This window comes from Protopterus annectens, chromosome 2.part2 (genome assembly GCF_019279795.1).
Source record: "Protopterus annectens isolate FY-2018-M chromosome 2.part2, PAN1.0, whole genome shotgun sequence".
NCBI classification, from domain to species: Eukaryota; Metazoa; Chordata; order Ceratodontiformes; family Protopteridae; genus Protopterus; species Protopterus annectens.
In genome coordinates, this window is record NC_056730.1 from 1,085,635,554 (window position 1) to 1,085,707,642 (window position 72,089).

Below are 72,089 nucleotides of genomic sequence, written 5' to 3' on the forward strand. Positions count from 1 at the left end.
TCCCCCACAAATATCAACTTACCCTCTGTCCACAGGTACAACTTCCTAATACTCCTACTCAAAAATGTACATCAGTAACCTACACAAAATACAAAACCCCACAACATTCCAGTGCAAAAAAAGTACCAAAACTACTTCACCATAACCTCAAAAACTCTACCAACTACCCCAATAAACTAATAGACAGTGGAGATATACATCCCAACTCTGGTCCAACACTAGCCCACCCCAAACAAACCCAACACCCAGACTCCTTGCATAAAAACTCCCCTCCTCAGCAATCCTCAGATATACAACAAAAAACAGTTTGTTCTTGTAGCCTACAAATATACAATCTCAATGTCTGCAGCTTCTGCAATAAGATATCTTACCTCTACATATTTTGATAAATCCATATTTAATGACAGACTTAAACAATGTGATTGGGAACACATCAAATATCTGCCTCTAGAGGAAGCTGTCTGTCACTTCAGTAACTGCTTCTTAACCAGACTAAACCAACAATCCCCACTGAGACATAAAAGAGGGAAAAATAAATTCTGCTCCATGGCTAACCCTTCAAACTAATCAACTCATGAGAGACACAGTAACTGGAAACAATGGCACAAAGCTAGGACCCAATCCTACCTAGATACATATTGGTGCTTTTGAAAACCACACAAAGGTGCAAGTTTGTTACAGTGAAAAGAACTTCTCTACAAACCAGACCACACATACAAAAATCCCCAAAAGATTTTGACAAAATTTAAACAACTTCCTAAAACCAGACAGAAAACCCACCCCAAATCCTTTCCCATCTGAAACTGACAGGGCTTTTGCAGACAGATTCAATAAACACTTCATATCCAGTACTATACTTAACTCATGCCACCTAAACTCCTCAACCATAGCTCCATGGCCCTACTCAATCTAACAACCACCCAGACAAATACAATAAAAAATATATTAAAAAACTGAAACCCACAGCACTAGATTCTGACAACTTGTCATCTGAACTCCTTAGCAGAGCTGATGACACCATTTGCTACCCTGCATTTATCTTAATTAATAAATTAATTGCAGAAAACTACATCCCAACCTCTGGAAAGTTTTCTTCATAATTCCATTACACAAAGATGACACATCTGACGAACTATCAAACTATTGCTCTAAAGCAATATTTCCTCACCTCTCTAAAGTACTTGAAAACTGCATACATCAGCAACTCCTAGCCTTTCTCCTTGATAAATCATTACTTTCTCCTATCCAACATGACTTTCAACCTCACCACAGCACTGAAACTGCCCTACTATGTTTCCTAGAGATGCCATTAATCAAAGTAAAAACTCAAGTGTTTCTGTCTCCCCATTTCCTGGACTTATCAAAAGCCTTCAACTCAGTCTCACATTAACTACTCTGAGTCCTCCAAAGACTAAATCTTTTAGGCATCACAACTCTCACAACTCCCTCAACTCTCTGGTTCATCAGCTACCTAATCAATCGCATTTAGTCTGTAAAATGGAATGACTCCTACTCCTCCTTCCTTCCAATCATTACAGAAGTCTCTAAAGGCTCCATACTTGAGCCAAACAATATCTTCATTAATGACATGCACAAGGAGGGGCGGCCATGGTGCTGCATGGGGTTAGCATTGCTGCCTCACAGCAAGAGGTTCTCCGGTTTGATCCTCGGCTGGAGTGCCTTCTGTGCAGAGTCTGCATGAGTGTATGCATGTGTGTGCCTTCTGTGGAAGGTTGGGCACCAGGTTGGCAACTCGACACCGTAAAACTCCACTGCCAATTGTGAGTGGACATGTGATCCACTGGGGTGACCCCTAACCAGGAAAAAGCCAAAAGAAGAAGAATGACATGCACAAGGAATGAAAACACACAACCATAATACAATATGCTGATAACCCAACTTTAGTTTGCTCAGCCCCAAATCTTCCTACCTTAGATATCATCACACAGAAAGCTTTTAAGTCTATAGAAAATTGACTACACAAATCTCAATTGCTCTTATGAAGCAGTATGTCCAGTGCAAAATAAGCAATTTATTAAAAGGACAGCAACATTTTTTTTTCTGGCATTTTAATAAATTGCTTATTTTGCACTGTACATACTGCTTCACAAGTGCTTTTGTATTTTACTAGTTTCCCTATTGGGGTTGCACTTGTTTCTTGTTTTTGTGTCAATTGCTCTTAAACAACAAAACCAAACTAATCTTATTCCTTCTCAAAAGCAAAAACCAAAACAGCACTGACCTTAATTTTATTTCCTCAAATAACACAAAAATTGAAAATGTCACCAACAGAAAATTACTAGGATTTATCATTGATAATAAATTAAAATTTGATCTCTACATTGCCATTGCATTTGAAAAGAAATACTGCAAACTAGGCTGATTTACTGAATAAAGCACCTGCTAAGTGATCATAGTAAAAAAAAAAAAAAGATAGCTGGCACCTCCCTTCCCCTTCCTGCCCTCCTATATGCATCAACAATATTCACATATTTCAACTCTTCCACCAAACACAAACCAGAAAGCACCTCCAACAAAATTAGGAAAATTGCCTGCAGCCTCCTAAACTGCTCTCACCTCTGCATGGAGATCAATACCTTCAATTGGTTTGAACTTCCTCTCCCAGCTACTTACAGCACACAAAATACTTCACCATCCACTTAAAATACCCTTGCTGTCAAAGGTCATCCAACGGCATGCACCAAATAGAACCCTAAGAGACACAGAATGTAAACTAACTGTTGCTAATAAATCAAATAACTATTGCAGTAACTCACTATTCGTTGTTGCTATCTTTAAAACATGCAACAAACTTTAAAACCACATCAGACTTTTAAATAACCTGCAACAATTCAAATCTACCCTAAAATATCACCGAGCAACTGTACCAAACCTGCAGTTTGAAGTATGCTATACTAACTCTGTCTGCTATGGAAACTGCACAAGTGTATTGATAGAGTATTTTTCATTTGACTCAAAATTGGTTCATAGGTTCTTAGGTTGGTACTAGGCTGTCGGCCCTAGGGCCTATACAATCTTAGCCATAACAATTCCCTGGCTATTTCTTCCCACAATATTTACTTCCCTGGACACCTTTCTAGCAGGGTGACTGATGTGATCCCCGGGGTAAATTTCCTATCTCCCATTCAGTTGTCAAGGTTCCTTTTGATGAAGGCCAAGGAGGCACTCTGCTTGACATGTATGGGCAGTCTATTCCAGAGTATGGGGAGTCTCTGGGTCCGGAATCTATCCCTTCAGCATGTTTTGTTCATTGTGATGACAAGGTTTAGGTACCTAGAGCATATGGCTCTGGTGGATTGGGATTTCTTTAAGTGTAGCATGTCCAACAGCTCTGGATTTGACATGGCCTTGTATGTTAAGCAGAGACTGCCTCTGAACAGACGATATGCGACAGAGTATAGCTGGAGTTTTTTTAGTTGGTCAGCATAAGGCATCTGCTTTAGGCCTGTGATTCTTTTAGTGAGGTGATTCTGCGGCCTTTCCAGTTGTTGCAGATGTCTTGTGAGGGACATACCAAATGGGACACTATACTCTATGATGGGTCTAATGAGGGATGAGTACGGTAGGACAATGACCTCCTTTTTTCTGAAAGAAAAGCCCTTAGTGATGAGGTGTGCCACATAGAAGGATTTCCTGACTATTGTGGTGATGTGGTTATTGAAGGTGAGACCACTGTCCACCTGTGTTCCTAAGTCTCTTATCACACTTTCTGTGTTTAGTGTACTGCCACCTATGTGGTAATTCATGGGTACATGGTTTTTCCCAAAGGGGATAACTATGCACTTCTTGGCATTGAGCTTGAGCCCATGGCCCAGGCACCAATCATCTGTTTCTTTAAGGCCCTTTTGTAGAATATCCACATCATTTGGGGATTCAGTAATGTGTCCCAGTTTGCAGTCATCTGCGAACTTTGTTAGCCAGAGTCCGTCAGTGCTGGCCTGTACTTCAGAGAAGTAGATGCCAAACAAGAGCGGTCCCAGGACTGAACCCTGAGGTACTCCACTTGTCACTTGTCTGGAGGATGATTTATAGTCAGCTACTTTTACAGTGTGGGTTCTGTCAGTAAGCCAGTTGGCAATCCACCAAGTGATGTAGGGATTTATGCCCAGCTTAGTAAGTTTATCTATGATTCCAGAGTGGGGGGTGGTGTCAAAGGCCTTGGTGAGGTCCAAATAGGCTCTGGAGACTGATTTAAAGAAGTCAGTCAGGTTCAGAAGGCATGATCGGCCCTTCATAAACCCAAACTGGGTGGGGTCCAGTGCTTGAAGGTTGCCAATGTCTTTGTTTATAAGTTCCATGATAATACGTTCAGTGGCCTTGCAGATCAGGCTCATCAGACTGATGGGATGGTAGTTCCCAGGATCCAAGGTGGATCTCCCCTTGTGGAGTGGGATAACTGTAGCTGTTCGCCACTCATTGGGCACGAAATAGCTTGAAAACATATATTTCCTTAATCTGATATGCTTTGTAAATAATGTTTGTTGACCATTTGCTTTGAAATACTTCTGAAATAATGTTTGCCTGTTTTTCTTTTGAATTGTTAAAAATGAATTTCTATCTTTGTTCTGGAGCTTTTCTCCCCGTATCTCCATTGAAAATAGGCATTTCAGTTCCCAGATGGACTTTTTAGTAAACAAAAGTAAATTAATAAATAAATAAATGAATGAATGAATGAATAAATGTTTTCTTTCTTCACCAGAGCACTGTCACTTACATAGTTATATCTGGAATAAGTTAGTATTTCTTTTAGAAGCTAAGGCTAAAGGGCTGGTGAGTCATGTGATTACCAAGTGATCCCTAGTCTTCATCAAGGCTTGTTTGTGTAAGCAGTTCAGTGTGATGCACTTCTCATTGGATTGCCCTAACAATGTATATATTTATGAATAATATACTTATCTCTATCTATCAATCTATCTGTCTTTCTATCTGTCTATCTGTCTGTCTGTCTATATATCTAGTTATCTATCTATGACATGGAGTCAGTTTTGATCTTGTTTTGTAGCCAGAAACTACCTTTTTGTACCCATCTTGGTACCTGCTTTGCATTTTCTCATCTCCCTGAGTTTCTGCAGTGACCTGCTTTCTCCTATTGCTTCTGCTGCATCAGAACTGCAAGTAATAGCAGACCAGTAGTTAGTTTGAGCACTTCTGCAACAAAACTCTCTATTTTTTTTTTGAAGAAGTGATATATTTTCAAATATTAAAGTCTTGAATCTTAATCAGCATTTATTTATTTTTTTTGATTAATTGAATATGTTCATTGAAATTTCTGTATGAAGAAATAAGCAAATATATACAATGCTCATGTAACGTAATTAAGCATACATTCCATTTATGAATTGTACAAATACTTGCTCCATAGAAAGGGACTAAAGTAGATTACCCAATATGTTTTTAGTTTGTTTTCTTGTCCAACTGAACTATCAGCATATTTCCCTCACTGTTTTTTTTTTCTGCTTGAGATGGTTACAACTACAGCTGACAGCATCTCAGAAACTACTGGAGAACCTATTTGAAAACTGAAAATTGTAGATTCACCATTTGGAGCTGAATCTCACTGTGAGTCAGCTTACAGAAAAATGTGCAAAACTACAATGTTGGAGGTAAGGAAGCCATAAAGGTGTTTAACACTTTCAGAGAGGAGAAGAAAGGTGATCTTTGTTTCAGAACGTAAATTCAAGCACAATCCAAGCTATGGAGAAATCTGTCTTATGGGAGGCAGTTAGATATCTCCAAATGAAGGGGTTCAGGAGTCAGTGGGTACTTATGTTACTGATGTTCAACAGGAATAGCAGGACTGAATTTGGTAACCTGGCTGATTCATTGATCAGAGTTGGAACTGTGTGTGGAATCAGAAATGAACATCTAAGAGACAGATTACTAAGGGAAGCAAATCTGGCACCAGAAAAAGCTACTGATTTACTAAGAGTGAGTGGAATTTAAAATGTTCAGCTATAAAACACAACTGAAGAGCTGAAATTGTGCAAAATAAGGGCTGCAAGTGAGAAAGGGAATAAAACAAAGTCTAAATACTTTTAAAACACTACAAATACAAATAATGCAAGAGAAGCAACATGATTCTCCAAAGCATCCAAGACTGCATTTGGTAATAAACAACAGGCAACCCTGGGGAGTATATCCATTTGGCACACCTCCACAAAACTATTAGAAAAAGTTTGTTATCATATAAGCTGTTATTAAGTTATCATACTCATTACTGCTCATCGGACAGCCTACATAAGAACATCAAACATATATTTTTTTGTTTTTGTTTTTTAAGGTAGTGAAAAAATATGAGTTGTTTTTCCCAACAAAATCCCTACAAGCTGTACTAAGCCAACCAAATATTCAGGTCGGAGATGATTGTGTAACACTTGGAATGTGAAATCAGTTCTTGCGGTATGGAGAGTACAGAAAAAGGAACAATAACAGGCAAGTGATCATGGGACCATAAGATGCCTAGCCATGTACTTCTTTAAGCAGACAGACTTAAAATTTCTTGCCACCCTTTTCAAGCACTTAATAATGCTCACCTCCCAAATCTAGCAGGGTTGTAGTGATAACCCTGGTTCAAATTTGTGACTACCCATTCAATCATAAAGATAAACCTTAAAAGTAGCCAAATAAATATTTTAAATAAATCCAGACCACGCCAGAAGTTGAAAATGTTCAAACACAGGTGCCCAGTAGGAAGGTTTTGTGAGGAAATAGGAGGTCAGATAGGACTGGGGCTTTCATGGCTTGAAAAGAGAGAGTGACATGGGTCATCTCTCAGCAACCTGAAGACTACTGAGTATAAGGAGAATTGTGCCAATCTCTCTGGGTCATCAAAGGATTTATGACCTTTAATTTTCTTTGCTAGAAATCTTTGCAACCTTTCCAGTTGAGCAATATGCTTGGATTTGTGCATACCAAAGGGACATTGTAAACAATGTTACTTTTAAAAAGGGAAGAATATAGGGGTAGAATGATTTCTTTGGCTCTTTGGATCTTGAAGATATTCTCATGGAAATTAACTGGGACAGATAGAAGGATTTCCTGACTCTGGTGGTAACATGATGATCGAATGAGAGAGAAAGCTGTCCACATAAGTACCCATGTCTGTTATAACTGTATCTGTCTGAAGAAAAATATCATTTATAACATATGAGGTAGGAGCAACTGTTCTGCCAAACACAAGTGTGCTGCACATTTTTTTTCATTTAGTTTGAGACGTGTTTTAACACACCATATATTTGCATATTACAACATTTGCTGGAGCTGTTTTGTATCAGTAAATGAGCGGATAATAGTGTCCAGTCTGTGGTCATCAGCAAACGTGATCCTCTACACTTCTGGGATATTGGCTTGGATATCTGCAAAATAAATGCCAAATAGGAGAGGGCCCAGAATTGATCTCTGTGGCACCCCATTAGCTACAACTTTACATTCAGTTATGGAATGAGCAACTTTCCCAACTATGCATCTGTTGGACTGCCAACTTGTAATCCAGTGAACAATGTATAGGTTTACATTAAGCTTGTTTAATTTTTCAAGAATACCGGCATGGGGGAGAGTGCCAAAACCTTGGCCAGGTTGAGAACAGCAGTGTTCACAGAATGACCACTGCCACAGCTGCTGTAACCCTTTCAGAGAAGCTTACTAGGGTCAGGAAACAGGACCTGCCCTTCAAAAGACAAAATGAATTGGTATGTTGAGAAATTCAGTTGTCTTTTACTGCATAAATGAGTTCTGCTATGTTCCATGGCTTTGGTGAGGCTGAGTCTATAATTATAGTTTATTAATACAGGAGTTCCACCAGAGAGGTTTATTACAGAATTTACTGTTATATTTAGGGTAGATGAGTACTGATGTTTCTATGCAATTTTTCAGGGCTGATAAAAGTCAGAGTTGAATGTGGCAGCCCTCTCAGTTGGGTCCATTTGCAAGGTATTGCTGGGAATTTTGCATAGGACTTCTACAAGCTGAAGTAAGTTTGCCTTAGAGAAATCCCTAAAAATGGTCTCATTTGGTGGTAGGGTGTTTGCATTAGGCCTGACAGAGAAGATGACTGATTTGTGGTTAGATTTATCCAGGGTTGAGGAGATGCATGGTGGGTTGCAGACAGATGATAGGTTGGTAAGGACCAAGTCAAAGATATTACAGCATCTAGTGGGTAGTTTTACATTCTGCTCCAGTACATTGGCATTAATGAAGTCTAGGAGCTAATAATAGTAGTAATTCCTTTAAGAGGTGTTATTGTGCCAGTCAGTGGCAATCAATGCTTGGGTAATTGAACTTCCCAAGTAAGAAGGTATTTACTTTATCTAATATCTCAGTGGTGTTGAGGTTATTTCTATGATCTTTGGCTGGCAATGATGGGGTCTGTAGCTAACAATCAATTAATAGTTGGATTTACTAAGTGAGATTCAGATCTTCAGGAGCCCCAAGTGAAGACTGTGGCTAATCTGATGTGAAGTATTGGTGTTTCTAAAAATATAAATATTCCCATGCAGTTATCCAAGGGCCTAAAGGCATGATTGTTACTAAACCCTGGTACAGAGGGAATGTTTTCATTGCACTGAAACCCTGTCTCAGTAACTACCCAGATATTAATGTGCAAGGGGGTCTCCTGTTCTGACATTTTTTTATCTAGACTCCTAGCATTGGATGGTGCCACCTTGTTGTTGTCCAAATTTGAGTTTGAGTTTTTTTAAGTAAGATTGTCCAGTAAGGTTAATCTGTCTTAAAACAGGCAATATAGGGGCAACAAAGGCTCTATCCAGTATATGGACACCCTGGTATAAGTCATCCCTGGTGAAACAAGAAAACTTATCTATCATATCATTTAAGGCTGACAAATACTGGATCCCTTTAGAATGACACCAACTACTTAGCCAAATGTCAAAGACAGTTATCTTGTCTTTGTACCTAGGCATTTTTCTTGCTTAAGGCAAGCTATTACTCAGGACAAATGTTCTTCCTGCATCTAACACGTGCATAATAATTTTCATGTCTGTCTGCAGTGTTCCTCTGGATGGACTTAATTACAACTTCAGAATATTAAGGAGGTGAATTAGTGAATGAATGCAGTACAGAAGTAGCTCAGAGTTAGAATATTCATGCATTTACAGAAAACGGACACAGAAGTGTTTCAGATGATTGAGAAGTACTGAAGCTAATGTAGCACAGGAACAGTCAGCTGTTAAATCTCATGCAAAATTTAATTTAATTTGCAGAGAAGCATACTTTTACTCACAAAGAAGCTAAAGTATAAAACAGACATAATCAAAGGGTCTGTCATCAGTGCTTCATTGCAAGTTCAGAAACATAAGTCACGGAGTATAGAATATGTATCATGGAACACAGATGAGGTTTTGAAGGCATATACTAATCTGTTTAAAGGCTTGGATTGTCTGGGTGGTGAATAGCACACAAAGATTTCTCCTGAGGCTGTACCTGTGACATATGGGGAATGTCAAAATTGCTGGGTGTATGGTAAACTACTAAGTCATGTTATTGGATGGCAGTAAAGAATTAAAGTGTTCTTGTTATTCATCAACCTATCCAATCATCAAGACTATCCTTTTAGCAGGAATTTGATTGACACACAATGGTAACTTATTCCATAGTAGGGCTGCAAACTTTTCATGTTAAATATTCTGGACATGTACGTGAAAACAAAATGCGTGTAATTTTGGTATCTCACCCTGCACAGCCATTCCAGTGTCCCATTACTGGATTGTTTCTCCATTTCTCCCCAGTTGCCGTAAACACTGTTCTACACTCTCAGTGTACTGTTTTCTGCTTTACTTCTATAGTGATTACAGACATATGGATTTGATTTAAAGATTTTATTTCAAATTTTATATCATAAACTATGATAGATATTTGCTAAATAAAGCAATACAGTCTCACAATGAAAAAAGACTTAGCATTAAAACGTCTCTGCCTTTGAAACTCACATTCACTGAAACAGCATTGAAACCTAGATTCAAAGAAAATGCATTGTGGCCAGTGGTGGATTAAGTTTAACATTGGGCTGTTTTCGAACCATAGGCCCCTTGCACACATTTTTAGAACCATGAAAAAGTTCTTTGATTCACCTCCCTGATTGTATTAAATTATAATATATAATAATTAAATTATATCTTCTGTATAATACAGCCCCACTTGTTAGAGCATTTTAAATTTATAGTTTTTGTGATGCCCCTGTACTGGCCTACTAATCAAGGAGCCTCAGTCCTCACCACTGGCAACAGCTAGGGAACAAACACATTGGGATGATGACAAGTACACACACACAGTAAAGTGCAATTTCCCTTAAGAGCACAAAGAGACCACCGTCAGTCTGGGGCTGGTTTCTGTCTCTTTCCCCAGATCCGCAATAAGACTCCCCACTGGCACAGCTAATGAGTTGAGACCTTAGTCAGGGTTCCAAGCCAAGTCCTCTAACACTCTCTCTGTCCAACGAGTGCTTCGTGTCCCTGCCCAAGTAGCTCACACACACACACACACACACACACACACACACACACACACACACACACACACACGCACACACACACACACACTTGGAGATTTATTTTACACATACACATACACACACACACACACACACACACACACACACACACACACACACGCACACACACACACACGCGCATGCATACACGCATACACGCACACACACACACACACACACACACACACACACACACACACACACACACACACACACACACACACACACCCGAGGAAGGCTGGCACAGGTTTACTAGCTATGCCCCCTTCTGCCCAGACTATAAGGTAGTTATCACTGCCACCAGAACCCCTACTTATCAGCTACTATAAGGCCCTTACAAAGGGTATCCAATTCTACTGTGTAATGTTACTATTAATCCAAATGGTAGTCTGACCAAGACTTGCAAGGCTATTTAGGATTGGCCTGTACAGTGTCACCAAATACAAATACAAGTACTCTAGGAGCTTAAATATGTCTCACAAATATCAGCCACAAAGATAGGTTTAAATATTTTTAATAATAAATAATAAAAGAACAAGACAATACTCAGTCAATCAATACAGCAACTTCAGAGTTCAAAAGCACAGGAAATATTTAAAACAACATTACAGGACAGTCTCAAATAAATGCAGAATATATCTAAACTAATCTTTACTATATTTCTACCTATATCTAACAGAGATACTATGCTCTAAATCTTACTTACAGCAAGGCAAGTGTACATGAAGATGATGAGGGGATGTTCTTGCTAGGTCTAAGAGAAAATACTTCATCTTCTTTTGGCTGTTCCTGTTAGGGGTCGCCACAGTGGATCACCTGTTTCCATTTCTTCTTGTCCTCTGCATCTTGCTCTGTCACACCAACCACCTGCATGTCCTCTCTCACCACATCCATAAACCTTATCTTAGGCCTTCCTCTTTTCCTGTTACCTGGTAGCTTCAGCCTTAGCATCTTTTTCCCAATATACTCAGCATCCCTCCTCAGCACATGTCCAAACCAATGTAATCTTGCCTCTCTGGCTTTGTCTCCAAACATTCTAACCTGGGCTGACCCTCTAATATACTTATTCCTAATCCTGTCCACCCTCGTCACACCCAGTGCAAATCTTATCATCTTTAACTCTGCCACATCCAGCTCAAACTCCTGCCTTTTTGTCAATGCCACTGTCTCCAACCCATATAACATAGCTGGTCTCACTACCCTCTTGTAGACCTTTCCTTTCACTCTTACAGGTACTCGTCTGTCACAAATCATTCCTGACACTCTTCCCCACCCACTCCATCCTGCCTGTACTCTCTTCTTCACCTCTCTTCCACACTCACCGTTACTCTGAACTATTGACCCCAAGTATTTAAACTGATCCACCTTCGCCACCTCTACTCCTTGCATCCTCACCATTCTTCTATCCTCCCTCTCATTCACACACATATATTCTGTCTTAGTCCTGCTGACCTTCATTCCACTTCTCTCCAGAGCATATCTCCATCTCTCCAGGGTCTTCTCCACCTGTTCCCTACTCTCACTACAGATCATAATGTCATCTGCAAACATCATAGTCCATGGCGACTCCTGTCTGATCTCGTCTGTCAACCTGTCAATCACCATTGCAAATAAGAAAGGGCTCAGAGCTGATCCTTGATGTAACCTCACCTCCACCTTAAATGCATCCGTCACTCCCACCGCAGACCTCACCACTGTCACACTACCCTCGAACATATCCTGTGCCACTCTTACATACTTCTCTGACACTGCTGACTTCCTCATACAATACCACAACTCCTCTCTAGGCACCATGTCGTATGCTTTCTCTAAGTCTACAAAAACACAATGCAACTCCTTCTGACATTCTCTGTACTTCTCCATCAACACTCTCAGAGCAAACATCACATCTGTAGTGCTCTTTCCCAGCATGAAACCATACTGCTGTTCACTAATCATCACGTCCCTTCTTAACCTAGCTTCCACTACTCTTTCCCATAACTTCATGCTGTGACTGATCAATTTAATCCCTCTGTAGTTACTACAGCTCTGCACATCACCCTTATTCTTATAAATCGGTACCAAAACACTTTTTCTCCATTCCTCAGGCATCCTCTCACTTTCTAAGATTTCATTAAATAATCTGGTTAAAAACTCCACTGCCATTTCACCTAAACACCTCCATGCTTCCACAGGTATGTCATCTGGACCAACAGCCTTTCCAGTCTTCATCCTCTTCATAGCTGTCCTTATTTCCTCCTTGCTAATCCATTGTACTTCATGATTCACTATCCCTACATCATCCAACCTTCCCTCCCTCTCATTTTCTTCATTCATCAGCCCCTCAAAGTACTCTTTCCATCTCCTTAACACACTCTCCTTGCTTGTGAGTATGTTTCCCTCATTATCCGTTATCACCTTTACCTGCTGCACATCTTTCCTAGCTTGGTCCCTCTGTCTAGCCAATCGGTACTCCCTCCTTAGTGTCCAACCTTTCATACAACTCTTCATATGCCTTATCCATAGCCTTCGCCACCTCTCTCTTTGCCATGCACTTCATCTCCTTATACTCCTGTCGACTTTCTTCATCTCTCTGACAATCCCACTTCTTCTTTGCCAACTTCTTTGCCTGTATACTCTTCTGTACTTCCTCATTCCACCACCATGTCTCCTTGTCATCCTTCCTCTGTCTCGATGTGATACCAAGCACCTTACTAGCCATCTCCCTTACTAGCTCTTCTGTAGTTACCCAGTGCCTGTCTTAACTCATTCCTGAACTTCACCTCACAATTACCCTTTTTCAATTTCCACCATTTGATCCTTGGTGTTGCCCTCACACTCCTCCTCCTCTTCTTGATCACCAATGTCATCCTACAAACCACCATCCTATGCTGCCTAACTACACTTTCTCCGGTCACCACTTTACAGTCTCCAGTCTCTTTCAAACTGGCCCTCCTACATAAGATATAATCCACATGTGTGCATCTTCCTCCACTCTTGTATGTCACCCTATGCTCCTCCCTCTTGTTAAAATACATATTCTCCACAGCCATGTCCATCCTTTTCACAAAATCCACTACCATCTGACCTTCTGCATTCCTTTGTTTAACACCATACCTACCTATTACTTTCTCATCCCCTCTGTTCCCTTCACCAACATGCCCATTGAAATCTGCTCCAATCACCACTCTCTCACCCTTGGGTACAGTCATCACCACTTCATTCAATTCACTCCAAAATTTTTCTTTCTCTTCCATTGCACATCCAACTTGTGGAGCATATGCACTAACAACATTCATCATAGAGAAAATACAAAATGCACAATCTCTCTCTGAGAGGGTTCTTAAATCAGTATCAAATATTACTGCTGGGTTAGCTTGGATGACATAACTTTTTGTCATGTGACTTCATTTCCCAAGCTAAATCCCCCCAGTGTCCAACATTTAACTTCACTGTGTAAAAAATACATAACCTTCAGATGTCTGCAGTTGCTAGAAGACATAAAACATTAAAACACTTACAAAACAATGTAGAAGGCACCCAAAGTTCTAGACATCCTTCTCTTTGCTGCTTTGAAACTAACCTTTATAACACAATTGTAAAACAATTTAATTTCCACTTATTTTTTGACGTTTTGCAAGTTAACTCTATATGTACCAACAGGGTATGCTATGGTTACATTATTGAAGCTCAGTGCATAACATACAATTCTATATAATTCATATCAATATTCACAAATGACATAGAATTATTTACAAAATTCCAGGTAGCTGGGCTGGCAGAGTGACAGTTTTGAAAATTTTTCCAGTAAATAATGAAACAAAACATATGAACCAATAATAACAAAATGTCCAATTCAGAACATTTCAACTATAAAAGGCCACTCAAACGTCTGCCATTACAATCCACCAATATCAGTCAATGTGCACAATCTCTGAAGTAAAAGTCATCTGAATAATTCCACCTTAAAGAGATCTGTAACTAATGAAAAGGTTGCTGCCAGCAAACAACTTTATATTTCAGTGCTTCATCTACAAATTCAGAGCCTGCTATTTTCCTAGAAGAATAAATTGCCAATGTTACATAAAAAAATGGTAAGCTGGTAATATTGTAGTATGGAATGGATGGCAAACTGAAAACAAGTTCATAGATACTCAGTATCCCATCTAAAGGAGGACATACCAGGACTTCAGCACCATACCCCTTAAAATATGTTAAGAGTATCAGCCATCCTTCTACATGCTATAGGACCAGAACCCACAGCCTTCTGCATCAAGATGTAAGTATACTACCTGTTGTGCTACTAACAGTGCTTTAAAAGCTACACCACAATAGTGATACCATTTACTAAACAAAACAGTTGCACATTGTAAACAGACTTAGCATGAGCAGCAGTAAACTACTCTTCACGTGCAGCTCACAATTCCTTGAAAATGTACTTGAAACTAAATTCCTTGAAAAATGCACGTGAAACTCAATTCCTTGAAAATGCAGCTTGGTAGTTGGGGTAGAGGATTCAGGCCCTTGTTTCCTGTAGCTGAGATACAGGGTTTGAGCCTAAAGCATTTCACACACACACAAACACACACCTCAACCTCTCAGTGCAAGAAATCTAGACAAAGCCTAGAATAACTAAGGACAAATTATAAATATTGCTCTCCTGAACTTAGAAAATTGCTAGAATTAACAAGATTTGTGTTAGTATCCATTTTTCTAATGGTATGAAGTCTAAAACTCAAATGTGTGTCATTAGTTTGCAACTTAGCTTCTGGCTAAGCTTCTGGTGTCATTCAAAGGGGATCCAGTATCTGTCTGCCTGGGATGACATGATCGACAAACCACGATACTTTGCCAGAGATGGTCTGCACCTGTCACTCCTGGGATTCAGGTTACTAGCTAAAGCTCTTGCCACCCCTATAGTGCCTTTTTTAGGCAAGATTCAAATGACAAAACCATCACTGTAACAGATACATGCATGCAAAATCTGAAGGTAATGCTTCTCAATGCTAGAAGTCTAAACCTCAAAATGCACTCTCTCGAGGCACTCCTAAAAATGGAGAACATCGATATCTGTGCAGTAACTGAGACCTGGTTCAAGACTACAGAGAGCACCCCTGCAATACCAGATTACAACTCTTATCACACTTTTCGGCCACCAAACCAAGACCGAAACACTAAAGGTGGAGGAGTGACCATATTCACCAAGGATATTCACACCTCCAGGCTAGTTGCACAACACAATGCATCTGAAATTTTCCAGATGCAACTAACACTAGGTAAGAATGCAATCCAAATCAAAGCTTGCTACAGATCTCCCACCATGCCTCAAGATTCTCACTACACCTTCCTAAACATACTGGAAAATATTAAGATACAACCAAACACCCTAATACTGGGTGATTTCAACTACCCTGCCATTAAATTGGAAAACTACTCAGGTACCAACAACTTTTCCTAACGGTTCTTGGAATTTATAAATTCCAACACCCTGGATCAACTAATCCATTGTCCCACCAGGGGCTCCAATATCCTAGACCTAGTCATTACCAACATGGGAGATAGATGCTCCACACCAGTGGTCACCCCCTCATTGGTCAGGTCTGACCATAAGCAAATCACACTTGACATCCACATAGGTTCATAGGTTAGTACTAAGCTAACTGCCCTTGTGAGCCATTTTAAGCCTAGCCAATTATCCCTTGTGAGACTCAAACCCTGCACCTTTTGTTTGTAAGGCATTAGGCCACCCCTGCCCCTCAGTAAGGAAACCTCCATAGAAAACTTCTCCAAAGCCAACTTCATGCTACTTAAGTCAGAAGTGACAAACGTCATGGCACCCATGTAGACAGGAGCTGAAAGTTCAACTGCTGAATCCTACACTAAGGCACTGTATGAGCACATCCACTCGTGCATGAATCATGCCACCCCAAATAAAACCAAGATGCTGTCCTCCAAAAAAAAGAAAGCCAATCTGGTGGTTCCCTGCCATAAACAAACTATACAACAGAAGGAAGAAACTGTTGCAGAAAAGAGGAAAATCCCAGGATGCAAAAAACTCCCTTACCAGCCTCAGTAAGAAGCTGAGATCCCTCATAAAATCCTCCAAAGCTAGTTATGAAAATAAAATTGCCAAAGATTCCAAAGACAACCACATGGTATTCTATAGTTATGTCAAGAATCTAAATGGCAATGCTCAGATCTGCTCTGAGCTACAACAGAATGGCTGTCTTCCACATAAATCCACCACTACCAAAGAGCTTCCAACAACTGTTCTTTTATTATACACAAAAACACAGATTTAGCGCTTTCATCTCCAAACCTGGAGACCTCATCAGAATCAATTCCAAAAGCACATTTCCTGTTCTTATATACTCAAGACAATTGATTCACAAATTAAAAAACTGAAAAATTAACTAATCAATAAAACAATGAAACAATAAACAATGAAGCTCTTTGGTAGTGGTGGATTTATGTGGAAGACAGCCTTCATTGACCCAGGTTACTGAGCGTTTACATTTGTTGTTTGCGAGTGTATGGTTACAACAGAATGGCATTAAATATACTGATCCCAAGGATATTGCCAATATCCTGGTGGATCGATTCAGTGCCAACTTCACCCCCCTCTTATCCCCTAAAGGGCCCATCTCAATACGAAAAAACTGCCAAATTCCGGTAATCACGGCCACACAGGTAGAAACAGCACTCTCCAAAGCTAAGAATACAGCATCCATGGGACCAGATGACATCCCAGGTTGTGTACTACATGAACTACAAAATGAACTGGCACCTCACCTAAGTGTCATGTTTAATCATAGCCTCACCTTAGGCTTCGTGCCCACTGAGTTGCGCACAGCTACAGTTATCCCACTCCACAAGGGGGGGATCCACCTTGGATCCCGGAAACTACTGTCCCATCAGTCTGACAAGCCTGATGTGCAAGGGCATGGAACGCATTATCATGGAACTTATAAACAAAGACATTGGCAACCTTCAAACACTGGACCCCACCCAGTTTGGGTTTATGAAGGGGCAATCTTGTCTCCTGAACCTGACTGACTTCTTTGAATCAGTCTCCAGAGCTGTGGACGAGGGTAAGGCAGTCCACACAGCCTATCTGGACCTCGCCAAGGCCTTCAACACCATCCCCCACTCTGGAATTATAGATAAACTTACTAAGCTGGGCATAAATCCCTACATCACTCAATAGGTTGCCAACTGGCTTACTGACAGGACCCAGACTGTAAAAGTAGCCGACTCCAAATCCAGCTCCAGACAAGTGACAAGTGGAGTACCTCAGGGTTCAGTCCTGGGACCGCTCTTGTTTGGCATCTACTTCTCTGAAGTACAGGCCAACACTAAGGGACTCTGGCTAACAAAGTTCACAGATGACTGCAAACTGGGAGCCATTATTGAATCCCCAAATGATGTGGATATTCTACAAAAGGGCCTTACAGAAACAGATGCTTGTTGCCAGAGCCATGGGCTCAAGCTTAATGCCAAGAAATGTATAGTTATTCCCTTTGGGAAAAAACATGTACCCATGAATTACCACATAGGTGGCAGTACACTAAACACCGAAAGTGTGATGAGAAACTTAGGGACACAGGTGGACAGTGGTCTCACCTTCAATAACCACATCACCACAACAGTCAGGATATCGTTCTATGTGGCACACCTCATCACTAAGGGCTTTTCATCCAGAATAAAGAAGGTCATTGTTCCACTGTACTCATCCCTCATTAGACCCATTATAGAGAACAATGCCCCATTTGGTATGTACCTCACAAGACATCTGCAGCAGCTGGAAAGGCCGCAGAAATACCTTACTAAAAGAATCACAGGCCGAAAGCAGATGCCCTATGCTGACTAACTAAAAGTCTCCAGCTATACTCTTTGGCATATCGTCTACTCAGAGGTGATCTCTGCTTAACATACAAGGCCATGTCAAATCATGAGCTGATAGACATACTTCACTTAAAGAAATCCCAATCCCTCAGAGCCACACGCTCCAGGGATCTAAACCTTGTCATCACAATGAACAAAACATGCTGGAGGGATAGGTTCCTGATCCAGAGACTCCCCATACTCTGGAATAGACTGCCCATACATGTCAAACAGAATGCCTCCTTGTCCCTCTAAAGGAACCTTGATGATTGGATGGGAGATAGGAAATTCACCCCAGGGATCACGTCAGATGACAGGGGTGCAGGGAAGTAAATATTGTGGGAAGAAATATCCCGGGACTTGTTTGGCTAGGCTTGTATAGGCCCTAGGGCCAATAGCCTAGTACCGACCTATGAACCTATGAACTTCAATCCTATTTATGAGGAATAGGCAAAAATATGGGGCAGAAATCTGGTCATTCTGAAAAAAACTGGACAATTGAGGGGTATGCTACTTACCTCTTACACATACACACAGATACATGCATACACACACACCTTTCAACCTCTAAGCGCAAGAAATCTTGACAAAGGCTGTCATAATAGGGTGGAGGCCCAAACGTATTGACATTTAAATATTGCTCTTATAAACTTAGAAAGTTGCCAGAATAACAGGATTTGTGTTAGAATACATTTTCTGAAGGATATGAAGTCTGAAACTCAAATGCATGTCATTATATAGTAGCTTTAACCCTTTGATCATCCCAGTGATTTCTCAAAAAAAGACAATTTTTATGAGGACCAGTCTAAAAATATAAGATAGAAATCCTGACATTCTGTAAAAATCTGTTCAGTTGAGAGGTATGAACACACTTACACCCCCTACTGCCCTCTTAACCTCTTAGTGCAAGAAATCTGGACAAAGCCAGGAATAATGGGTGGAACAGAGGCCCAAAAATAGGGACACTTTTTTAATATTGCTCTTACAAACATAAAAGTTGATAGAACAACAAGTTTCATCTTAGTATGAATTGTCACATAGTGTCAGAAAAGCCTGTGAGAATGACAGTTCATTATTTACTGTCAGTAAAAAGGACTTTGGAGAAATAAACTGGAAAACATATCTTGCACATTCGTAAAATAAGAAACACTGGCAGCATATGTATATACATCTCATGCTACATCAGCATAAAACTGAACCTGCTGCATACAGCCTGACAAATGTGAGCATATGCATAAAGAGTCAAATGTGCACACATAAACATACACCCCCCCCCCAACCTCTCACTTGTGTGCTCCGCTGCGCAGTCCAAACATCTTCTGGAATTCAAATTCCATGCATGCAGATGATAAAGACATAAACAATCGGTCACACAGATGCAACAGGTGTTTGTAAGCTGTTTTTGTCTCCTGTGTCTGTGCGACCAGATGCAAAGGGCATTTTTAAAGAATGCGCTTTAAAAAAAGTATTTTTTTTTAATTAAAAGAAAATGTGCATCATAGTTGATTTTATTTTTTCCAGATAATACGCTGTCCTGAAAAGGCAGTCTCCTTTTTCTGAATAGCATCCCTTAATTCCAGACAGTCCAGAAGAATTCTGGATGGTTGGCAACCATAGGCTGGGCATATGCTGAGTTAGGAATCTGTCCTTCAAGTGAGTTTTGTTTATTTGTTGGTGTAAATTTAGAATTCTAGAGTAGGTGTTTGTAGAACCACTGTTGTTGCATTGAAATAAGAGGACAAATAGGATTGGGACTTTCATGGTTCAAAAAGAGTGGCACAAGTCACCTTGCAGCACCTGCAGGCAACTGGGTATATGGAGAGTTGTGCTAATGTACTGGGATAGTTGAAGGGTACAGGATAATTTTTTTTTGCTTAAAATTTATTGAGGCCTTTCCAGTTGAGTGATATGCTTTGATGATGGGTTAGATGAAGGAACAGTACAGTGGTAAGATGACTTCTTTGGATCTTAAAGATATTCCCTTGGATTTCCAAACTATGACATAAACATTAGGACTGCATGAGAGAGAGCTGTCCATGTAAGTTATCTGGTGGGAACAATTCTCTTGCTGAACACTATTCTGCTGCACTTTATTGTATTTAGTTTGAGACCATTTTCAGTACACCAGGTATGTGCATATTCCAGCCATTTTTGGAGCAGTTTATTATCACTGGATGAGTAGATAACAGAGGTCAGTTTACAGTCATCAGCACACTTGGTCAACCACACTTCAGGGTTATTGACTTAGATGTATGCAAAATAAATACCAAACAGAGAGGGCCCAGCACTGATCCTTGTGGTATGTCACTAGTTACAATTTTACTTTGAGAGAGGATCACAACAATTTTCACTACTTGGGATGTTTTGGTTAGCCAGATGTAATCCAGCAGGCAACATACGGGTTTACATTAAATTTGTCTACCTTTTCATTAATACCAGCATAAGGGATAGTGTCAAGCCTTGTAAAAAAAAAAAATATATATATATATATATATATATATATATATATATATATATATATATATATATATATATATATATATAGTGGCAATATTTTAAAATTAGTGGGGATGGGATATACGTAGTGATATGTGAAATGGGTTAATATTTCTTTAAAAGAGTGAAGACTAAAGGAATAGTGAGTCACATGATCAGTTGGTGAATGCCAGCCTTCAGTAAAGCATTTACATATGAAGCTCTGTGCTCTACACCTGTCATTTGATCCCCTTGATGATGTGTATTTTTAAAGCCATTATATGCATATGACAATCACTTCTCCAAAACACAGTTGCTTTTTAGATGATATTGACTTTAGCCACTATTAGTTTACCAGAGTGTATTTGGCAGATTCAGAGATAGCAGGTAAGGCTAATGTAAAGTGGTACCGTAATGCAAGCACCATTTTCGAATACATACAGAAAGTACAGAAGAGTACTTGTTTAGCTAAGCAAGTGCCTTGGAGCTACGATCTAAAGTCATAGGACAGGTGTCCCTGTATGTCTACCATGATGAGAATACTGATCATGTGACATATATTCAAAAGTCTGTTAACAGTTGTGTTTCTAACCCTCTGTTTTGAGAGGCCGTTCTAAGCACATTAATATTTCGGTAATGAAAAACACCCTTTGTAAGAGACGTGAGGAGTATGATGGAACTGTGATGAAGAAAATAAAAATATGTTAATGTAAGTTTAGTTAGGATGGGAAATGTCAGACTTAATTCTGTGTATGTTGAAGAGGTATGTAAAAAGTTCACTAAAGATTGATATTTCTGAAAAAAAGTAGAACTTCCTGAATTTCTTGAATCTTTTTTTTCAGATTTATAGGATGTAACTTTACCTTATGCACCCTTTATGATGAAACATTCTGTCAACCTTTACTTGTTTTACCCGTGAAATTCCTGAAAATTTGCATACCCTCCTTTCTCATTCTTCTGTAATCTATTGAGTATGCATTAAATTTTATTATTTTTAATCTCTCTGATGCACACCTCATAGCTTTTATTTGACATTCCTAGAAATGACTCTGCCTTGTCTAGATGTACTGGTCTGTTATTTGTGTGTGTGTGTGTGGGTGGGTCAAACATTTGCTTTGTGGTGTTGTTTTAGTATTTTCTTCAGATAATATGTCTAATTACACATTTAAGCATGTCTCCTGTTATTCCTACTGCATTTTCACACTGTCTAGACGCCATTAGTTATCACATATTTGGTCTCTTCCTGCTGTTTGTTTCTTTCTGTTGTCTGTTGTACTCTGACTGGAACTGTGCTGATTACTGGCCAAGTGTATTTCAGCATAGCTACCTGATTTATAACCATATTTGTAGCTTCCTGTTAGTTATCTCAAAGTCACTTCTCCCTCCCTACTGAAGTCTCTCTGGTCTGTTACTCTTGTATCTTTTATAGGCAAAGTACTTCTCTTCCATCTCATAATAATATCAATGCATGTCAGTGTTTGAGTACTTAAATTTCACACAGAATAAAACATATTAGTTGCCTGCTTATTCAGTGCTGATTCTTTTCACAATAAGTAGTTTAGGGCCATAACTTAATTTGATTGCATTAGAAGGCTGTGTGATGCCCGTGCACTGGCCCGGTAATCAAGGAGCCTCAATTCTCACCCCTAGCATCAATGAGGGGCATGCACATTGGGAGGATAACAAGTACACACACACAGTAAAATACAATTTACCTTAAGAGCACACAGAGATCACAGTCAGTCTGGGGCTGGTTTCTCCCTTTCTCTTCAGATCCCCAATAAGACTCCTCAATGGCACAGATATAGGGTTCAGATCTCAGCCAAGTAGTCAAGCCAAAACCTCCAGTACCCTCTCTGTCCAACCAGCACTTCGTATCCCTGCCCAAGTAGCCTACACATACATACTTTGAGATTTGATTTATATACAAACACGCAGACACTCCAGGGGAAGGCTGGCACAGGTTCACTAGCTATGCCCCCTTTTGCCCAGGCTATAAGGTAGCAATCCACTGCCTCCAACTACTGTTATCAACTACTATAAAGGCTCTTACCAAAGGGCGTCTAATTCTACTGTGTAGTATTACTTTTATCCAAATAGTAAGTGTAACCAGGGCTAAGGCTATTGGAGTGTCTTATACAGTATCACCAAATACATGCAAGTACGCTAAGATCTTAAATTATCTCTACACAAAACAGCCAGAGTTAAAGGGTTTAAAATATTTAATAATAAATAAAAAAAACACAAGACAGTACTTATTAATTCAACACAGTGATACTAGAGAGTTCAGAATTCACTGGAAATACTTTAAAACAGCATTGTAGGATAGTCTCACATAATTACATCTAGACTAATCTGGCTATATTTCTGTCTATCTCTAAGAGAAATCAGTGTTCTAAATGCTACTTACAGAACAAGCAAATATAGATGAGAAGTGCTGGTGAGCTGTTGTCAGCTTCAGAACAAAATACAAAATGCTATCCTTTCTTTCTTCCCTTAAATTGATAATACATAGTACTGCTGAGTCATTTCAGATTACGTCATTCTTGTCTCTTCTCTGATTTAGTTCCCAGACTAACAGAACTCAAAATTTAACTTTTCTTTGATCTGCACCTGCGAGGAAGCCACAGCAATAAAAGACACTTTACATATGAAACCTAGTAATTATATTTGTCTTAGCACAATAGAAAGAATTTCCCCCCGGAGAACTCAAGCTAGAGTTTCAAGTGACCCTTGAGAAACGTTGCTTGAGAAGATTGAGTCTATCTGGGTATACCTTACACCATTCCCTGTCTTGACAGCCCATCGGCATTGGCATTGCTAATCCCACTGCAGTGCTGTACTAACATATCATATGCTTGCAACCCTAGGGTTCAATGTTAGCAACTTGGCATTTTGCGGGCTGGCTCAATGTAATAATGTTAGGGGATTGTGATCTGTAACTACAGTGAATTTTCTTCCATACAGATAAGGCTGAAGTTTCTGTAGTGCCCACACTATGGCTAGACATTCCTTTTCTACAGCTGCATAGCATTCCTCCCTGGGTTGGATCCTATGATTAAGATAAACCACTGGGTGCTCTTCTCCCTCTGACGAAATCTGGCTAAGTACAGCCCTCACCCCATGGTTTGAAGCATCCAGCTGCACAACAAATTCTTTGCTGTAATCTGGACTAGCTAACACAGGGGGGTCCTCCCAAAGTTTATTTAAGCTTCTGGAATGCCTGCTAACACGCTGTGGTCCACACTATCTTATCTGGCCTGTTTTTCCTTGTCAGGTCTGTAAGGGGAGCAACTATGGTACTATAACTGGGGCCGAACTTTCTGTAGTACTCTGCTGTCCCTAAAAATGCCCTCATCTGCTTTTTGGTAACAGGTGCAGGGCATGCCTGAATGGCTCACACTTTGGCAGGTTTTGGTCTGATCTTACCACTCCCCACTTTATGTCCCAGGTAGGAGACCTCTGCCATACCCGCCTGACATTTGCTGGGCTTAATGGTCTACCCTCTAAGGTCTGCCTAGCACCTCCCAGACATGCTGAAGGTGCTCTTGCCAGGATTGGCTATAGATGGCAATATTATCTAGGTAAGTAAGGGCAAACCCTCCTGCTAGGATATGATATGATCTACCAGCCTCTGGAAAGTCGCTGGGGCATTTTTCATCCCAAAGGGCATCTTTGTGAACTCATACAAGCCAAAAGGAGCCACAAAGGCTGACCTCTGTCTAGCTCTGGGAGTCAAGGGTACCTGCCAGTAACCCTTGGCGAGATCATTGGTGGTACGATACTTGGCCCCACCCAGCTGCTCTTGGGCTTCATCTGTCCTAGGCATGGAGTAAGCATCTGACTTTGTGTGACTGTTTAATTTCCTGTAGTCCACACAAAACCTGGTGCTGCCATCATTCTTTGGCACCAGCACCACTGGGGGGCCCAGGGACTGTTTGACTTCTGAATTACCCCTAGTTACAACATTTCTTATATCTTCTCCCTCAGAGTCTGTCTGAATCTCTCAGGCACCCTATAAAGGGCCTGCCTAATAGGCCTTTCGGGTCTTGTATCCACCTGGTGCTGCACCAGGTGGGTGCTCCCTGGTTTCCCAGTGAACATGTCACCAAACTCCTGTAACACTGCTCGGATTTCTTGAACCTGGGTAGGAGATAGCTGATGGGACATTGCTACCTCTTCCACTGAGGTGTCAGTCCGAGTCTCACTGAGGAGATCAATCACCAGATCTCTCTCAGACTCCTCCTGCAATCCAGATACTGATTTGCTGTATCCAGGACTGTATGTAAGCTTCTGAGCCCCCAAGCCTTTCTGTGTTGGAGGGAAGCCTTTTAGCTTATCAGTGGGAGTGGTAAGCACTAGGTAACCTGTCTACTACATAAGGAGTGGTTCTGGCCAAGAAATTGTAGTTATTGGCCGTTTGAGCAATCTCTTCCATCTCTCTCAACTTTCTGATTTGAAAACCTGCATTTGCATTTGTTTCTGTCTGTAACTCGTCTAGTGCAGATACAGATTCTTAGTTTTAGCACTTAAGTTTGCTTATTCATGCTCAGCACTTGTTCAGAACTTGTAAGCACTAAATAAGCTACTAATTACTATAGCACTCAATCTTCCTCATTACCTAGAGGAAAACAGTTTTTATACTTACTTTTCTCACTTGCTTAGAGAAAAACAGCGCTTGTACTCACTTTCCTCACTTATCTAGAGGAAAATATTTTTTTTATTCAGGCATGTCCAAGAGTCAACTCCCAGTGTTCTCTCCTGTCTATCTGATGAATCTGGGCATCTTGAGGCAATGTAGAAATTGCCTCATGTGCACAGACAACCCTCTCCTCCTACCACCCAACACTACAGCCTGTGAGAGATGCACTTATCTTGCCAAACTGAAGGTAAAGCTCTCTCCAACCAAGACTGAACTTGACAGTCATGAGGAGAAGGTAAACATTTGCACCACACCACACTCATCACATAGTCTCACTAAATGTACACCGCCAAAATCCACACATAGTAACACAAAAATATACATGGAGGCTCTCAATAATAATCTGTCTAAGCAACAGAGACCTCCAAAGCAGAAACAGAAGCAACCTCCATCCTCCAACTCAACCCAAATGACACATAGCCCACAGACTCAGTGTTCCACTCAACCACAGCCAATAAGGCAAAACAATGTACCCAACACACTAGTCATAGGTGACTCTATAGTCAGGCACACTGATGTCCCACTCACCAGGCTAAACAAGGAGAAGGTTACTGTCAGCTACCTGTCGGGTTCCAGGATCCGCCACATAACCCACGCACTCGGGTCACTCCACAACAAGTACAAATATGACTCTGTCATTGTCCATGTTGGTGTGAATGACCTGAGGCGTACCTCCCTGGACTACATGAAAAGAGACATGGAAGAGCTCTCCGATCTTGTAGCCCAGCCAGGTATGACCCTAGCCCTGAATAGCATTCTCCCATCACCCTGAATGATACTGCAGTACAAGGACAAAATGATTGACTTCAGCAATTGGCTAAGCTTCTGGTGTCATTCTAAGGGGATCCAGTATCTGTCTGCTTGGGATGACATGGTCGACAGACCATGATGCTTTGCCACAGATGGCCTGCACCTGTCGCCCCTGGGATTCTGGATACTGGCTAAGGCTCTTGCTGCCCCTGTAGTGCCTTTTTTATTTTTTAGGCAAGGTTCAAATAACAAATTCACCACTGTAACAGGAACAGGCAAGCAAAAACTGAGGTTAATGCTACTCAATGCTAGAAGTCTAAATCTCAAAATGCACTCACTCGAGGCACTCCTTAAAATGGAGAGCATCGATATCTGTGCAGTGACTGAGACCTGGTTCAAGGCTCCAGAGAGCACCCCTGCACTACCAGGCTATAACTCATCCTACACTTTTCGGCCATGTAACCTGGACCAAAACACCAAAGGCGGAGGTGTGTCCATATTCATTAAGGATATCCACACCTCCAGGCTAGTTGCTCAACATAATGCATCCGAGGTTATCCAAGTGCAACTAACTCTGGGCAAAACTGCAATCCAAATTGTAGCTTGTTACAGATCCTCCACCATGCCCCAGGATTCCCACTACTCTTTTCTTGATGTACTGGAAAATATTAGGGTTCAACCAAACACCCTAATAATGGGCGACTTCAACTACCCCACCATTAACTGGGAAAACTACTCGTGTACCAACTCCTTAGCTCAACGCTTTCTGGAATTCATAAACTCCAATGCCCTGAATCAACTTATCCACACCCCCACCAGGGGCAACAATATCCTAGACCTAGTCATTACCAACATGAGTGACCAGTGTTCCACACCTGAAGTCAACTCCTTGTTGGTCCGATCCGACCATAAGCTAATCACCTTGATATCCACATCCCGCCCCCACCCCCCATTAAGGAAACCATGGTAAAAACTTTCTCCAAAGCCAACTTCATGCTTCTTAAGACAGAAGTGGTGAACTTCATGACACCCATGCAGATGGACAATACAGTTACAACTGCTGAATCCTACACAAATACACTCTATAAGCACTTACACAAGTGCATGGATCGTGCTATCCCGATCAGAACCAAGACACTATCCTCAAAAAAAGGAAGCCAATCTGGTGGTCTCCTGCCATAAACAAACTGGACAACAGAAGGAAGAAACTGTTGCAAAAGAGAGTAAAATTCCGTGAGTGGAGGAGCTCCCTGGTCAGCCTCAGTAAGAAGCTGAGATCCCTTATAAGATCCTCCAAAGCTAGCTACGAAAACAAAATCGCCACTAATTCTAAGGACAACCACAAAGCATTCTATAGCTATGTCAAGAATCTCGATGGCAACACCCAGATCTGCTCTGAGTTACAGCACAAAGGCACGAAAATTACAGAACCAACTGATATTGCCAGCATCCTGGCAGATAGGTTGAGTGCTAACTTTACCCCCCACTCCCTAAAGGGCCCATATCTATACAGGAAGAATGCAGAGTCCCTGTAATCACAACTACGCAGGTAAAAGCTGCACTTTCTAAAGCCAAAAACACAGCATCCACGGGACCGGACAACATCCCAGGCTGCGTTTTACATGAACTTCAGAACAAACTGGTTCCCCACTTAAGCACCATGTTCAATAATAGCCTCGCATCAGGCTTTGTGTCTACTGAATGGTGCACAGAGGGGGAGCCACCACTGATCCCGGGAACTATCGACCTATTAGCCTGATGAGCCTGGTCTGCAAGGCCATGGAACGTATCATCATGGAACTCATAAACAAAGACATTGATAAGCTCCAAACTCTGGTTCCCACCCAGTTCAGGTTTGTGAAAGGCAGATCATGCCTCCTGAACCTGATCAACTTCTTTGAGGCAGTCACCAAAGATGTATATGAGGGTAAAGTGGTTCACACAGCCTATCTTGACCTCACCAAGGCTTTTGACACCATCCCCCATTCTGAAGTTATAGCTAAACTCACTAAACTAGGTATAAATCCCTATGTCACAAGATGGGTTGCTAACTGGCTCACTGACAGAACCCACACTGTAAAAGTTGCAGACTCCAAATCTGACCTCAAAGCAGTGACAAGTGGAGTACCACAGGGTTCCGCCGTGGGACCTCTCCTGTTTGGTATCTACTTCTCTGAAGTACAGGCTAACACAGAAGGCCTCTGGCTAACAAAGTTCGCAGATGACTGCAAACTAGGAGCCATAGTCAAGTCCCCAAATGATGTGGACACCCTACAGAAGGGCCACGCTGAGACAGATGCCTGGTGTTAGAGCCATGGCCTCAAGCTCAATGCCAAAAAGTGCAGTGTCATCCCCTTTGGTAAAAACTCTGTACCCATGAACTACCACATAGGCAGCAATCTACTTAACACTGAATGTCTGATAAGAGACTTTGGGACCCAGGTGGACAGTAGTCTCTCCTTTGATAGTCACATCGCCACAGACATCAGGAAGTCCTTCTACGTGGCACACCTCATCATAAAAGGGTTCTCATCCAGGAAAAAAGAGGTCATTGTTCCCCTCTACTTGACATTCATTAGACCCATTATAGAGTACAACGCCCCTTTTGGAATGTACCTCACAAGACATCTGCAGCAGCTGGAAAGGCCACAGAAGTACCTCAGAAAGAGGATTACTGGCCTCAAACAAATGCCCTATACTGACCGCCTCAAAAACTCCAGCTTTACTCCATAGCATATCGCCTACTCCGAGGTGATCTCTGCCTAACATATAAAGCTATGTCAAACCCAGAGCTGTTGGACATGCTACAACTAAAGAAATCCCAATCCCTCCGAGCTACATGCTCTAGGGACCTAAACCTTGTCAACACAATAAACAGGACATGCTGGAGGGATATTTTCCTGTCCCAGAGACTTTCCATACTCTGGAGCAGGCTACCCATCTATGTCAAGCAAAGTTCTTCATTAGCATTCTTCAAAGAAAATCTTGATGAGTGGATGGGAAATAGGAAATACACCCTGGGGATCACTTCTGTGTCTCTGCTCGACAGTGGCACAGGAAAATAACTTTCTTGGATGGGGTAAGCCAGGGAACCCTGTTGGCTTATGTAGGCCCTTGGGCCAATAGCCTAGTACCTACCTATGAACCTACCTATGAAGCTAAATACTCAGCACTAGGGCCTCCCTATCATGGTAAGGTTCCATCATGTTAACATGGTACAGTTTGGGCTCCTGCCTCCTGCCTAGCAGTTCCACCATGTAGTTAACATCACTGACCTTCCTTACCACATTGTAGGGTCCCCCCCCAAGCTGCTTGCAGCTTATTGTGTCTGACAGGAATGAGAACCATTACCTGCTGCCCTACAACATACTCTCTAGCTCGAGCATTCCTGTCATACCAGACCTTTTTCTTTCACTAAATATTTTTTTTATTATTTCAAATAAGATGTCTTAAACATTACATGAAATAAAGATAAATAACATATTTACAATTCTAAAACATTACTAACTTCAAACCATTATATAACTATTTACACTGGTGTCTATGCAAATAACATTGAAATTCTATATTATATAAAGTTAGAAACATAAGATGATATATCTTCTTCGATCTTTTCGAGTATTTCCAGTACTTTCATCCAAGAGTAATAGTAAGAAGTAGATCTTTTAGTTCTGTTCTTCACTGTTAATATTTCCATGTGAGCAACTGTTGTTAAAGTCTCAAATTCCTTGAACGTAGGCGAAGCCTAATTTTTCCAGTGTATAGTTATGATTTTACGTGAAATTGCCAACAGTGACCATAGGATTTTAGTGTCTTTTTTTGGTACACAGTTTGGAATAGGAGAGTTGAATAAAATTAAAGACTTTGTTAGTTGAAAATTATCATTATAAACAGTCTGAAAAAAATAGTTAATGGATTTCCAGTACATACTGAGACATATACATTCATAAAAAGCATGCTGCCAATCTGCTTTTATCTTGGTATGGCATCTCCAACATTGATCTTCAATAGAATACATTTTGGCTAACCTATGTGGTGTATAGAAACTTCTGTGTGGATATCTCCAAGTGAATAATTGCCAGTATTTTGATAATGTAGAACATTTGGAAGATTTTAGAATATTACTTTTTTCTTCTTCAACTAGAGGATGGTTGTTTATTAAAGTATAATAATCCCAGTATGATTTTTCATGATAGTTTTTTGTTTTTTTAACAATTTTATAGATATTAGACAAATAACCTGTACCCTGATAAGGCTGTTTTATGATAAGAATAAGGTATTCAATGAGTTTTGGAGCTTCATGTCTAACTGAAGGTTGCATTTGTTCTATTTTATTTATAAGAAAATGCCTTAGATTTTGTAAAAAGAGCCAATTGTCTTTATTTATATTATAATTATAAATGATCTGTTCCTTTGTTAGAATTTTCCCTTTCTCTATAAGTTGATGCCAAAAGAGTAATGTTTCTTCTTTAAGTATATTTATTTTAGATATTTGGAATGTATCTAGAATATTTGGTGTAAAAGCTATAGGGAAAATAAGAAAAATCCAAGAATTAATATTTGGTATTTTGTTTATATATGTTTTGAACACTGAAAGTGTAGAGCTTATATAGTTTGATGGCAATTTATTAATATTATTCCTTTTCCCTAAAAAATAATCTTTTAACATCCATATAAGGGGTGATGGTATTACTGTTAAGTTGTCTTGTATGTGATTATAATTGATTTCTATGTAAATCTGCTCATGGGCTTGTTTCCATATAGGTGTGTATGAATTATTTAACCATAGTGTTATGTTTTTAATAACAGATGAGGTAATATATAAATTAATTCCACCATCTTCCCAATCTGGCAAATGTTTATTTAAGGCTATAGGGGGTTTATTTGGAAACCATAGAAAATTTAAAATTAGTTTATTGTATCTTTGAATAATATATTTGGGAGGTGGCAATGAAAAATTTTGTATTAAGTATAATATTTTTGGGAAATATGATTATTTTAATAAGATATAATCTGTCTGCTGTCTGCTGTTGAAAAGATATATTTATTCCAGTAACCAATTGTTTGTTCTATTTTGTCTAGTATTTTATTATAGTTAAATATTAGAGAATCTGTTAATTCATTGAGTAGATTTATTCCCAGAAATAATAATTTACTTTCTGTTACTATATATTTGGAAAATCTTTTGTTTATATTATTTTTTTTTACAATTACAGGGCATAATTTTAGTTTTGTTTTCATTAAATTTTAAGCCTGAAATATTTTGAAATTTATTCATGGAGTTAAATAGAGCATTCAAAGACTCATTTGCATCTGAGAGAGTTAATAGTATGTCATCAGCAAAGAGCTGGATTTTAAGGTTTAACATTTTATTAATACAAATGCCCTTTATGTTATTGTTTGATCTGATTTGATTTGCAAAGGGTTTTATGAGTAATGCAAATAACAATGGTGATAAAGGGCAACCTTGTTTAGTTCCCTTTTTGATTGTTATAGGGCCTGATCTATATGATCCCAGTTTAACATATGCAGTAAATTTTTCATATAGTATTTGGATAAGATTATTAAAATTAGAAGGGACGTTATATTCTTTTAAAACTAGTGAAAGAAAGTTCCTGTTAACTGAATCAAAAGCTTTATTAATATCTAATGAGATTACATTTAAATCTAGGACTTTATGTTTGCTATAATCTATTAATGTTAGTATTCTTTTAATATTATCTGAAGTATTTCTTCCTTTAATAAAACCTGTTTGATCTTTGTGAATTAAGAAAGGAAGAAAGTGTTTGATCCTATCTGCATATATAGCCATAAACATCTTATAGTCTATATTGAGTAATGATATTGGCCTATATGAGGAACACTGCTTCTCATCTTTATCTGGTTTGATAATTGGGGATATCAATGAATATTTCCAAGAGGGTGGTATATTCAAATCTTTATTGGCTATATCATATACTTTTAATAATAAAGATATGGCTTGATTGGGTATTAATTTATACATTTCTGGTAGCATATTGTCTGGGCCAGGTGCTTTATTTGTCTTGAGCTTTTTAATTTGTGATTTTAATTCTGTCATATTGATTGGTTTGTTTATAATGTCTATTTGTTCTTGTGTTAATTTAATATGAATATTGTTTTCTAAGTATTTTTTATATCCTTAGTAGGTGTATCTTGAGTATTTTGGAATTATCAATGTTAAATTGGAGTCTGAATGCTTTTAAAATATCATTTAGTTCCGTAACTCTTTTGTTAGCATTAGGAATAAATATTTCTTTTATTTGCTTAGATTTAATTATTTTTTTTGTTCTATTAGTTAAGTATCTCAGGTGTGCTGAATTAGTAGAGTATGTGTTTATTTTTATCTTTTCTAAGTTAATCATAATCTTATGATGTAGCAATTATGTATACTTCTTATTGATTTGTGTAAGTTCTTGAACTTGAGTAGCATTACCCTTTTGTATTTCCAGTTTTAATTTATCTGCTTTGTTTTGTAAGTCTAGCATATCTTTATTCCATAACTTCCTTTTATTTATGTACCAGGATAATATCTTCCCATATGTAACTGCTTTTAATGAATCCCAGACATATATTTCTGAAATATTTTCTGTGTAATTTATTTCTAGAAAGTTTTTGATTGTTTCTTCATAAAATTCTTTGAAATCTGTCAATTTTGTGATATAGGAAGGCATCCTAGTAATGGGATTTGAATAAAATGGTGTAAGCTCTATCTCAAAGACTATGGCATTATGATCAGATAAGGGACAATTTATGATTTTGACTTTGTCAATTTTTGTTATTAGATCATTGGCAACATATATTCTATCAATTCTAGAGTTAGTTTTATATCTATGAGAATAAAATGTGAAGATTAGTGAGTCTGGTTCTGCAAATTCATTTATATCTTTTAAATACAATGTATCTATAAATTTTGATAGTGCTTTAGAGATAGGTTGTTTTCTTCTTTTGGATTTAGAATCTGTATCTTTTTCATTCATTATACAGTTGAAGTCTCCTGCCAATATCAGGCTACCCTTAGTTAAATGAATTATCTCTTCAAAATGCTGTTTAACTGTTTTTAATCCTAGTCCTGGGATCCAATATAGATTTACTAACATATAGATTCTCTTATTTAACTCTATTGAAACTAGACAAAACATACCTGATGTATCTTGATGAGTAGTAATTATTTTAGGTGTTATAGTTGAGTTGTGAAGTAGTATACCTACTTCTCTTTTTTTGTTTTGTATTGAGAGTTTATTAGTACTGTGTAATTATTAATATTTAAGTTGTTTATATCTCTATCTAATAAGTGTGTCTCTTGTAAAAAGACTATTTGTGGTTTATGTAAGTTTATGTACTTGAATAGGCTTCTCCTTTTATTACTATTATTTAGACCATTAACATTTATGGATAAACATTTAATTTCCTAGTTTTGAGTTTGTTTTATGTGTTTGTTTATGTAAATATTGTTTATTCTTAGTTCCATCTTGGATACAGAATTCAAAAAGTTTTTCTTGTATAATTTTTGCATGTTTCTGAGTGACACCAAAGTGATAGAATAAAAAAAAAAACAAAGAACTTCCAAACTTGTAATTCTTAACCTTAAAAACCATTCCCTATCGTTATGAGGTAATATACCTCTTTGTTTGGTTAGTGAATCTAACCAAACAAACTTTCTACCCTCACAAATAATATTTGGATCAGTTTCTCTTATCCTCTTAGTTTTTAAATAAAGATAATTGAATAATATATTAAGATAATCTAATCAGCTAAAATATATACATATATTCTTTACTCTTATTGTAATTCAATAATACTTATTTCTAATCAGGTTTCAAAAAGGTACAAATATTTAGATTAAGGTAGTATCATGTCAAAATAATTTAGGGTATTAATAAACATCATGTTACAGTCTATAACTGTATATTTCATACATCTGTCGAAAACTATTTACTGACATTACTGTATAATACAATATCATTGTTGTGCAATTGTTTTAGACTACTCAAGTCCGAAACCAGTGTTTAAATTAATATTTGCAAAGTCATATTGGAATAAAAACATGAATAGTTCTGAAACCACATCATATTTCATGTTTAACATAAACTGAAATGCAATGCAATGTACAAGTATATTAATATTTCTTTAGTAGACATTAAATATGTTCCTCTGATTGCATTTTTCAGCTTTTCAAAGACAATTCCCATGGCTGGAGACAACAAGATCACAATTTAGACATCTCCCTTATCCAAGAGACTACTTATAATGTTGTTACTTGATTGAGTGTTTTGTTGTTAACACTTCTATCAACTTTCAGACGGACTTTGTATAATCAAAACTGACATAGTACAGAGGTAAAACTGCAGTGCACTTGACCACATTTTTAAAGCAAACATCTATGTATATCACATATTAACTCTTACAGCTTAGACTGACACTTAACCAGTGAGTTTATCGGCTGACAATAAGTGCTGGAGATATAATTTTGACTTACTTAACACAGGTAATTTAATCTTATGACTGAATAAAAGTATACTGGAGAACATATCAAAATAATGGAAGCTGCTAAGATTTAAACTATTATGTATAAAAATGTTACAGGTTAAAATTCCTAACCCATTTTGCAGTAAATAGACAAAATGTATTTAAACTATGGGGTAACACCTTTATTATGTCAAAAAGGTGTTTAAGAAGCTTGTTTTTCCTCTAACATCAGAGGATAGCTATGGTGATCCATGCACTGCAAGAGTATTATTTATCCTGGTAATTGCTTTATGACTGTATATAGAAATATTTAATTCAAATGATTAACTGGCATTACAACAATATTTCTCAGAAAAGTTGTTTTATAGTTAATGACTAGATAGAATGCATCATTGAGAGGATACATTTATCAAATGTCAAGTGCTTTAGCTATAATATGTGTCCCCTCGAATTAATCCCCAATGAATTTACTGCTTACTAAACTTGCAGACTAATATTGGCGTCTTTTCATGTAGTCATATTGGAACATGAAAATACAGGTCTGCTGATTAGGAACAGTCAGGCTCTCAACTGCTAGACAATGCATTTGTCTGCAGAAAGGTTTAAGAATTACAGTTGCATTGTCAAGCATTGTTGTTTACACTAACAGTAACATGATATACCCGCATACACTAGTATTGTATCATTCTTGATAATGTAAAAAGCCAGGTAATATTATAAGAAGGGTGAAGCCACAGCCAGGTAATATAATAAGAAGAGTACAGCCACAGTCATTATTCAGATGAGCAAATGGGAACAGCATGAGCCATCTAAGGATGGATAGCTCGTTGAGTACCTGCCACAATGTATGTTCATAATGCATGGTAACTTAGTAATAAATTAGGGTGTGGGCTAAGTCTCTCCCTCTTCTACTCAAATTAGATGTAATACAATATGTGTGTAGAACACAGATGCTTCGACAAAGTTCAAAGCTATATGGGATATAAATATTGTATAATTGACACATTGGGTTAAATCCACTGTTGTTATGTTACTTATTATAGTTATTTATATAATTATTGCTTTTACTTTCTCTATCTAGTATATTATACTGTTATTTAAATGTTTGATTTGCTAAATGTACATTTAACCTTCTTGTTGCATCCCATTTGTCCACTTGAGGGCATATTTTGGTAGCAGGACATTAGTAGTATTTTGTAGGAGCACTAGTGTGGGAAATAGCAATTTTCCTTAAAATAAACTTGTCAGTTGCTTGACATTTACTAGTTTCTTTAGAGAATTTGTAAAACAGCAGTGATTTTATTTGCTGATGATTAATTTCTGCTCTTTAAACTCTGCTGTATAAAACATAGTAAGGGATAGCTAAAATGTCTGGAAATCTAAACTGACAGAAGGACAAGCAGATATATGTCCTTATCTGTCAAGGTGCTAGAAGACATCAGTAGCCATAAACTGAAAGTGCTTCAAAAATATATATCTGTGTATATTTATATGAACCTTTTATATTATTTATGTTTCCTTAGAAGGAATTTAGGTTTCTGTATCTTTAAATGTGAACCCAGCTTATTTTCTGACTAGACGTCAATTAGAAAGAGTCAGGGGATGGTTTACACAAGTAAATGCAACAAACAATAAGTAACTTAAGCTTCTAGTGATGTTTGTGGCTGTTAAATTGTCTCGAGAACCAAGCGGGAAAAGGTATGTGTTTTTTCTTTTTTCTTTTCCCTTCTCTTACTTGGTGACAAACTCATGTAGTGTGCACGCGAGCACACTAGTTTGTGGAGTAGTGTTCACAACTATCAAACTTTGCATTTTAAACATGCTATGCCTTATTTCTCTACAAAAGAAAAGACAACAGGATATCTAAGCTAGTCACAAGCATCTTTCAATTCCGGATGTCCGGAGCCACAACACACCTGACTTATAGCCTCAAAATATCACTTAAAACATATTTTTTCACTGGACTATATCAGTATGTGCATATGGGTCAAAGGCAGAACATCTTTTAAGATTATTTAAAGTAGTCTTATGATACATCATAACTGAAATACTTCATTTCAAAAGCAACACATTTCCGCCCAGCATTAGCGTTTATCCAAACAGGGACACTTTTAACTTATAAAAAGTAATGCTGTCAGGGATGTAACTGATAATAAGTCATATAGCAGCCATTGCTATACCTATGAAGCAATATAACCATTTACTGATTAAAATATTATAAGTTAATAAAGATTTTATAAAAAGAAGAGAAAAAATGAAAACAACAAAACACAAAGAGAGAAAATAAATAAATAAATAAATACATAAATAAATAAATAACTATTTGGGAACATTATTATGCATTGATTACTCTGATTAAGAATATGAAAATAATAGATGGATAATAATGAAAAATAGAGTAATGTTTAAATTATGCTTAGTATATTGATGTGATTTGAGATAAATGTATTTACATTTATGCTAATTTTGACATTTAAAATATAATTGAAAACAGTACCTGTTTTGGTGTAACTTGAAGACAGTAAGAACTTTTCTTTTGTTGTTAGTATTATTATTTAGATTTTTACAGACTATAACATATGTAAGATTATTTGTCCTTTAGTTTTTTTTCTTTTGCTCAACAATTTTCCAGTTATTTACTTCAGCATTTCTCTTCGGTGTAGTTATTGTCCAGTCCATAGATTCTTCATATGTTAGGATGTTGTTGTTGGTAAGGTATTTTATTGCTGAATCTACTGTTTCAAAGATTTTTATTCCATTTGGTAGAAAAACTTTCAGTCTTGCTGGGAATAAAAGATGGACTTTCAGTTGCTTTTTCTTCAAGGTTTTTATTATTGATATAAATTATTTTCTTTTTGAAACCACCTCTGTAGAATAATCATTGTCAAATCTTATTAATGAATCATTGTATTTGATGGGAGAATTTGCCCAAGCATTTCTTAATATAAGATCTTTATCTTGTGTAGAAAAAAGTCTCACAATTATAGATCTCGGCTTGTTCTTACCCGGAGAAGAAGCATTTCCAGAAGCTGCTAGTGATCTATGCACCCGTTCTATACCATATGAAAGAGCTTCAGGTATTTTTGTTACATCTGGTATCCAGGTGGTAAGAAAGTTTATCATATTGTCCCCTTCAGATTTTTCTGGTAGACCATATATTCTAATATTATTTCTTCTTGTTCGATTTTCCATATCATCAAGCTTTTCTAGTAAATATGTGTTCTGTTGAAGTAAGAATTCAGTTTGTTGTTCTTCTATTTGGACTCTAGTGTCAATGTCACTTAATGACTGTTCAATAAGTTATATCTGTCCTTTCTGCTGTGTAAACATTTCTTGAAGCTGTTCCAGTTGTTGTGAGCACTTTTCTTTAAAAGTATCTATTTTATTGTCCATCTTGTCGATTTTTATTGTAAGTTCCTGTATATTTGTAATGAGAGACTGCAGGTCTTTTTTGAGAGAAGAGTCTTGTGCTGTATTCCTTAGATGACTCATGCTGTAAAGCTGATATTGGTGCTGATTTTCCAGTAATTAATTTGACAGGAATTATTCAAGTTCTGACAATAAAATTTTTCTTATAGATGCTCAGAGTTATTAGAAATAAGTTAGTAATAAAAATTTCTTCAAATTAAATATTATTTTGTAAAATTCCTGTCAGGAATTGTATTGAGGTAAGAGAGCTGAAATGAAGTGCAGCTATCAGTTCAGCATCCTAGCCACACCCCGCTTCTAAGGCTTTTCATACCAGACCTTTTTCTGATGTTGGACTTCTGCCAGATTCTCCTGGGCCAAACCCATGAGTTCCCAGAGCTTTGTCCTGAGGTTTTAGACATATGCCACAACAGACACCTTATGAGATTCACACTCACCTTCCCACTCATCTGAAATTAAATCTAGAGGCCCCCTCACGCTATGCCCATACAGCAACTCAAAGGGTGAAAATCCTGTGGATTCCTGGGGAACCTCCCTATAGACAAACAACAGATGGGGCTAATATTTGTCCCAGTCCCTCTTAAACTGGTCTGCAAATGCCCGTAGCATGGACTTGAGTGTAGAGTTTAACCTCTCAACAAGACCATTAGTCTGGGGTGGTCTTTAAGTGCTTCATCCCACAGTACTCTCCACAGACAAGCCAGCAGGTCTGACATAAAATTGGCACTTCTTTCAGTCAGTATTTCTTTTGGGAAACCTACCCTGCTGAAAATCTCTAATAAAGCATTTGCCACCTTTTCCGCCTCATTGGAGGACAAAGCCACTGCCTCAGGGTATCTTGTAGCATAATCTACTACCACTAGGATATACTTTTTCCCTGTGGAAAGTGGGGTACTCAGTGGTCCCACAATATCCATAGCTGCCCTCTGAAATGTCTCCTCAATCACAGACAAAGGCATCAAAGGAGCTCTCATCTTGTCTCCTGCCTTGCCTACCTTTTGGCACTGCTCACAGGTCCTGCAGTACCCTGTTACATCTCTGGATATTCCAGGCCAATAAAAGTTCTGCATAATATGTCTCTTTGTACGTTTTATGCCCATAGGACTTGCAAAGGGAATATCATGGGCTATGGCTAGAAGTGCCAGACGGTAGGCTCTAGGCAATATCAACTGCTGTATCCTCTCACCTTCTAGCCCTCCCTCAGAGGTCCAATCTCTGTACAGTAACCCTTTGTCCCAGTATACAGATTCACCCTTCCCTTGAGAATCAGGTGCCTCACTAGCTACCTGCCTCAGGCCTTGCAATGTCAGGTCTGAGAGCTGAGCCTGCCTCAACTCTCTCTTTGTAACCCTTCCCAGCTCCCCTTCCACAGGAAGTCTTTTATCCTCTGACAGCAGTGCCTCGCTGTCAGCCTGGGTAATACTACTCACCTCTACCTTTGCAGTCACTCTAGCCAAGCAGCTGTGGCTCACCTTTAGTATCACTGCTACAGGGTAGCTGCCTCCCTGAAGTAACCACCTCACCAGTCCTGCCTGCAAGTATGCGGTGTATCTGAGTCTCCCCCAGGCTACCAGACTCACATGCTTGTCTCCAAGCCTGAGTGCATGTAACTGCATAAACACATGGTACTGCCTCATGAAAATTCTTCCCTATCAGGACATCTGCAGGATGGTAGTTTTGTACCCCTGTTGTCTCAATACAACCTACTATTGGCATTTTGTCATTCCCACTTACTAGCTCACTCACCTTTTGTTCCCCACCTTGCCTTCGTGGACATCTATATGACACATGGCGACACTGGTTGCATTCAAAACATTTAACCCTAGGTCCTGGATGTGTAACTGGATTAGTGGCTTCTCACGCTACTGGCAGATTCTGTTGGGGCTGTCTGAGCTGCCAACCATGGGTTCCCTTAGACCCATGAGCAGCACTGGGTGTCCCTTTCCTGTGCAGCGATGCCCTGCTTGCTAGGTATAGGTCTCTCTTCTTCCCCAACTTATCTGAAGTAGCACATTGTCTATCAGCTAAACAGATCCTCATGTCCTCAGGCAAAGTGCTAAGAGCTTGTTCCTTCACCAAAAGGTCTGCCAACCTTCAAAAGTGGTGACCTGACATCCACTCACCCACCCTAGAAAATAAGTGCTCAGTTCAGCAGCATATTCACACAGACTTTCATCTGACTTTTTGTCTATGCTCATGAAACTTTTTCCTATAAGTTTCAGGTGTTAGCTTAAAAAATTCTAGCAAACAATTCTTTACAATATTATAGTTTAAAAAAATCACTGTCAGACAGTTTGCACAAAATAGTTACAGCTTTACCATGGAGTAAGGGGATCAGGAACCGTACCCAGAACCTTTGGTCAACATCATACTGTTTACATACCCTCTCAAACATATGAATGAAACTATCATAATTATTCCCTCTGTAAACTGTGGAAGGAATTTACTGACCTTTTGTGCTTCTAGGGTCCAGTTATTCCCTTCCCCATTACCTTCTTGACTCTGGCAGAGTCAGCATCTCTTTTTCATGTTGCTTCTCTCTCTCCTTCTCCTCAGCTTCCAGGCTTAGCAGTTTCTCATTCTCCTCAGCCTGTAGACATCGCAGTTTCTCATTTTCCTCACTCTACAGACTGCTCAGTCTATCTTCTGCTTCTGTTTCCAAATGCTTGGCCTCCAACTCAAGTCTCTTTAGCTCCAGATGGATTTTTAGGTCCTCTGTAGAAAGGTTGAGCTGTCCATTCTCTGAGTGTTGTACATCTCCACGGCCACTCTGATTGTCCTCCTGGTTGCTATTCTCTGATGCAGTTGTGGCCAAGGCTGCAATCTTAACTGCCTTAGTCAGGTTTCCATGCAGCAGTCCTTTAGCCTGGCACATCTCAGCCAACTGGCTCCTTGTCAGCTTGCCATACTCCTCTGCTGACATGCTTGCCTGCTCTTTTGTCTAACTAAGCTAACAAAAGAAATAAAACAATTCTGATCTGAACTCTGAATGTTCACTACATGGCTGATTTAGAGTACAAAAACACCTTCACTGATCACTGTATACAAGCTACAGGAATTCACTATCCACTCCACTACAAGCCAATTAATATGTGATGTGGCTAACTCACCAATATCAAACAAGTAATATTTGATGTGGATATTCCACCACTGCCAAACAATTAATATGTGATGCACTTGCCCAGTAATCAAGGAGCCTCAATCCTCACCACTGGCACCAGTGAGGGGCGTGCACATTGGGAGGATAGCAAGGGCACACACACAGTAAAGTGCAATTTACCCTAAGAGCACACAGAGATCAGTCAGTCTGGGGCTGGTTTCTCCCTTTCTCTACAGATCCCCAATAAGACTCCCCACTGGCACAGCTATAGGGTTCAGATCTCAGTCAAGTAGTCAAGACAAAACCTTCAGTACCCTCTCTCTCCAACAAGTGCTTCATATCCCTGCCCAAGTAGCTGACACACACACATACACACACACACACACACACACACACACACACACACACACACACACACACACACACACACACACACACACACACACTTCGAGATTTGGTTTATATACAAACAGACAGACACTGTTGGGGAAGACTGGCACAGGTTCACTAGCTATGCCCCCTTCTGCCCAGGCTATAAGATAGTAATCCACTGCCACCAACTACTCTTATCAACTAATATAAAGGCTGTTACCAAAGGGTGTCTAATTCTACTGTGTAGTATTACTGTTATCCAAATAGTAAGTGTAACACAGAGCTAAGGCTATTGGAGTGGCTTATACAGTATCACCAAATACATGCAAATACTCTGAGAGCTTAAATTATCTCTACACAACACAACCACAGTTAAAAGGTTTAAAAATATTTTATAATAAATAATAAAAACACAAGACAGTACTTATTAATTCAACAAAGTGACACTAGAGAGTTCAGAAATCACTGGAAATACTTTAAAACAACATTGTAGGATAGTCTCACATAAATATAGAAAACAGCTAGACTAATCTGGCTATATTTCTATCTATCGCGAAGAGAAATCACTGTTCTAAATACAACTTACAGAGCAAGCAAACATAGGTGAGAAGTGCTGGTGAGTTGTTGTCAGCTTCAGAACAAAACACAAAATGCTATTCTTTCTTTCTGTCCTTAAATTGATAATACACGGTACTGCTGAGCCATTTCAGATTACATCATTCTTGTCTCTTCTCTGATTTAGTTCCTAGGCTAACAGAACTCAAAATTTAACATTTCTTTGATCTGTACCTGCCAGGAAGCCACAGCAATAAAAGACAATTTACATATGAAACCTAGTAATTATCTCTGTCTTAGCACAATACAAAGAATTTCTAGCTCAGACATCCTGTCTCCAAGCTTGAGATCAAACACAGTCGTAAAATCTTTTGCTTATCAGCTTTCTTCCAGTAGGGTGCACTGTGGTTGCATTTTTGAAGCTCAGAACATACACAGTTTTCTTACCTTTGTCAAACAAGCCTGTGCTTCATATTAATATTTACAAGGACACAGAATTATTTACAAAATTCTATCTAGCTAGACTGACAGCCTTCACAGGCTGTCTGACCTCCTTTTTACCAGCTTTTTCTCTTGAGTTTCTTCAGTATTTCCTCAGTAAATTTGGCAGTATTTCATCCTATCCATGTATTTTATCCTTTGCATGTTTCTAGCTTGTCTTTTTCAGGGCTAGACTTTTCTGTGTTTCATAACTGTGTATTTTTTCACTTCTAAGAGTGGAAGAAAGCAAATGCAGTGAGGATCTGAATCCCTGAAGAGCGTTTGCTTAAAAAAAACCTGCCGAGAAACACTTTTTAAAGTATTTTTTTGAAAGGAGGCAAGCCCCCCCCCCAAAATATATATATATATATATATATATATATATATATATATATATATATATATATATATATATGCCAAATCCATGGTAGAAAACTATAGAGGCCTTGCTTTTCTTTGGCTCTTGCTTAATTAATTCCCTGAACAAGTGCTCTTTAACTTTACTGCCTGTTTCATTATCTGTTCCTGTTATTCATCAACTTACTGAAAGTTGCTCAGCACTGACATTGATTCTTGAGTCATTTAATTTGCTAACAGATTTAATCCTAGTTTTGCTGTGTTTTATATGCCAAATCTTTATATGATTACTGTGTAGGCATTAGTGATTCTCTTCTTTGTTCTAACTAAGATATCTGCCACCATTTGCCAGTGTTAAATCTAGGAATGCTACTTCTTGGGTAGGTTCTGTTATGTGGAGCCTGAGGGATAATTGCTGTAGATATCCAAATTTCTGTATTCTTGACACAATGTTCTTCCTCTATATTATCCTTTGCACCCTTTAAGAGTTGTCATGTCGATTTTCTTGGTTATTCTCCATTTATTTTCTCTTTCTAAGAATAATGAATATAGTCAGTTTCTCTAGGAGAAAAAAACACTGATAGTCAATCTACATAACTGAGAATAATTCTGCTTTTTGTTCCTGTTTTTATACTTCAGTATTATTTATATCATTTACTTTTACATTTTATTTCTTGCTTACTTGTTTTTTTTTTACCTTTGCAGTGTTCAGTGGGCTTCATTATCACTCTCTCCCAGGAATGCAGTGCAGGGTAAAAGTAATTAAAATGGAGTGTGATGCAAGTTGCTGTAAGGGTTTTATAGGTTCATAGGTTCATACTAGGCTATCTACCCTAGGGCATTTATAAGCCTAGCCAGAATGTGTTTGGCTTTCGCCACCCATTTTAAATTAATTTTGCTATGCCCTTTTTCGAGGTTAGTATACTGTGCCTCTGTCTAACAGTGACACAGAAGTGATACCCGGGTTAAACCTACGATCTCCCATCCACTCATCAAGATTCCTCTTGAAGAGATTCAATGAGGGACTCTGCTTAACCTGGACTGGGATTTTATTCCAGAGTGAAGGGAGCCTCTGGGTTATGAATCTGTCCCTCCAGCATGTCCTATTTATTTCAGTGTTGAGGTTCAAGTCTCTCGAGCACGTAGCTCGATGGGATTTGGATTTTCTGAGGTACAGCATGTCCATTAATTCCGGGTTGGACATGGCTTTATACGTCAGGCACAGATCACCCCTGAACAGGCGGTATGCCACTGAGTAGAGCTGGAGTTTCTTTAACCGGGCAGCATATGGCATCTGTTTGAGCCCTTTGATCTTCTTGGTGAGGTACTTTTGGGGTCTTTCCAGTTGCTGCAGGTGTCTGGTAAGGTACATCCCAAAAGGGGCATTATACTCAATTATGGGCCTGATGAGGGATGAGTAAAGAGGCACGATGACCTCCCCTGATCTAGATGTGAATCCCTTCATGATTAGGTGGGCTATATAAAATGTTTTTCTAACCACTTTGGCCACGTGATTGTCAAATGAGAGACTGCTATCAACTTGGGTCCCAGGTCCCTAATTACTTCTTCTGTACTTAATGGACTACCACCTATGTGGTAATTTGTGGGCACTTTGTTTTTGCCAAAGGGGATGACTATACACTTTTTGGCATTTAGCTTGAGGCCATGGCTCTGGCACCAGTTGTCTGTTTCTATGAGGCCCTTTTGGAGGATGCTTGTGTCGGCTGGAGAGTCGATTATGGCGCCCAGTTTGCAGTCATCTGCGAACTTGGTCAGCCACAGTCCTTCCGTGTTGGCCTGTGCCTCCGAGAAATATATACCGAACAAGAGAGGTCCCAGGACTGAGCCTTGTGGGACGCCACTTGTAACTGGTTTGGAGTCTGACATGGCTCCAGCAATTCTAACCATGTGGGTTCTGTCCTTGAGCCAGTTTGCAACCCATCTAGTGACATAGGGGTTTATATTTAAGCTGGTGAGCTTATCTATAATGCCCGAGTGGGGTATTGTATCAAAGGCTTTTGCGAGGTCCAGGTAGGCTGTGTGGACCACCTTCCCCTCATCAATAGCCTTGGTGACTGTTTCAAAGAAATCAACCAGGTTTAAAAGGCAGGATCTGCCCTTAACAAAGCCGAACTGGGTAGGATCCAGTGTCTGTAGGTCCCCAATATCTTTATTTATGAGGTCCATGATGATCCTGTCCATAGCTTTGCAGACCAAGCTAGTCAGGCTTATGGGGCGATAGTTTCCAGGATCTGTTGAGGCACCACCTTTGTGGAGAGGGACCACTGTCGCTGTATGCCACTCTTTGGGTACATATCCTGTAGTAAGGCTGAAATTGAACAGTAGTTTTATGTTTGGGTTTAGCTCTTCTTGGAGTTCATGTAGGACGCAGCCCGGGACACTGTCTGGTCCCATTGACGCTGTGTTTTTTGCTTTGGAGAGGGCGGCTCTTACCTGAGCATCTGAGATGTCAGGGGGACAGCACTCTGCTGGGATAGATATTTGCCCTTTTGGTGGGAGAAGTTTGCGCTGAACCTGTCAGCTAGGATGTTGGCAATGTCTGTGGGTTTGGTGTATTTTTTGTCATTTTGGGCTAATTCTGAGCATATCTGGGAATTCCCACCCAGGTTCCTAACATAACTAAAGAAAGCTTTGTGATTATCCTTAGTGTCCTGTGCAATTTTTCTCTCGAAGCTGACCTTAGACAATTTTATGAGTGCCCGTAGTTTTTTGCTAATACTGATCAGAGATGCCTTCCCTTTTGCTCTATCATTTAGTAGCTTCCTCCTTCTATTGTATAGTTTGTTTATGGCTGGGGTCCACCAGACAGGACGTCTGCCTTTGGAGGATTGGGTCTTGGTTTTATTTGGGATTGCATAATCCATGCATTCCTGAAGGTGTTCATAGAATGCATTTATAAAGGATTCTGCGGTCTGGGCCGTATTTTCCGCAGGCCCGGGGGCTTTGAAGGATTCCACCTCGTTTTGAGGAGTGTGAAATTTGCTTTAGAGAAGTTTTTCACTGTGGTTTTCTGGGCAGGAGGTGGGGTCGGGATGTGAATATCCAGTGAGATTAGTTTATGGTCTGATCTTACCAGTGAGGGATACACTTCTGGTCTGGAGCATAGAGTCCCCATGTTGGTGATGATCAGGTCCAGTATGTTTTCCCCTCTTGTGGGAGTGGTAACAAGTTGTTCCATAGCATTTGAGTTTATAAATTCTAGGAACCTTTGGGCTAGGGTGTTGGAGCTAGAGTAATGCTCCCCGTCTCTGTTTGGGTAGTTGAAGTCGCCCAATATAATGGTGTTTGGAGAGACCTTCATATTTTCCAGTGTTCTCAGGAAGGCCGAGTGGGGTTCCTGGGTTTGGGAGGGTGGTCTGTAGCAGGCTATAAACTGGAAGGCAGTTTTACCCACTGTTAGTTGCACATGGATAGTCTCTGATGCTTTGTGCTGTGCCACCAACCTGGAGGTGTGGGTATCTTTGACGAATATTGATACTCCCCCTCCTTTTGTGGTTCGGTCCAAGTTTTGGGGCTGAAAAGCATGGTATGAGGTATAACCTGGTAGTGCTGGGGTGCTCTCGGGAGGCTTGAACCAGGTTTCTGTTACTGCACAGATATCGATGTTCTACATGCTAAGGAGAGTTTCAAGTGCGTGCATCTTGAGGTTTAGACTTCTGGCTTTGAGTAGCATTACTCTTAGTTTCTTATCCCTTGTGATACCTATGGAGGTGGGTTTGTCTTTTGAGCCTTGCCTAAAAAAGGCACTATGGGGGTAGCAAGAGCCTTTGCCAATATCCGAAAGCCCAGGGGTGACAGGTGCAAGCCATCCCTAGCGAAGCATCGTGGCTTGTTGAGCATGTCATCCCAGGCTGACAGGCATTGGATCCCCTTTGAATGACACCAATACTTAAGCCAATTGTTGAAATTGATCATCTTGTCTTCATATTGTGGCATCATTCTTGGTGAGGGTAAGATGCTACTCAAGGTCAGGGTCATACCGGCCTGGGCCACATGCTCAGAGAGCTCCTCTATGTCTCTTTTCATGTAGTCCAGGGAGGTACATCTCAGGTCATTCACACCAGCATGGACAATGACTGAGTCATATTTGTACTTGCCTTGGAGTGTCCTGAGTGCTTGTGTTATGTGGCAGATCCTAGTGCCTGACAGGCAGCTCACAATGACCTTCTCCTTGTTCAGCCTGGTGAGCGGGACGTCAGTGTGTCTGACAATAGAGTCACCTATTACAAGTGTATCAGGTGTGTTGTTTAACCTTAAGGGCTGTGACTGTTCAGCACACTGGCTTTGTGAGCTATGTGTTGCACATGTTTTGTTTTGGGGTAGCGGTTGCTTGGGTGTCTGCTTTGGAGGTCTCTGCTGCTTAGGCAGATTTTTATTTAGAGCCTCCGAGTATGTTTTTGTGTGTTTATGTGTTTGGTTTGCTGTCGTGGTAGGTCTATGTGAGACTGGAATTGTAGTGAGTGTGGTTTCCTTCTCCTCCTGACTGGTTATGCCAGTACTGAGTTGAGAGAGCTTAGCCTCCAGTTTGGCTATATGGATGCATCTCTCACATGTGTTGGAATTTGTTGGGAGGAGGAGAGGGTTGTCTGTGTACATGAGGCAGTTGTAATATTGCCTCAAGGTTCCCAGATTCACCAGCTGGACCGGAGAGGAGATTGACAACCGACCTTTGGACATGCTAGAATAGTATTGGGAATTCCTTTATAATTGAAAAAAAGGGCCAATGGGGAACAAGGTACTCAAGGGGAGTTTGTGAGGGTGTAGTGCTTTGAATTTTTTAGTGCTGACTTGTATAATTGCTTTAGTGAGCAAGTGCCAGGTAACTTAAATGCAATGTGTTACAGGTAACTTAAATGCAAAAACAACAAACAGTAACTTTCTTTTAAGTGAAACAAGGAAATAAGTACAGTAAGCAATGCAGATATCACTAGGGATCCACAGAAGCACTGAAAAGACGCGTTTTAGGTGGTATTAGCGTTTCAGGGAAATAACAAGCAAACAAACAACAAGCATACAAACAAAGCTAGATTCAGCAGGCCTGGATCTAGTCTATGCTACAGCAAACAAGGTGTACCAATTTCAATAAGAAACAGTTGAAATATGCAGGCACTATAAGCCTTTAACCAGAAATTCCCAGCTCAGAAGGGCAGAGTCCAGCCTCTCCTCCCACAAGAGTGCAGACCACGAACCTTCTTAATGTAAAATAACTGGCCTGAAGCCCAAGTGCTTAAACCAGAACTAATACACTTTTAGAATAACAGACACTGAGCCCTCAATCAGCAGTTCCCAACTATGAAGGATGTAAGCTACCTGTCCTGCCACCTTAGTGCAAGCTACAAACCTTCCTAATGTAAAACAACTGGTCTGAAGCCCAAGTGCTTAATCCAAAAGACTTAGAATGATAGCTACACTTTAATCCAGTTACTACCAAGCAGTAGCAAATACAATTGAATACTTTAAAGAATGACTGGATTAGTGCTCAAGTTATACAAACAAAGCTAGATTCAGCAGGCCTGGATCTAGTCTACTCTACAGCAAACAAGGTGTACCAATTTCAGTAAGAAACAGTTCAAATATGCAGGCACTATAAGACTTTAACCAGAAATTCCCAGCTCAGAAGGGCAGAGTCCAGCCTCTCCTCCCACAAGAGTGCAGACCACGAACCCTTTTAATGTAAAATAACTGGCCTGAAGCCCAAGTGCTTAAGCCAGAATTAATACACTTTTAGAATAACAGACACTGAGCCCTCAATCAGCAGTTCCCAATTTAGAAGGATGTAAGCTACCTGTTCTGCCACTACAGTGCAGACCACAAACCTTCTTAATGCAAAACAACTGGTCTGAAGCCCAAGTGCTTAAACTAAAAGGCTTAGAATGAGTTACACCAAGCAGTAATAAATACAATTGAGTACTTTTAAGATGACGCAAAAGCAAAATAAAGTAGGAAGAAACACAAATACAGTAAAAGCAGAAATTTTTTTTTTTTTCAGAAAAGTAGCAAAAACAGTAGTAAAAACAATTCACATGCAGTGCAAGCTGGCACACTTGAGTATGTAGCAATATTAGTCCACACACAGTTTGAAAAATGTAATTAAATTAAAAAGGACAAAAAGCAAGTGCAGAAAGGGTTTATTAGGTAGAATGCGGTAAAGAGATGGGACTGGGGGAGTGTCCTAGATCAAATCTACAGTGGGGCTGGCACTGCAAAAGCCACCAAATTTAAACTACAACCAAGAACAGGGGTGGGGGGGTGGGGAAGACATTTTCAACAGAGATAGATATGAGGAATCACAGTGCAAATTATAACCAAAAAAAGTATACTGATATCTGTATATTTGCAGAACAGTAAGACAACAGATATCTAAGTAGCAATTTAGCTCTATAATACAGAATAATACAAAAAAATATACTCAGCTCTATATATTTGCAGAGAGTCTTGTAAGGCTGTCTCTCAACAATCCACTTTACATGCAGGCTGCTATTAACAGCAAATTAAGGGAACCTTGAGTTAACACACAAGCTATAGAAACTAAAATGAGGGAGGGGGGTGGGGAAGACAGTTTCAACAGAGATAGATAGGAGGAATCACAGTGCAAATTATAACCAAAAAATATATACTGATATCTGTATATTTGCAGAACAGTAAGACAACAGATATCTAAGTAACAATTTAGCTCTATAATACAGAATAATGCAAAAAATATACTCAGCTCTATATATTTGCAGAGAGTCTTGTAAGGCTGTCTCTCAACAATCCACTTTAAATGCAGGCGTACACTGTCATATGCCTTCCTACTATTGATTAAAATGTTTTCATCTGAATGTTGATGTTAGTACTAATATACGTTTAAGCTCTGGTTCAGCTATTCCTCATTTCCATGCGTTGACCAATGTGAACATAAATCTCACTTCTTATCTCTTATTTAATTCTGGAGACACTTAAATAAAAAGCTAGAGTCTCCGCTGGCAGAAGGGGACCATGCAATGCACAGTGCACAGTGCTTCTATTCTGACCATTTCCTTAGTTCATATGTCCATTCTTCTTCTTATTTGGAACACCTTTTAATTAGTGTGCAGTGGGCTACTTGTGAAACTGTTTGCTTTTTTTGCTTTTGTTTTTTCTTTTAGTATCTATCCTGTAAATCCACCTTCTTGAATGTTAAAAAAATTATTGACTTTCCACCTAAGCTCCCCTCTGTAAAATATGCTTCGTTGGTCTACCTTTTTTTTTTTTTTTTTTTTTTTTTTTTTTTTTGGTGTTTTAAAATTCATTTGCAACTTTAATGGTCTCAATGTTCAGGTTTAATTCTTCTTGAAAATATACAATGAAACATATTTCAAAATACCATGTGAGAATTTTAGCTATGCCAATGAGATCATATGTCAAGGGCAACTCTGCAGGTTGTAACAGCCAGGATCTCCTTCCTGCAGCCTCCTCATAGCATAGTTCTTAAAGTTTCTAACTCCCATAGTTATGGCATATTTAGCCTACATGTCATCATCACATGGCATTAGCATATTGGGCTGAGAATGCACAATCAGCCAAAAACTTCTCTTGCCACTTGTGCTGTTTAGACCTTTTTCCAGAACACTTCAAAAGAAAGCTCCTATGTTTGATGCTAAAAAAAGGTAAAACCTTTTAGGAATGACTGCTGTCATCAGATCACCATTCAAGCCATGCACAGGGAAAGGGGGCACATTATACAGCTACACCAGCAGCACAAGGTCTTCGACTCAGCCATATTATTGGTAAGGAAGAAGTTCCAGCCCTACCTCAGTGCAACCAAGCTGGCTGCAGTGCAGGGACTAGAGTACAAAGATCAGCAAAAGGGTTCTTTATGTGACTTCAGGTGGAATTAGATAAGAGGAAGAAGTAACAGAGCAGGTGACTAGGCATCATCCAAGTCTTCCTCTTCCTTGGTGTACCATTTTCTTAACCCCTAATCAATGAAGAGTTGTCCCTCTGCTAATGAGGGACTGAATTCAGAAACTTCTTCATCTACTGACTACCATGGTTGAATGAGAGGTAGTTCTTTTTATGTATTTGTACTATTCGGACTATTTGCTGCTAAGGTACAGTAACGCATCAATGATACATAAATTTTGTATGCATGTTGATTCTACCTCAACACCTCACTGTTTTGCAAGGTACCAATATAATCAGTCCAGCTACTGAAAGTAGCATCTGAGGATGTTTTTTTTGGCTGTTTGTGTTATGTGCAAATAAAAGGCTAAAACACAACAAGGGGGCAATGTAAACATACTCTAAACTGCTCCTCATCTTTAACACTGAACACAGCACCTGGGAAAGAACCCTACAGCAGCCCTCAGCAGTACCACAAAAATAAGAGGAAGTGAATGTGCATGGCTAATAAGAAAAATTGTCAAAACAAATCCTGACAATAAACAGTAAATACGGTCATTCAGGAAAGCTAACACATTCAGTAGTGTTAACGAGCACTGGGAATATTGCACTGAATAGGTATAACTGTATTTTGCAGCTAACTCAGTTCAAAATGAAAAGAACATTGTAGCATTACCTAATACAATGCTTGGCAGAACATCCAGCCTACTAAATAGTTTGTTAACTTCAGTGAAACCAGTGAATAAAATATGTAAATGAATTGCTGCTATTTTAAAGGATTTTTGTTATAATTGAACAATTTGAATTTTGTTAAGTAGATTCTAACAAAAAGTGAGAGTATATCTGTCTAAGTTGTCCAGCTATGGAGATTGTCTTATTGTCAGTTTGATGAGGGCCTCTTGTATGCCCTGAGAAACAGGCCTGCATGTGGCATGCATTATGAAATTATTCTAAAGAAGCTACTACCAGAGAAAATTTTAACTTTGGATGAGCAGAAACTGCAACTAGAGGCTGCAACAGAAACAATGGTGTGACAAGTAATCTGTCAGAGAAAAAGAACAGGAATGTTATCGTTGCTCTAAATCATTTCATAAAGCAAAAAACATGATTTGAAGAGAGAGAGAGAGAGAAACTATAGAAAATTCCATTAGTAAGAGCACTTTTAAAGAATGTGCAAAAGCTGTAAGAAGCATCATAGAGAAAAATAAAAGGCTCAGGGAGAGTGTGTTATAAATGTGCATAATGACACCGAGCAAGAATAGGATCAAACCACGATGCATTTCCAACAAATAGAACCAGTTATTCCTAGAAAAGCACTGTATTTCAGAATCTGACTGCTAAATGATATGGCTCATAACTGTGGTGATTCTCAAATCAAATTACAAATGAAGCTTGATACAGATCCTACATTAAGTGTAATTTCAACAGCTAGCTATTGCAAGTTGCTATCAAGGCTGCCACTTGAAACACTTGAGTGATTCTGAGAAAAGGTGTCTCCTCAGGGCAAAATATATGTCGATATAACATATAATTGCAAAACTGAGCTGCTGGACTTGACATGCTGGAGGACTAGCACTATTTGGATGAAAATGGCTAAGAAAAATTAATTTGGATTGGAGCATCATTAAAACACTGACTGCTTCAACATATGATCATACTGTCATAAAGATACTAAAGTTTCATGAAGCCACCTGGCGCCATAGTCAGACCAAAGGTGGTAGCAGAAATGAGAAGTTTAAAGAAGTCACACATTTCATCAAGAGTAGTGAAGACTGACTGGACTACAGCTTTTGTCCCAGTCATAAAGAAAAGAAAAGAATGACTGGAGATGTGCAAATCTGCAGAAACTTCAGAGTAACCATGAAACCCATAGTCTATACAGTTCACTATGCATTTTTTCACATTGAGGACATAGGAGTGAGAATGCTTTTCAAATGCTAAATTATCTTAGACATACTTAGCAAATGGAAAATGAAGATTTGTCCAGAGCTTATTCCAATAAAACCATGATGCTGTTGACATAGCATTTGATACAAAAAATTTGATACAGAGCAACAGATCAGGTTTTCTGGAAGTACAATGTTCCTTGGAAAATGCTGAAAACCATCTGAAAACATAGATAAATTGTTGGCCAAGTGAGTATGGTTATGATAAAATAAACTTAAGTGTAAAGTTTTCAAAGATTAAGTCTCACACTGTGGACATTTCATTAGTGAAAATATCATAGATAAGTTATAGATAATGGTTGACGCGGGGTTATATCCATCATAGCTTCAGCATGTATCACAGTTATTATCTCAGTCTTATGAATTATATTTCTATAAAACCTTGCTATACAGTCCATCCATAAATGCACGGATGCTGATAGTGGTCATCTGAACATATTTTGATACTTGAGAGAAAACTTTTAAGGAAACTGCAAGACTAATAACTTCAGGCAAAAAAATCATCATGCACTATAACCCTTTCTTAGCAACCAACTGAACATATGATTCTTCTAGGATGGAGTGGAATGTCCAACTGCTTTTACCTCCACATCTTTAACTCATGCAGAGTGCACTTATGTACAAATTGCCTGCAGCACTGTCAGTCGTGTCTGAAGAGTTAGAAATGTAACCATTGAAAACATCAACAACAATTTGCATTAATGACTTTTATCAAGTGATATTTAACCCAAAGCGGGAAGGTATAGTAATGACAGCTGCCTGACAGCAATGATGTGCTCTGCTTTTAGAAGCTCATACATATGACATTGAATTAAGAGGCAAAACAACTCAGCAATGATCATGGACTGTCATGCTATCTTTAATGATGACGTATATAATGATGTCCAACTCTGAGACTCCACAAGAGGTGGTCTATTCAACATTGTTGGGGCAATTTCCTGTAAATGGTACTAAAATATGAAGGGAAATGAGAAACAAGCATATATTGCCAAAAGCTTATTATGTTACAATCTGAGGATGGCAGTCCCATGGTAACTCATTATTTCTGGAGACTGTAACACAAAAGACCAAAATGCAAACATGTCAACAGACTTTGATGTGTGGTTTATGTGTAGACTTTGCTACAAAACTGCACACCCACATCCTAGATGGCCTGCATGATGGACATCTTGGGATGTAAATACTTGACAATCAACCTGTAGAACATTACTATCTTAGCCAAAAGCCAGAGGTCAGAATCAACCCTTGTAGCTTGTGTTTGTGAAGTGAGACTGTTAGCGTTATACCAACCGTGCCCTCAGGTTTTGCTTGCCATTATATTTTGTTGACAAGCAGTGATAAGCAACTTGAAGAGAAAGTAAAGAACTGAACATAATGCCAGTAGAATCAGTATACAATTCTTCCAGCAGTCCAGAACCACAGAAAATATCCAGCTTTGCTACCCCAGTGTATGTATATTGATTTTGCCAGAGTCTTCCTGAACACAGTATTTCTTGTAGAAGGTGAGAATCATTACAAATGGACGTAGGTCATACCTATGAAGTCAAACAATGCAGAAAACATTGCTGCCATTTTAAGAATTATATTTTCCAGAAACGCTCTACCAAAAAGAAGTTATTAGTGATAACGGACTCAAGTTTATTTTAAAAGAATTCAGACTTTTCATGAAGAGAGATGACATTCAACATATCATGCAGCTAAAGGTCTAGCTGAAATTTCTGTTTAGACAGTAAGGACATGGAAAAGGTAGATATTCACTTACAGCACAAATTGGACAGTTTCCTTTTTGCATACTGTATTTTGGTTCATGCACTAATAGACCAAACTCTGGCACTATTGTTTATCAACAGGAACCAACGATCCACTTTGACATCTTGAAGCCTGATGTTTAGCCAAATATCATGAAGGACAACACAAAATTTTGATGTAGGACAGGAAGCTCTCACACATAACTATAGAGAGGAAAAAGTGTTAACTCGGACTGAAAGGTAGCAAAACCGAGCCTTTAGCTGCACAGTAGACATTTGAGATGACAGTTGGTGACGTCATCTCAAACACATAAGGAATGAATAAATGGAAAGCACACCATTACGTTCAAACACAGTTACCAAGCTTAACATTGATGCTAATGCTACATCTTCACCTTCAGCTTCAGCTTTACTTTCAGGCATGCTGATTCATAGATTCATAAATTGTTACTAAGCTAATGACCCAGGGGGCCTTTCAAAATCTAGCCAAGTTTTCTCAAAAGAATAATGATGTCCTTTATCCAAATAGGAGATTAAAGGCCATGCATTTATAAGCTACCTCTGTCCATAAGGGCCAGGCCCGGTGTAAATTTCCTATTTCCCATGTACTGGTCTAGATTGCACTTAAATTGGGTAACAGATAAACTCATCTTCATATGGATGGGAGTCCTGTTCCACAGAAGGGGCAGTCTTTGGGAAGCATATCTGTCTCTCTAGTATGTTCTATTTAAGTCAGAGACAAAATGTAGGTGCTTAGCATAACTCTCAACCTCTTAGTGCAAGAAATCTGAACAAAGCCTGACAGAATGGGGGGAGGGTGAAGGCCCAAAAATAGGGAGAGATTTTAAATATTGCTCTTATAAACTTAGAAAATTGCTAGAGTAACAGGTCTGAAACTCAAATGTATATCATTAATTTGTGACTTCAGTTCTCAGATCATCCCACTGATTCCTCATAAAATTACAAATATTATGAGGAATAGACCACAAATATGAGACAAAAATCTTGACATTCTGCAAAAATCTTGACATTTGAGAGGTATGAGTCCTTAGACCTTGCATTTCTGGTACTGTTTGACTTATGAATATGTAAGAGAGTCATTAAGTGTGGGGTTTGTAGATGCCTTGTAAGCCAGGCATAGATCACTCCTCAGCAATCTATAGGAGACTGAGTACAGGGAAAGGGCTTTAAGGTGCTCTGCATAAGGCATGTTTGTTATGCCTTGTATCATTTTTGTAAGGAACCTCTGAAGTTTCTGTAGTTGCTACATATGTCTGGTCAGGTACATATCGAAGGAAGCACAGTACTCTATTACTGGTCTGATAAGGGCAGAGTACAGTAGGATAATGACCTTTTTGGATGTAGATGCCTTGTCCTTACTTATAATTTGTTCAAAATAAAAGGACTTCCTCACCACTGTGGCCAGATTGTGGTCAGAGGTAAGGCTACTTTCTATGTACGTACCCAGATGCCTGATCATTGGGTTGGTTCTTAGGGGCATATTATCAACACGGCAATTAGCCAGGATGGTTGATTTCTTAAATGGTACAATTATGCATTTCTTAGCATTGAGTTTAAGACCATGGCCTTGGTACCATTTGTTAGTCATAGACAGGCCTTCTTGAGAAATGCTAGTGTCTGCAGGGGAGTTGATGATACCCCAGCTTGCACTCATCTGCAAACTTAGTCAGCCATAAAGTGGTACTGAGCCCTGGGGACTCCACTAGTGAAGGGTATCTTGGTTGAGGTGGCCTCACCTATTTTGACCTCCTTGGTCCAATCAGTGAGTCAGGTGACTATTCAGTGCGTGATAAAATAGTTTATACCTAATTTAGTGAGCTTGTCTACAATGCCTGAGTTAGGTATTGTATCAAAAGCCATGGTCAGATCGAAGTAAGTTGTGTGCACAGTCTTGCCCTCATGTATTGTTTTGATGACCCTCTCAAAGAAGTCCACTAGATTTAATAGGCATAAAATTCCTTTAACAAAGCCAAACTGTGATGGGTCCAGCATTTACAGGTTACCTATGCATGTCCATGATGACTTTTTCCAATGCCTTACATATAAGGCTGATCAAACTTATGGGCCTGTGATTACCTGGATTGGTGTTTGGACCTCCTTTGTTCAGGGGGAATGGCTGTAGACATCTTCCCTTCCTTGGGCACAAAACCTGAATATAAGAACCAACTGAAAAGTGATTCAAGTGGACCACATAAGCCATTTTTTATGTTATTTAGTGAGCATCCTTAGATGTTATTGGGGTCCACTGATGCAGTATTTTTGGCCTTGCAAAGTGCATTGAAGACCTGTTCCCTAGTAAAGGGTGGGGGGAATTTGGTATGTGGCATTTCCTTTGGACTATCTGGGGGAGTGGAGGAGAAATTTCAGCTGAACCTGTCAGCCAAAAGGTTGGCAATAACCTCCAGTTTAGTGTGGATGACGCTATTTACAATAAGTTCTGGACATTGTGCTGTATTTCCCTTGAGGTTATGGACATAGCCGTAGAAAGCTTTGTGGCTGTCCTTTGCTTGAGAAGCTATTTTTTTCAAATTTAGTCTTTGAAGTATTAATTAATCCTCTTAGCTGCCTGTTTAGATTGGTCAGGGGGGTTTAGTATGTTGGGCTTTGTTCCCCGTATACTTGGCTAAAAATTTTTCCTTTTGTTATATAACCAATTGATACTGTGATTCTACCAGGTTGGCTTTTCTTTTGAGTTTGTCTTATTCTTAATACAAGTGGGCATAGCTCTCTCTATACAGCTGTCAATATGGTTGTACAGGGATTTTGTAAATAGCTCAGCATATGTTATGATTTTTACTGGGTTTGGGGGTGCTTGGAATTTAGCAAGGTGCCACTTAGTAGAGAGTGAAAGACTAGCTTTGGAATAGTTCCTAAAGGTTTTTGGTTTTGCTGGTTCCCCAGACTTAATTTTTATTTCAATTTCATTTAGGAGAAAGCCATGGTTAGTTGTCTGTCAGGTGCCAGAATCCTCCATATCACACATGCACTCAAGTCTCTCAACAACAGGTACTATTATGACTCTGCCATAGTCCATGTTGGCGTGTATGACTTGAGACGTACCTCTCTGGACTATATAAAGAGAGACATGATTGAGCTCACTGATTATGTGTCCCAGGCAGGTATGTCCCTAGCCTTAAGCTGCATTCTGCTGTCACCCAGAATGATGCCTCAGTACAAACAGAAAATGATTGACTTTAACAATTGGCTTAGTTTCTGGTGTCATTCTGGTGTCATTCCAGGGGGATCCAGTCCCTGACAGCCTGGGAAGATATGATCAACAGACCACAATGCTTTGCTAGATCTGGCCTGCATCTGTCTCACTTGGGCTTCAGGCGTCTGGCAAAGGCTCTTGCCTCCTCCATAGTGGCTTTATTAGAAAAAGTGATGAGGTTAAAACTACCAACATAAAAATTTCAGCAAAACACAAATTAAAGGTCATGCTGATAAATGCTAGGAGTCTAAACATGAAACTGAAACTCAACATGAAACTGTACTCATTGCAAGCATTTTTAATCCTGGAAAATGCTGACATCTGTGCAGTCACAGAAACCTGGTTCAAAGCTGTGGCGAGCACCCCAGCCTTACCTAGTTACTCATCCTATCATACATTCAAACCCCAAACTGTGAGCAGTAAAGCCAAAGGAGGTGGAGTTTCAATATACATTAAAGACAGACACACCTCCAGGCTGATCAAACAGTATGATGCACAGGAGACACTCCAGGTGCCTTTAACTGTTGACAAGACCCCAATTCAAATCATAGCTGCCTACCAGCCCCCAAATCTTACTCAAGATGCCAATCCACCTATTTGGACATATTTGAATCTATTAAGATTCTACCCTTTACCCTGATCCTGGGTGACTTTAACTTCCCAAACACAGATTGGAAGAACTACTCATGCAGAACACAAATGCTTAGAGATTTCTCGATTTTGTCAATGCAAATGCCTTGAAACAGCTAGTCAATACCCCCACAAGAGGTGATAATATCTTGGACTTGGTATTAACCAACATGAGTAACCACTGCAGCATCCCTATAGTATCATCCTCCCTGGTAAGATCCGATAAAGAGGCCACCAAACCCCCTCTAGCTAGGATCAGACATGAAAACTTCTCCAAAGCTGATTACAGTCTCCTGAGGGATGGTATAAACAGCTTCACAGTCCCCTCTCCCTTTGTAGGAACTGGCACCAATATCCAAAACTACACCAAATCACTGTATGAGCATTTATATAGATGCATGGAATCAGGAATACCCGACAGGTCTAAATCATCCTCTGCAAGGAAGTGAAAACCTGTCTGGTGGACATCTGCAATAAATAAACTCTATAACAAAAGGAAAAAATTGCTGTCCAAGACCAAGAAGGAGCAGGTGCCCAATTGGAAGCAATGTCTCTTTATCCTGAACAAGCAAATAAGAGCACTAGTGAAATCCTCTGAAGCAAACTTCAAATCCACATCTACCAGAGACAATCATAAGGCCTTCTTCACATATGCCCGCAACCTCAAAGGAAGCACCCAGATCTGATCAGAATTGGTGGTCAAGGACACCACATATAGAAATGCCAAAGATATAGCAAACTTGCTGGATGACAGATTCAGTGAAAACTTCATCACTCTGTCCCCCATCAGTAAATCAGGAAATCCTCAGTACCTGCCCCTTCCCCTTATATCTAGGGAACAGGTCATCACTGCTCTCTCAAAGGCAAAAAATACAGCCTCCATGGGACCTGATAACATCCCAGGCTGCATCCTACGTGAACTCAGGCAGGAACTTGTAGCACCATTAGGCTTCCTATTCAACCAAAGCCTGAGTACCAGTTTCATCCCAGCTGAGTGGGGGACAGCCACTGTCATCTCTTTACACAAAGGTGAAAAGTCCACCGATCTGGGAAATTATAGCCTCATCACCCTAACTAGCCTAATCTGCAAGGCCATAGAGCTGATTATCATGAACCTCATTAACAAGGACATTGGCAACCTCCAAACACTTGATCCCACACAGTTCATCGAGGGGAGGTCATGTATGTTAAATTTGGTTGACTTCTTTGAGACAATCACCAAAGCCATGGACGAGGGGGTGACGGTGCCTACCCTGACCTGGCCAAAGCCTTTGACACTATTCCCCACTCGGGCATAATAGATAAACTCTCTCAGCTAGGCATCAATCCAGATATTACCAGATGGGTAGCAAACTGGCTCACTGATAGAACCCACCTAGTCAAAATAGGGGAAGCCACATCAAGCAGTAGACCTATAACAAGCGGTGTACCCCATGGTTCAGTTTTGGGGCCTCTGTTATTTGGGATGTACTGTTCTGAGGTGCAGGCCAAAACCAGTGGGCTATGGCTGACCAAGTTTGCAGATAACTGCAAGCTGGGTGCTGTCATCAATTCTCCTAGTGATGTGGACATCCTCCAAGAGGGTCTCACTCAGACAAATGACTTGTGCCAGAAACATGGCCTCAAGCAGAATACCAAAAAATGCATCATCACCCCTTTTGGGGAGAGTGATATCCACACAAATTATCACATTAATAACAACATCCTAAGCACACAATCAGTTGTGAGGGATTTTGACACCCAGGTTGATAGCAACCTGACTTTTGACCACCATGTTGCTTCGGTTGTACAGAAAGCCTTCTACATGACCCATCTCATAAGTAGGGGTATCTCATCCAGTGACAAGGAGGTCATAACATCCCTGTATGCTTCCCTTATAAGGCTCATTATTGAGTACAATGCCCATTTCTGCATGTACCTCGCAAAGCACATGCAGCAGCTGGAGCGACAACAGAGGTTCCTTGCCAGGAGAATCCAGGGCCTCAGACATCTACCATATACACTACCATACACTAAAAGCCTTATCCCTCTACTCAGTTTCATATAGACTCCTCAGAGGTGACCTCAGTCTGGCATGCAAAGTGATCACAGACCCCACCTTGATGGGACTGCTGCATATCTGCAAGTCAAGATCCACTCGAGTAACTCACATGTGCGGCCTCAACCTGGTCTGTGACATTGTGATGCCCGTGCCCTGGCCCAGCAATCAAGAAGCCTCAATCCTCACCACTAACACCAGAGATGGACATCTCATATAGGAGGAAAGGATAACAAATACACACAGTAAAGTGCAATTTCCCTTAAGAGCACACAGAGATCACAGTTAGTCTGGGGCTGGTCACTCCCTTACTCTCCAGGTCCCCAATAAGACTCCCCACTGGCACAGCTGTAGGGTCCAGATCTCAGCCTAGTGGGCAAGCTAAAACCTCTAACACCCTCTCTATCCAACCAGTGCTTTATGGCCCTGCCCAAGTAGCTGACACACACACACTTTGTGAAGAGTTTATACAACCACACAGACACTCCTGGGGAAGGCTGGCACAAGTTCTCCAGCTGTGCCCCTTTTTCCCAGACTATATGATAGTACCAGCTGCCACCACCCACTAATATTTATCAGCTATTTAAAGGCCCTTAAAAGAGTGTCCAATTATTGCTGTGCAATATTATTATCCAATTGGTAGTATAGCCCAGGGTTAAAGCTATTAGAGTGGCTTTGTACAGTTTTACCAAAGGCATGCAAGTACTCTAAAGAACTTAAATTATCTCTACGCAAACCAGCTGCAGTTAAAAGGTTTTAAAATATTTAATAATGAATAATTAAAACCACAAGACAATACTTTCTACTACACAGACAGTGACAGGCAAGAGTTCAGAGATCACACAGAAATACTTAAATAAATCAATAGTACAGTTCTGACGTCACAGAAAAACACTTAGTCTAATCTTTATAGCATCTAGCTATCTACAAGAAAACACTCTTCTAAAATAACTTGCTTACACAGAGAGAGCATAAGGCAGTGCTGCGTTGGATGTTGGATGTTCAAGACAAAAATGCTTAATACCTTCTGGTTCTCTCTGTTTAAATTGAAACTGCAGTGCTGATAAAACATTACATCATTTCACACTTTCCTGGTGTTCCTAGGCTGACAGAAACTGCATTTACATGCTTTTACACTTAGAGCAATAAAGGACATTCGACATGTAAATTCTGGCCACTAACTTTAGCCTGAAAACAATAGGCAGGAAGCCTTCATGTAGCCCAGCCGGAGCTGAATTGTAAACATCAAAGGCAGCCATGAAATAATTTTAATTTCAAAGGACCAACAAGAAATGCTTGAATTAGATTTCTTTACAGCAGAGGGCAATGTTCCCACATTGTTTTAAGTTCAACATTTCACAGCACATTCTTTCATTTAAAAAAAAAACAAGCTTGTAGTTCAACATTCATATTTACAGATGATAGAATTATCTGCACAATTCTATCTGGCTAGGCTGGCAGCCTTCACCCATCTCTACCAGTCTTCACCCCCCCCCCCAGAGAACTCAAGTTAGTTTTTCAAGTGACCCTTGAGAAATGCCACTTGAGAGGGTTAGGTCTATCTGAGTTTACCTCACCCCATTCCCTGTCTTGAGATCCCATCTGCACTGGCATTGCTAACCTCACTACGGTGCTGCACTGACATATCATATGCTTGCAACCCCAGGCTCCATCTTAGCAACTTGGCATTTTGCTGGCTGGCTCTGTTTAACCATGTTAGGGGTTGTGATCTGTCATAACAGTGAATTTCCTTCCATACAGATAAGGCTGAAGTTTCTGTAGTGCCCACACTATGGCTAGACATTCCTTTTCTACAGCTGCATAGCATTCCTCCCTGGGTTGGAGCCTATGACTGAGATAAACCACTGGGTGCTCTTCACCCTCTGAAGAAATCTGGCTAAGTACAGCCCCCACCCCATGGTTCAAAGCATCCACCTGCATAACAAAGTCTTTGCTGTAATCTGGACTGGCTAACACAGGGGGTCCTCCCAAAGCTTCTTTAAGCTTCTGGAATGCCTGCTCACATGGTGGGGTCTACACTACCTTATCTGGCCTGTTCTTCCTTCTCAGGTCTGTGAGGGGAGCAGCTATGGTACTATATATGTGGACGAACTTTCTGTAGTACCCTGCTGTCCCTAAAAATGCTCTAACCTGCTTTTTAGTAACAAGTGCAGGCCATGACTGAATAGCTTCCAATTTGGTAGGTTCTGGCCTTATCTTACCACTCCCCACTCTATGTCCTAGGTAGGAGACCTCTGCCATACCCACCTGACATTTGATTGGCTTAATGGTCAACCCTGCCCTCTGTAGTCTGCCCAGCATCTCCCTGACATGCTGATGGTGCTCTGGCCAGGAATGATTGTAGATGGCAATATCATCTAGGCAAGCAAGGGCAAACCCTCTGGCTCCTACTAGGATATAATCTACCTGCCTCTGGAAAGTTGCTGGGGCATTCTGCATCACAAAGGGCATCTTTGTGAACTCATGCAAGCCAAAAGGAGTCACAAAGAATGACTTTTCTCTAGCACTGGGAGTCAAGGGCACCTGCCAGTAACCCTTGGTAAGATCAATGGTTGTAGGATACTTAGCCCCACCCAGCTGCTCTAGGGCCTCATCTGTCAAAGGCCTGGGGTAAGCATCCGACTCTGTGTGACTATTTAAATTCCTGTAGTCCACACAGAACCTGGTGCTGCCATCCTTCTTTGGCACCAGCATCACTGGGGAGGCCCAGGGACTGTTGGACTCTTGAATCACCCCTAGTTCCAACATTTCCTGTACCTCCTCCCTCAGGGTCTGTTTCACTCTCTCAGGCACCCTATAAAGGGCCTGCCTAATAGGCCCTTTGGGTCCTGTATCCACTTGGTGCTGCACCAGGTGGGTGCACCCTGTTTTCCCAGTGAACATGCTCCCAAATTCCTGCAACACTGCTTGGATTTCTTTAACGAGGGTAGGAGATAGCTGGGACATTGTTACCCCTTCCACCAAGGTGTCATCCCGAGCCTCACTGAGAAGATCAGTCCCCAGATTTTCCTCAGACTCCTCCTGCAATCCACTGCAAATGCTCAGCACAAGGGCCTCCCTATCATGGTAAGGTTTTATCATGTTAACATGGTACAGTTTGTGCCCCTGTCATCTGCCTAGCGGTTCTACCATGTAGTTAACATCACTTACCTTTCTTACCACCTTGTAAGGTCCCTCCCAAGCTGCTTGCAGCTTGTTGTGTCTGCCAGGAATGAAAACCATTACATGCTGCCCCACAGCATATTCTCTAGCTCGAGCATTCCTGTCATACCACACCTTTTTCTGTTGTTGGGCTTCTGCCAGGTTCTCCTGGGCCAAGTCCATGAGTTTCTTGAGCCTTGTCTTGAGGTTTAGGATGTATGCCACTACAGACTCCTTGTGAGACTCTCACTCACCTTCCCACTCATTTCAAATTAAATCTAGAGGTCCCCTTACCCTATGCCCATACAGCAACTCAAAGGATGAAAACCTGTGGGTTCCTGGGGAACCTGTCTGTAAGCAAACAACAGATGTGCAAATATTTGTCCCACTCCCTCTTAAACTGATCTATAAATGCCTGTAGCATGGACTTGATTGTAGAGCTTAACCTCTTAAAAAGACCATTAGACTGGGGATGGTAGGGGGTGGTCTTCATGTGCTTCACCTCACAGGACTTCCACAGACAAGCCAGTAGGTCTGACATGAAATTGGCACCTCTGTCAGTCAGTATTTCTTTTGGGAAACCTACCCTGCTGAAACTCTCTAACAAAGCATTTGCCACCTTCTCTGCTTCAATGGAGGACAATGCCACTGCCTCAGGATATTGTGCAGCATAATCCACTACCACTAGGATATACTTTTTCCCTGTGGAACTTTGGGTACTCAGAGGACCCACAATATCCATAACTACCCTCTGAAATGGCTCCTCAATCACAGGCAAAGCCATCAAAGGAGCTCTCACCTTGTCTCCTGCCTTGCCTACCTTTTGGCACTACTCACAGGTCCTGCAGTACCTCGTTACATCTTTGGAAATTCCAGGCCAATAGACGTTCTGCATAATATGGCTGTTAGTACATTTTGTGCCCGTATGACCTGCAAAGGGAATATCATGGGCTATGGCTAGAAGTGCCAGACTGTAGGCTCTAGGCACTACCAACTTCTGTACTCTCTCACCTTCTAGCCCTCCCTCAGGGGTCCACTCTCTGTATAGTAACCCTTTGTCCCAGTATACAGATTCTCCCTTTCCTTGAGAATCATGTGCCTCCCTAGCTACCTGCCTCAGGCCTTGCAATGTAGGGTCTGAGAGCTGAGCCTGTCTCAACTCTCTCCTTGTAACCCTTCCCAGCTCCCCTTCCACAGGAAGTCTGGCATCCTCTGACAGTGGTGCCTTACTATCAGCCTGGGTACTACTACTCACCTCTACCTTTGCAGTCACTCTGTCCAAGGGACCATCAGTACCCACAAGCAGCTGTGGCTCACCTTCAGTTTCACTGCTACAGAGTAGCTCCCTCCCTGAAGTAACCACCTCACTAGTCCTGGCTGCAAGTATGCAGTCTGTCTGGGTCTCCCCCAGGCTACCAGTCTCACATGCTTGTCTCCTAGCCTCACTGTGTGTAACTGCATAAGCACATGGTACTGCCTCATCAAAATCCTTCCCTCTCAGAACATCTGCAGGATGGCAGTTTAGTACTCCTGTTGTCTCAAGACAACTTACTATTGGCATTTTGTCTTTCCCACTTACTGGCTCCCTCACCTTTGGTTCCCACCTTGCCTCCATGGACACCTGTATGCCACATGACCCCACTGGTTGCATTCAAAACATTTAACCCTAACTCCTGGATGTGTACCTGGACTAGTGGCTTCCCCTACTACTGGCAGATTCTGTTGGGGCAGTCTGTGCTGCCCACCATGGGTTCCTTTAGACCCATGAGCAGTACTGGGGGTCCCCCTTCCTGTGCAGGGCTGCCCTGCTTGCCAGGTATAGGTCTCCCTTCTTCCCCAACTCATCTGAAGTAGCACATTATCTATCAACTAACCAGATCCTCATGTCCTCAGGCAAAGTGCTAAGGGCTTGTTCCCTCATCAAAAGGTCTGCCAGCCCTTCAAAAGTGGTGACCTGACATCCACTCACCCACCTATGGAAATAAGTGCTCATTTCAGCAAGATATTCACACACACTTTCATCTGCCTTGCGTCTATGCTCATGAAACATTTTCCTATACGTTTCAGGTGTTAGCTTAAACAGTTCTAAAAGACATTTCTTAACAGCAGTATAATCAGAACATGCAACTTCAGACATTTTAGATAATGGAGTTACAGCTTTACCATGGAGTAAGGGGGTCAGGAACTGTACCCAGAGCCCTTGGTCAACTTCATACTATTTACATACCCTCTCAGACATATGAATGAAACTATCAAAATCAGCCCCCTCTTTAAACTGCGGAAGAAATTTACTAACCTTTTATGCTTCTGGGGTCCAGTTACTCCCTTCCTCATTACCTCCATGACTCTGGTGAAGAGTCAGCATCTCCTTCTCATGCTGCCTCTGCCTCTCTTGTTCCTCAGCTTGCAGACATAACAGTTTCTCATTCTCCTCAGCATGCAAATGTCACAGTCTCTCATTTGCTTCTAATTCCACATGCCTGGCCTCCAACTCATGTCTCTTTAGCTCCAGCTGGATTTTTACGTTCACTGCAGAAAAGTTGAGCTGTCCATTCTCCGGGGGAATTATATCTCCACTGCCAGTCTGATTGTCCTCCAGGTTGCTGTTTTCTGATGCATGTGTAACCAAGGCTGCATTCAGGTCTGCCTTAGTCAGGTTTCCATGCACCAGTCCCCAAGCTTGGCACATATCCGCCAGCTGGCTCCTTGTCAGCTTTCCATACTCCTCTGCTGACATGCTGCCTGCTCACCCTGACTAAACAAGCTAACAAAAGGAATAAAACAATTGTGATCTGAACTCTGAGTATTCACTGCATGGCTGTTTTAGAGTACAAAACACCTTCAAAGCTCACTGTACACAAGCTACAGGATTCACTCTACCCACACCACTACAAGCCAATTAGTATTTGCCAACTAATTAATATGTGATGTGGATATCCCACCACTGCCAAACAATTAATATATGAGGATATCCCAACCACTGCCAACAGTTAATATGTGAAGATATCCCAACCACTGCCACCAATTAATATGTGACGCCCGTGCCCTGGCCCAGCAATCAAGGAGCCTCAATCCTCACCACTAACACCAGAAAGGGACATCTCATATAGGAGGAAAGGATAAGAAACACACACAGTAAAGTACAATTTCCCTTAAGAGCACACAGAGATCACAGTCAGTTCGGGGCTGGTCGCTCCCTTGATCTCCAGGTCGCCAATAAGACTCCCCACTGGCACAGCTATAGGGTCCAAATCTCAGCCTAGTGGGCAAGCTAAAACCTCTAACACCCTCTCTGTCCAACCAGTGCTTCGTGTCCCTGTCCAAGTAGCTGACACACACACACTTTGAGAAGAGTTTATACAACCACACAGACACTCCTGGGGAAGGCTGGCACAGGTTCTCCAACTGTGTCTCTTTTTCCCAGACTATATGGTAGTACCAGCTGCCACCACCCACTAATATTTATCAGCTACTTAAAGGCCCTTAAAAGGGTGTCCAATTATTACTGTGCAATATTATTATTCAATTGGTAGTATAGCCCAGGGCTAAAGCTATTAGAGTGGCTTTGTACAGTTACCAAAGGCATGCAACTATTCTAAAGAGCTTAAATTATCTCTACACAAACCAGCCACAGTTAAAAGGTTTTAAAATATTTAATAATGAATAATTAAAACCACAAGACAATGCTTTCTACTACACATTCAGTGCTAGTGAAGAGTTCAGAGATCACACAGAAATACTTAAATAAATCAGTAGTACAGTTCTGACATCACAGAAAAACACTTAATCTAATCTTTATAGCTTCTAGCTATCTACAAGAAAACACACTTCGAAAATAACTTACTTGCATAGAGAAAGCATAAGGCAGTGCTGAGTTTGATGTTCAAGACAAAAATTCTTAATACCTTCTGGTTCTCTCTGTTTAAATTGAAACTGCAGTGCTGATAAAACATTACATCATTTCACACTTTCCTGGTGTTCCCAGGCTGACAGAAACTGCATTTACATTGTTTTACACTTAGAGCAATAAAGGACATTCCACATGTAAATTCTGGTCATTAACTTTAGCCTGAAAACAATAGGCAGGAAGCCTTCATGTAGCCCGTCCAGAGCCGAATTGTAAACATCAAAGGCAGCCATGAAATAATTTTAATTTCAAAGGACCAACATGAAATGCTTGACTTGGCTTTCTTTAGAGCAGAGGGCAATGTTGCCACATTGTTTTAAGTTCAACATTTCACAGCACATTCCTTCATTTAAACAAACAAGCTTGTAGTTCAACATTCATATTTACAAATGATAGAATTATCTGCACAATTCTATCTGGCCAGGCTGGCAGCCTTCACCCATCTCTACCAGTCTTCATAGACATCAACAGGACCTGATGGTGGGACAGACTTGTGTCCCAGAGACTCTCCCCATCTATGGAATATACTCCCTCTGCATGTCAAGCAGAGTACTTCTTTACTCCTTTTTAAGAGCAACCTGTATAACTGGATGGGAAACAGAAAATATACCCCTGGGATTCCACCCGTGTCCCTGCTGGACAGGGGCATCAGTTGCTGACTTGTCTAAACATGGGCTAAACTATTGGCTAGGCTTATAACAGCCTCAGGGTCAATAGCCTAGTAACCTCCTATGATCCTATGAACCAAACAATGCTGCCTTATGATCAGATCTGATGAGGGAGGCTATTACATTGGGTGAGGAACATCACTCCCTCATGTTTGTGATTTCAAGGTCAAGAATGTTTATACACCTGGTAGGAGAATGGACCAATGGTTCCAGGATGTTGGCATTAATGAAGTTTAGGAATTGCTGGGCTTGTGCATTAGAAGTGGTGTAGGATTCCAAATCTGTAGAGGTGTAGTTGAGATCCTCCATGAAGATTGTCTTGAATTGAGTAGTGAGGGACTCTAAGAAAGGAAGGCCATGCACAAGAGGCATTGTTAAAATCCACAACAATGACTTCTGTTCTTAATGAATAATTTGAGTTAACTGTGGTTACTCTACCAGTTCATAGATAACACAATAAGAAAAAGGATTGCTCCTAGAAGTCTTGATCTGTAAAATATCATTACATTGGACTGTCACATTTTATACACACACACACACACACACACACACACACACACACACACACACACATATATGTGTGTATATATATATATATATATTTTTTTATATATATATATATATATATATATATATATATATATATATATATATATATATATATATGTGTGTAAATGGGTGACATTAATTTTGTCAAAAGTTCAGTTGTTCAATAAAGAAAACTCTGGGTTCATTTGTGAGAACATTCATTTTATCTAATGCCCATTTTGCTGAATGTCTGTTTTGTTGAATGAGGTAAGTGCATTTATGTTACAGGTGGGGGTATGTGTGCAAGTGTTTGTGGGTGAGGGTTAGTGCCAGGGTTAGGTAAGGGGAGAGACTTAGTGTTTTGTATTTGTGTGTGTGTGTGTGTGTGTGTGTGTGTGTGTGTGTGTGTGTGTGTGTGTGTGTGTCTGAGCACTTTTGTGTAGTTATAGTGTTACAAAAGAGTTTTTCTAACTGAAAATGCAGGGTTTGTGTGAGGAGCAGGGTTAGGGTCAGCAGTTATTACTAAGGTCATAGGTCACATTGGGCCAAAGTTAAGGTGCAGAAATACAACAATGGTACATAAAGTGTGTATATGCATTGATTCTGTCTTATTATCTTGTTGCCTTGTAAAGTAATAAAGTGATTAATATAGCTATTGAAGCCAGTGTCAAGAGTTCCTCTACTTATTGATTTCATATTTGTGTTATGCATAAGAAATAGTTTAAAATCAGAGTCCTTTGGCCCATGTTTTTGAGAGTGAGAATTATACATGCCCCATGCTTATGCCTAGAGTTGACTGGCTGTCATTCATGTACTGGGATCTTATGCCACATAGCATGAACTCTGAGGTAGCTTACAAGCTTAGGAAATCTACTTCTTCTGGCTCTTCCTAGGTGACTGTCTCTCTGGTGAAAGGTAAGAGGTTATTTTCACTCTTGTGTCTACTAGGACTTCTGTAACTGTCAGAATGCTGCACCTTTGATTGCTGCTTGCATCATAAGATATGAACGACTGAACATAGTGCAATATTAGAGAGTACAATTAGTTGCCAGCATAAGAACTTCTACAGGCCTTTTCTGCATTGCTTTCAGCTAGTACCTTTCCTTGAGCTAGTAGCCATTGCCTAAACCCCAGTGTGCACCTGGTTCAAAGCTCCCATCAGAGGTGCAACATAGATGGAGAATAGACCTACACTTTCATCACATCAGTCTCAAATTTGCTGCACACCTTGGCCCACTGTATTCTTTGTGAATATTTGTAGATCCTTAAGTTTCTACTGGGACGGTTTAATAAGTTACTGGAGAGTGGAGTGGTATCATTAATTGGAAAAGGGAATAGCAGTACAATTACTGAAGGGTGGAACTTCATCAAATATTGATAACTTCACTGCCTGTGAGCGTCATGTCAGTGGATGGAAAAATAATGAAGAAAATTATGACAGGCCTCGTAGTGAAAAAAATTAGAGCTAATAACCTGAAAGATTATAACCAGCATGAATTCACTGAACAAAGATCTTGCCATGCAAATCTCATCTAGTTCTATAACTGGGATGTAAAGGAACTTGTCAGGGTAACTCAGCAGATATAGGGTGCTTAGTCCTTTAAAACCTTCACCGCTTCTTCTCAGAAGATTGAAGGCAGACAGCCTAATGCAGGAGAGGGGAGAGAATATAAAGTGAGTTCAGTGCTGGCCTGTTTCAAAGGCAGGCCACCGCAGAGCATTATGGTTAAGAGAATGGTATTTCAAAGGATGTTAGGTGAATATGAAGTATTATTATAGCTATTATCCTTGCTGATAATTTTAGCTTAAACTTCATGAATCCCACACATACTCCATTTCCATTGCTATTCACCCTTGATTGTATCACCTGTCAGCACCCTTGGTGAAATGGCTTCTGCTTTGTTTCCCCAAGACTAATAACACTGTCCCCGTAAATCCATATTCCAGGCTTACTATCTCTATAAGTCCATATTCCAGGCTGCCTGTTGCAAGTATCAAGCACCACATAACCCATCCACTTCTAAATCTATTTACCCTTAGTTTCCCTGCAGCCTTTTTATCTATAACTTGAAAAAGCCACCATTGGTCCCCTCCAAAAGGGCAAGGTCAGATAAGATGCACATTCCTTTTTCTTATCATAGTGCTAGTATTCCTCTTAAAACAGACCACATTTTTAGTTACCTCAGTACCAACAATGACAATGAACTATCTTGATCATCATGTATCAGCTGTGGTCTGAAAGTCCTTCTGCCTTACATAGCTTATCAATTGTGGCATTACTTCTAGGTCCAAGGATGCCCTTCTGCTTCTTTCACTCCTCCCTCATCAGATGCATTATCAATTACAATGCTCCTTTGGAAAGTACCTGACTGAGCTGTCATAACTAGAATCACTATAGTAACAAACATTTATTAAATTTAAAGCCGTTATATACCTGGTACAACTTGAAATACTCCAAATATTCTTAAGTATAAAAATCTCTGGTTTAAGTGATTTAAGCTACCCCACCGGGCCAACATCTCTATCTCTCCGCTCACTATCTTACAGGTTTCTGATTTGTAATTTCTGGCTAGCATTTCATGGTAGGAAAGACCACATACTTCTCAAAGATCTCTATTAATTCCCACTAGAAGGACATGAGCTACCGCTGTAGATCAACAAACCTACTGATATTATAGGTTTTTTACTCTACATATCCCCTGATTTTGAAATAGATTCCCTCTACATATCTAGCAGAGTATTTCTGTGAGACCCTTTAAAGCAAACATTGACATCTGTCTGGATATCTGTAAATTTTCTGATAACCTCCTTTCCATATGGAACTAGTCTTAATGTTATCATTACATATATGATGTGGCTAATCCTCTTGAAAGCTTTCCTCAAAACTTAGTATAAGTTTATGATCCTATGAACATCAGGGATCATTTCTGGGATTAGCCCTCTGTAATGTGAATCTCGCTAACATGACAAGATAGGTAGTACATTGCTGGATGAGGAAAAGAACCTCAATGGTGACCTAAAAATTGATATGGAGTAGTCTAATAGCTGTTGTTTCAACTTTACTGCTGATATATCAAGGCACTTTACCTGGTTTATGACACCCCTAGAAAGAATATCCCAGCTAGGACTGCTCACACTGGAGAATACAAGGCCCCCCTAAAAAAAAAAAAACTTAAGGTGTTGATTACAGCAGTTATGGCTACTGAGTAAATATCTATAAAAGTGGTGACAAAATCCAAAGCAATGCTAGG